The 72,089-nt window shown below is 41.4% G+C and overlaps 1 protein-coding gene across 6 annotated transcripts; it reads right to left on the bottom strand.

The window, feature by feature from the left end:
• Positions 1-13,509: 13,509 nt before the first annotated feature.
• LOC148010187 (uncharacterized) lies at positions 13,510-56,630 on the bottom strand. 6 transcript variants are annotated; one of them, XM_087673098.1, is made up of 4 exons: positions 55,940-56,630; positions 45,136-45,673; positions 43,682-45,028; positions 13,510-14,085 (listed from the first exon to the last, which is right to left on the bottom strand). In XM_087673098.1, exons 2-4 carry the CDS (start codon positions 45,148-45,150, stop codon positions 13,933-13,935), a joined length of 1,515 nt encoding a protein of 504 aa, XP_087529224.1. In that variant the 5' UTR covers positions 45,151-45,673; positions 55,940-56,630; the 3' UTR covers positions 13,510-13,932. The 6 variants fall into 6 exon arrangements, with proteins under 6 accessions (XP_087529224.1, XP_087529226.1, XP_087529225.1 ...); XM_087673100.1 differs by having other exon boundaries at positions 43,682-45,025; XM_087673099.1 differs by having other exon boundaries at positions 45,136-45,660.
• Between the last annotated feature and the right edge of the window lie 15,459 nt (positions 56,631-72,089).

Raw genomic sequence — 72,089 nt, 5'->3', positions numbered from 1 at the left:
TCTAATCCAATTTATAGTACTCATCACAATTCCAATTACCGCCACTATCTTTTCTATTTGAAGACCTCCACTACAAGTATGTTACTGATGTTTTTCATCCGTGAAGATATTTATGATAACCAAATAGAAAAGTTACCTATCAACATGTGAATAATTTGCAAATGTTCTCTCCAAATGAAATGAAATTTAAATGGAGCAATTTAAAAAAAACATTGTACTTGCAATTCTTTTCACAAAGAATGCCAAAGATGTTGAACAAGAAGTTGACTTATAACAAGACCATTGTTCCTTCACTGACAAATTCCTAGAGTACAAAAACAAAGGAAATATCGAGTCAAAGCATACATATAACTTACATAGGCTTTGTCCAAATGAGTTGAAACTTAACCATGGAGCAACAGAAAAAAGTGGCAATATACTTGTGGCTCTCTTTGCAAAGAAGCCCAAAGATGTTGAAGAAGTTGAGTTTTTAAAAAATCATTGTTCTCCACCCTCAAAGACTCTAGGCGTAAAAAAACAAAGGAAAACTCAGTATGCATATAGCTTGCAGTTTTTTTCCAAACGAGATAAAATTTAACCATGGAGCAGCAAAAAAACAAGACAACATACCTGTAACTTTGTTTACAAAGAAACCGTAAGATGTTGAAGAAGAAGTTGAGTGTTCAAAATATCATTGTTCTTAACTGTAAGAGACTCCTAGAGTACCAAAACAAAAGAAATTGCATGTCAGAGAATACACATAACTTGCACAGGTTTTGTCCAAACGAGATAAAACTTTACCATAGAACATCCATGGAAGAGAACAATATACCTATAAAGTTTTGTGAAGAAAATTTTAGGGCTTTGGTAGAACAAGCTCTGCTCTCATAAAACATGTGAAACTCACTCTATGTTTGTGTAGAGGAAATGAAATTTCATAGGGTTACAGATAGGGCAAGCAACAATGAGACTATAAGATTTCGTCAGGAAACAAGAAGCGGGGAAAGAGATATGATAAATTTGAGATCCACCTAAGAAAGAGGGGAAAACTGAAAAGGGGAGAAATGAAAAGTCAAACATAAAAAAATAAAAAAATAAAAATTCGAATCACAAACTTCCAGGAAGTGTCAGCATTGTATTCCCCATATTTCCCCTTATTTTATTATTAAGGGAAGATTTGGGCCAAGATATGGCTAGAATATTCATGTTACATGAATCTGGAATCCCAGCTCTCTCATTGGTTAGGCCTGTATTTCATTATTTACTCCTTAAGGGGCAAAAAAGAGAGTCCATATTTCTCCTAATGATCATCAAAGGAATTGTTTGCATCACATTATCTCTAACTGCTTTCTTGATGTCTACCAAGTCCCAATTTTTTTTTAAAATCTTCACAAGTAAAGAGATAACAAAGAATATTGTGCATCTACATTTCCATTAGCAACCTACCAAAGCTACCTCTCTGAGGATTGCATAGTTACAAGATAACAAGCACTTACTTGTAAGATTCAGGGAGATACACCTAAAAACAAGGCTTGGACTATGAAAGAAAGATGCATGTCATCATCACCTAACAAGTCCATCTACACTTAGCAATCACAAATGAAGCTAGTCTCACTCCTATAAAGAGTTACAATTGCTGCAATTATAGTGAAATAGATAAATAGAGGCAGAGAGAGTGAGAGCATAAAAATAGAATAGAAGTTGTAGAGACATAAAATAAAATAGGTTAAAGTTTAATCATCACAATTAGCATTTGGATAGCACATACCCTAGCTCTCAACACTTATTTTGTATTCTAGAATCATTTCATACTTCTGTTCAGGACTATCTTTAGTAGTGGTTTTCTCTATCCCCCCAGGGTACCAAAATTAGTAGTTTTTGGTACTTCCTTAGTACCTTACTATTGGTCTAATTGTACAATTATTGGTAATCTTACTACTTTTGAGTACCAAATTTGGTAGTCCCACGGTACATTACTGTGGCATCTAGGTACTTTTTGTACATGATAAATAGGTTTATAAATGCAATTTTCTTGTGCCTCATTTGAGTAATCTCTCATATCAATGTGTACTGGTCTAAAGTAAGCAAATCACATTAGAGATAATCGTCATTGAGAATGACACCAAATTTGATAAGCCTACACTTGGATGTTACGACCAAGCAATATGGGGACCGTTGTCCTAGGAAGATGCCTCTTTTGCTTGATGGTGACCCATATGGCATTCAATGCACACATGAGTGTCAATAACAAGCAAAGTGAAGGACCTTTGGCCTATGAAGGGGTCTTCTTCACTTGATGGTGATCCTTGTGGAGTTTACAACACATGATACCCACTTCAATCAACCCAACTATAATCAAAATGAACAAGCCTTTTCACAATTGTAGACACATGTATTTTCCACAAAAGAAAGGTAAATGTTTCACAAGGCTTTTGTACTCAAGAAAGACCATACCATCAAATAAATATAAATAACAAGTCTAGCAATATGTATGAGAACCTTTTCTTTTATCTTTTGCATTTCCATTTCCATTCATAAAGTGGCAAGTGAGCATTGAAAATTTACAATGTAGAGGCCTTGAAGGCCACATGTCCAAGGGTCTCCTTAAGGATACGGCCGAATCTTCGAGAGCCAACTTGGCCATGAGGGTAGTGAGGTTGCCACCATGAGGGGGTAGTGAGGTTGTCCTCCCAGTTATCGTGGGATGAGGGGTGAGATTGTGGCTAGGGCTGGGAGGTTTGATGTGCCTGCTCCATATCATGCCAAAGAGCTTTGAATCTCTATAGTCCTCTCTCCACCACTTGTGGCCCGCTCTCAAGATCTTCTCTCAATTCATCCCATTGATGAACGTCTTCCCCATGGCCACCTCATAACCTCATATGGCATCTTTTGTCTCTTGCAGAGCCCTTATTTGCTCTTATTCATGCTCATGCCTTCTCTACATTCTCTCTCTCGAACTCATCTCTCTGTAGTATCTCCTCCCTACGATGCTCGACAATTATGGATGCAAAAAATTGAGTGTGGTGCTGACTTTGAATTTCTTAACTTTAAATTTCTAGTAGCTTCCTATATGAATATCTTGCACCAAAGAAAAAATTACAAACTATGACCTTTGACTAGAAAAATAAGCTTGCATCATAAAAACCACTCACATTTGGAAGACTTCAAATAATATTTAGAAGGAAAAATGCATTGAGGGATGTCCTCCATCCACAACTGACGGCCCTGTTGTGGGACCCGCACAATCTTTGCAGTCAAGTTACATAAAGAGTTTGTTACAAAAAGAACGCCCTTCATGTAGGCCACAAGTTTGCATCCAGCCCTAGAGACATATATAAAGTTAGTTTAGGGTTGATACCTTTAAAGAGAAAGAGCTAAATCTCAAAGGAGAGACATAGATACTTACTATTGGGCTCTTTCATGTGGTAGTCCTTTCCAATAGTATTTGTAAAGTAAAAAATATTTTTATGCACGTCGTATGATATCAAAATCCAGTGAGACCTATTCAATCATCAAACAAGAAAAATCGCCAAAACAAAGATAAAAGAACTAGGTGTACACAAACAGGCAATGCAATTTAATCAAGCACTTACTGTTGATGGTATAAAATGAAAATAAATTGCACATAATTAGTCAACATGTAACTCCGTTCCTTCAAAGCATCCATCTGTGAGACATTGTCATCTTATAGAGGACCTAATAGTAGTGGGTAAAGACAATATATAGATCTCTAGATCTCCGATGAGACATTGCTTCAAAGCATCCATCCATGAGACATTGTCATCTTATAGAGGACCTAATAGTAGTGGGTCAAGACAATATATAGATCTCTGGATCTTCGATGGTGGTATTGATATTACATAGCTATCAAAATCAAGGGGCATGAAAAAATATTATTAAGACAACATACCAATGAGATCAAGGATTGAGATGCCTAGAAAATAAATAGTGAAAACTTATTGTTGGAGGGTAAGAAGAATGGAGTTGGTCAACTCCTCATCATTAGGGAAAGCAAGCACTCCAATGTCAATGCTATCTAGCTCCACTACCCACCTCTCCCCTCTCAATGGTACAATTACCCAGGCTGAGGCCACTACATCCCTGATCATCATTTCACACTTTTTGAGGATGAGGTTGAGCTCATTATTAAGGTGAGATCCTCCTCCATCAGAATGGGTGGATGTTAAGGAGCTGAGGTGGAGGTAGAAGCACAAGAATGTGAGGGAGAGGAGGGGACTCTTGCAAGTTGAGGCCCTATACTTGTCGTCGAGGTTGATTGTAGGTAGTGGGGTTTGGACCTAGAGGGACTCAACCTAAAGGGGCTTATCCTTGGGGGGGCTTTGTCTCGAGGGGATTGTCCTACAGGGGCTTGGCCTGGAGGGGCTTATCTTTGGGGGGCTTTTATCCTTGGGGGCCTTTGACTGAAGGGGCTTCGTCCTTGGGGGCCTCAGCATGGAGGGGCTCGTCCTTGAGGGGTTCCTCCTAAAGGGGCTCACCTTGGAGAGCATTGAGGGACTTAGGGTGGTGGGGCTAGGGCTTGTGGACCTGGAGGGGCTCATTATAGAGGAGATCATCATGATAGGGATTTGTTTGGAGGGGCTAGGCCTGGAGGGCCATGTCCTCAACTTAGAGAGGATCATCCTTAAGGGGGTCCTATGGAGAGCCTTGAGGATTGGGACTTGGAGGGGCTTGAAGTGGTGGGGCTCATCTTAGAGGGCCTTGAGGAAGGGGGGGGGAATTGGGGTGGTACGAATGGTCCTAGATGGTCTATAGTGGCTCAATGTGATGGGAATCAAGGTGGTGGGGTAAGGCATGAAGACACTTGGGCTGGTGGGGCTATGTTTGAATCTTCGCCACATGTGTTGGGCCACTACTTGTGCTCTCTATAAACGTGTGTCTCTCTCATTTAGAATGGGGGATCTCAGTCTAGTTCATTGATGGTGAAAAACATGACAACATGAATTTTTTGCATGGGTCGGTTTGAGATATCAACAAGATTTAGTAGGCTCTCCTACCATAGCCACAAGTGGCATAAGCTATGAAAATATCTAGGCATGATTGTCACCCCCTATGAGCATGGGCTGTAAGAAAATATGCATCCTCAAAAAACTCAACGAGAAAGTCCTCTACAATCTCTTGAGAGATAAAATTGTATACACACTCCATCTCATGTCAATGCCCCATTCTTGACAAATTTTGCAAACCAACCTTTAAAAGTGCAAGTGTGGTATTGTAAGCCACGTGCAATTTTCTATCTTGTGTAGCTCTCCAAGCACTACTCAGTGAGCCTAGGATCTTATGTACCTTGAGTGAGATAGAGACATCAAGCTTGGACCAAAGACCAAAGAGAGTCACTACCAAGTGACAGATGCTACTACTTACACTTACGAACTACACACCATTTGGTGTCGACTCTCAAAGACAATAACATGGCACAAGGGCTCCCACCAACAAGCAATATAGTATTTCCCTCTTGCAATGGATATCCATACACTGCTTGGTGGTGACCCTTGAAGACAATAGCATGGAACAAGGGTCACCACCAAAGTGATGGAGGATTTCCTTAGTAGTGGGGGTAGCCATGCACCGATTGGTGGTGACCTTGGAGACAATTATATGGGATGAGGGCCACCATTGAGCCACAAAGGCTTTCCCTTGTAGAGGGTGGCCGTGCACAACTTGGTGGCGACCCTGAAGGCATGGAATGTGGGCCACCATTGAGCGAGGGAGGATTTTCCTAGCAATGGGTTTTGTGAGGCTTCTGTTGGCCATGGTTAGCCACACATCACTTGGTGGGGACCATCAAAGTCAATCATAAGGGATGAGATCCACCACCGAGTGAGGGAACCAATTCCCCCATGGCAAATGGATTGCCACAAGTTGCTCGGTGGGGTGACCTTGAAAGACTATCCATCAAAGCAAATTTCTTGTGTGAGGACCATTGCCATAGGGGAAAAAATCTCAAATATACAATGCTTTAGAATTTTTTTTGGAAACAAAACATGGCCTTACCAGTGAATAGGTTGCAACAAAATTGATGTTGTGGTGCTAGAATCTCTTTGTTTGGGGATAGATTCTTGGTGTAGATGGGTCAGAGATACGCTCCTTTTGTGGTTTGGCTAGGTGAGAGGTAGAGCAAAGGACCAGATGAAGGCAAGAGTAAGAGATCTACAAAATGCATGCAGAGTTTGGTTTAGAGGAGCTATTGTAGTACTGGCTTATGGTATGAGGATTGAGTATTTTGTATTAACCTGTTAAGGGTGTGGGAGTGGAGTACTCATGAGTATTTTTCCATTAACAAGTGAAAATTTTAGCTAGGCCATTGATCCCCACTCTCCATCATCGATTTGGGAAATTGATCCTTGTGGGAGATAGTATTGTGGCCGATCGCTGCCACTAGGAAAAAGGGAGATGGAAATTAGCATTTTAAGAAGGGATGTCTCTGTCATTATGGGTCTATCATATAAAGAGAAGACATTGAGTGTATACGTGCAAATAGTTTATGATTTAGGGTGTGTCTCATACTCATGTTTTCTCAACCTCCTTCGATCATGCATGCTCTCTTGCATTTGGTGCATTTGCTCTCATCACGCTCTTGCTTCAGGCCTACTCGATCACCCTTTCTCCCTTGACATGGTAGATCAATGAACCAACCCATCCACTGATGGACACTAGCTCTTCGCACTACCATCCAACAATGCACCAGGTCTGGGCTACTTCTAACTCGGTGCTATTTCTAATCATGTAAGTGCCAAGTGAGAGATGCCTCCACAAAGTGAGTCATCTTGTTGTTCTCCATTGGCTATAAAGTCCTCATAGGCCTTGAACACATGTGATATAGAGGGTTTAGGATTAGTGGGATTTCTATACACTAACACCACAAGGGCTACTTGGTTTTGACCTAGGCATGCACTGAAATGCCATAGGGTCACCACCAAGCAAGTGATGGTAGATCATTGGGACATAGGGTCCTCATATTGCTTGGTGTTGACCCTCATGTGCACTTGAATAAAGTATGGGTCACCGACAAGTGAGAGAGGCTTCTCCCTAGGCTTAAGGGTCCCTTAGTGTTGATCCTCATATGCACTTGAGCATAGTGTGGGCCACCATCAAGCAAACAAGGCTTCTCCCTAGGCTAAAGAGCTCCCATATTGCTTGGTTTTCACATCTTGTCCACTTGAACACAGTATGGGATACCACCAAGAAAGGAAGGGCCCTCATTGAGGTGAAAGGCCCCAGCATCGCTTGGTATTGACCCTCATGTGCACTTGAACGTAGTATGGGTCACCACCAAGCCAAGGAGGTTTCTCCCTAGGCTTGAGAGCTCCCATATTGCTTGGTTTTGACCCTTGTGTGCATTGAATGTAGTATAGGGCACCACCAAGCAAGGGAGCCCCTCATTGGGTTGGTTGGTAAAGAGCATCGCTTGGTGTTGACCCTCCATGGCACTTGAACGCAGTTTGGGTCACCACCAAGTTAAGAGGCTTATCCCTAGGCTTAAGATCTTCCACATCTCTTAATTTTGACACTTGTATGTAGTGAATGCCATATGGGTCACCATAAAGTGAGGGAGGTTCCTCACTAGGGCAGTGGCAAAGATCGTCGCTTGGTCTTAACCCTCATGTGCACTTAAATGTATTATGGGTCACCATCAAAGCAAAGGAGGCTTCTCCTAGGCTTAAGATCTTTAACATTACTTGTTTTTGACCCTCGTGCACACTAAGAACCATATGGGTAATCATTGAGTGAGGGAGGCCCCTTACTAGGATGACGAGCAAAGAGCATCATTTGGTGTTGACCCTCATATATACTTGAATGTAGTATGGGTCACCACCAAGAAAGGGAGCCTTCTCCCTAGGCTTAAGAGCTTCCACATTGCTTGGTTTTGACCCTCATATGCATTGAACATAGTATGGAACTAGAGCAATCAAGGGAGGCCCCTTAGTTGGGTGGTGGGCAAAGAGCATCGCTTGGTGTTGACCTTCATGTATACTTGAATGCACTGTGGTTCACTACCAAGTGAAGGAGGCTTGCTTTAAAACAGTTTGTTTAGCTTGGAGAATCAATCGTTTTTTTCTTTCAAATTTTATGTTAGGCACAGGAAACAATAAGATGGAGTTGCCGTTTGAGGATGACTTGGAGGAGACCTTGGATGAAAAGCTATATATGTTTCTCTACAATGTTGGTACTCATTCCCATGCTTTTAAGTTGTCACACATGTTCAAGTCATTGCTTCCTATTGAAAAAGTATTAGGATCCTTTGGGAACATCCGAGCTAAGCACATGGAGAAACATTGAAGAACCACATCATCCAGCACGATGACCGTTGATGCAAAGGAATATGTTCACCTAGATGACTTCACAACCAACAAAGTCACCAAGAGAAAGTTAGATAGGGTGTTGGATAAATTACCTACTAATGCACACAGGGGCATAAAGGACTATCCAATACACTCGAAGAGGCATCGTCCACTGCCTTTTTTCCTTTGCGTTCCTTTGCTACTTGCATCTCCTACCACATGGGAACAACTTGCAAGAGACTTCACAAGCATTGTACATTGACAATAGGAGACTACCTGCTATGACTAATAGAGAGGTTGAAGAGGTAGAGGAGATTGTAGCCTTTGATGTGGAGGAGGGGAGAGTGGAGGCTGCTCAACAAAGGCAAAGTTTTGACAGAGCCCTAGTTATTGTCCCTACTAACCTAGAGGATGTGCTACAGCTCGATTTATATGTTGAGGAAGGAGGCATGCCTTGCTCACCTACATTTACAATGTTAGATGACTAGGACTATGTTGCTAGCTGATGTTATGAGTGCACTAGACATCCGTGAGGATTACATTCTCGCTACCTTAGCCCAGTTGCAAATATGAAAAATGGGTGTCGTGCTTGATGGATACAAGTCTATTAACATCAAATAGTCTTGTCAATTACAAGGTGAATAAGAAACACGAACCTTCATTCGTACCAAAAAGTAGATACAACCGAAATGCACCAATAGTTGGGTCTATGGAGAGGGAGATTAGAGATAATGTGCCCAAGGTGAAGCTCCTTATGCATAAAAACATACTGCACACACTTCTTTAATTGTCTTCTTAGAGTCACCAAGCCTAAAATCTGTTGCCTTGCCCTTCTAGCATGATAAATAAGAGTTTGGCTGTCGAATATCTCTTCCACTTTTTTGCTACATAATCATCTAACTTCCCTTCATTATGGTCAAGGAAGCCCACTTAACCTGCTCATCGAGCATATTGAAAGTGACTATTGACTCAATTGAAGCACTAGGTCTTTTGCATCAAGAAGATGCTTCCATGGAGTAGAAAGATGGAGGGCAAAAACGTGTGGTTGAGTGGAGAAAAACAAATAGAAACTCCAAAGGGTGCAAAGTGGAGGCAAGAGAGAAGGAATGAGCATTGAGTGCTCAAAGATTTCAAATGAGGATAGGCTTCCATCTTCTTTTTTTTCCTTTAGTAAGAGAAATGATTAAAATATGATAGCAAAACATTACTATTGAAAAATGACAATCACTCCGCTTTACTATTAGAAAGTAATAATTACTATACTCATTTCCATAAAACTAACAATATTAAAAATATCACATTTATTTTTCAAAAATAGAAAATGATTTTCAAAAAAATTTACATCATGGACACTTCCTCATTGGTGGAGCATACTCTCTCTCTCTATATGCTAAAAGGCTAAAAAGTGACCTCAAACTCCTACTAATGGCTCTCTTTCCCTGAGGCAACAGCACCAGATCCCAAGTCTAATTTACATACAATGTAGCCATTTCTTTATCCATGGCTCTCCCAATGTGCATGACCAATAGCTTCCTCAAATATATGGGCTTAACTAATTTTATAAGATTCACCACATATGTATAATTGCTAGCAACATAATTATTATATGCCAACCTATTTAAGAGATATCTTACTCTTATTGACCTATGCACTTACTGAGCATTTTGTGATCTCTTTACATTAGCCTTGGTTTTCCTTAAACTAGTTGTACGAATAATTAGAATGCCAAACTCCTTATCCATACAATGATCTGAGCCATTAGACTCATGATGTGCATGTGAATAGCCTGCAGAAATATGACACACCAAGTGGCTCAACCACTTTTTATTTTACCTTTTGTGGTACGTTTTCTATACTTATACGAGTGCTATTCACACACAACATACTACTCCATGGTCTTTTAATGAACCTACTAAAAGAAAACTCTTCTCACCCTCTCAATTTTTGTGACTCTAGATCCACATTTTCTACAACTACCTCTTCTTGCACATCATCTGTGATCTATTTTTAAGCAGTATATCAACTCCACATCTCATCAAATACAATATCTCTACTTACTCATATCATGCATAAAACTGGATTGTAACACATGTAACCCTTTTGCTCAAGGAAATAACTAACGAATACTCACTTGGCAACTTTTCAATCTAACTTTTTTCTTAGCTTGTCAAGAACATGTACATCAGCAATCCAATCAAACACTTAACATGTGACAAATCTGCTTTCTTACAGTAAATATCTCTTCTAGTATCACATTGACATCCTTCACATACTTTCTACTATCAATCACTTTGAACTTAGACAAGTCCATCGCAATTTCATGTAATTTTATATTATTTAACTCATACATATTTATAAACCCAATACATTTATATTAAATAACAATATCAACCACAACCCTTGCACCTTAAACAAACATAGCAACTTTCATCTCTAACATATTTACATACAAGGTAAATATCATTTCCACATGCTTGCCCTTTAAAACCAATTTACATCCATTCTTGAAATCTTCTACACAATAACCATTTTGATTAAGCTTTACTTGTAATTCTTGGTCAACCATTTTTCCAATAGAAACCAAGTTCATTGTAATGTTAAGCACATATAACACATCAACCAAAGACTCATTTCCATCTTACATAGATAATGGGACACTCCCAACATGAGTAATAAGATTTAATGTGTTGCCACATATTTCAACAAAACCATGTATTTGAAGATTTTTCATTTATCTAAACCATTCTCCATGATATGTCATATGGTTAGAGACACTTGAATCCACATACGATATATCATCAATCATTACTATTGATACACTTGTATTTACTAAATTTATCATGTGATACATAACAAACAACTTCAATATAAACCTAATTGTTGGAAGTTGCATAATAATTATGATATCTTCTTCTATTTCTATCATTTCCACCTCTCTTTTCTAGACATTCATATAAAATATGACCTTTCTAATTACGAATACATCATTCTTTATTATCATAACATGTGTGCGCTCTACCACATCCTCTACGGCTCCCCTTGCCTCAAGACTCGCCTATACCACCTGTATATGATTGTTCTTGTGAGTCGTGAGATTACCATTGATTATGCCCATTGTGGCCACCACCACGACCTCTACCTCTCCTTGTATAGAGACGAGTACATGTGCAAAACTATTTTTGCTTTGTGAAGAGGATATAGCAAGTCCCAAGTTTCTTTCTTCTAATATCAATGTAGATATTAGATCTACTAAATCACAAATGGTCTCTCTTATATTGATGGAGGTTCGAAACTTCTTGTACTCCTCACCCAAGCCATCCAAACATGTAGCCACTATATCATCATCATCAACCTTGCCTTTAATAAATCCAAGAGCTTTAACAACAATCTTAATCATCAATGCATTGTCATTGATAGATAAATTATCATGCTTGATATTGTCTAACTCAAACTTCAACTACAACATTCTAGCTTTGATATTTGTACCAAATAGTTTGACCACATTATTCCATGCTTTCGCTAATTATCTACATTCTATATGTACCAAATCATGTTGTCTAAAACACTAATGAAAGCCAAAACATAACTTTCCAAGCACCCTAATTTCATTCTTTAAATGCCTCAACCTACTTAGACGTGGCATTTTCCTCTGATAACTATGGAGCTTCAACATTATCTCCTTTAATGTAGTCTCAATAAACTTTGCCCATAAGAAAATTGATCAATTTGAACTTCCAATCATATGCTTGCTAGTCCAATCTTGTCATTGATAATCTGACTAAATCCCTAAGACAATGCAACAAAACCCAAATATCTACTTTTATCAATAACCTGCTAGTCTATGTTAACTCTCACATATAATAATCTCAATACATAAGCATATGCCAAGCAACACCTATAATGTGAGATAGTCTACAATTATTGTTTGTTGCACCTAACACCTACAACATGTTTGCGAAACGATAAGATTTGGAGAGATCTCAATCCTTAACGAATTCGAACACGAACAACCTCTTAACTCCCAATCGAAAATGAAAATGTACCCAAAACACAAATCCAATCGAGAATGTAGACCAAAAATTTGTAACTTTTCCTTGACCACTTTTAAGGTCGCGAAGACGACTTGTCAATCATAGATCATATAAGAGAGATCTCCATATGTGTTTTCCAAAGTAAGACTTCCCAATAGACTCTTGCACTTGCTCATCAATCCTCACCAAAATGTTGCTTTGATACCATGAAAAGATGAGGGAAGAAAAAGGAAGCATGATCTCTTGCAAGACACAACACACACAGAGAATGCACATGAGATAGAAAGCTAAAAACATTAATATTTCTTCTACATAATATAAAAGTGGTCCATAGTATAAACATGCTAACTAAAAAGATGATAACTTAAAACTCATGTAGGTGGACTAACTGATGTTCAATTGTAAAGTATCACTAAAATGATATATCAATGCAATTAATACTAATCACCACATTTATATGCATGTGAAAACGGTTATCAAAGTACATGAGTGTTAACTCGTGTTGAGTTTGACATCTCTACATAAGCTGTAAATGATATAACCAACATACATGGCTCAAGTGAGCCCTATGAAATATAAATCTTTAAACCATTTAATCCATGCATGTGGCTTAAGTGAGGCCCATGGTACGCATAAAGAAAAGAATATCACTAAGGGTTACACAATATATAGCTTACATATTTAACTAGCATACAGCAATGTATGCTCAAATAAACAAGTACAATTTTGATCAATTGAAGAATAACCAAATTGCCCCTCTTTTTTCCTTCCAAGAATGCACAATTTATTCAAAAGATCTCACTTATGTATACATTCCAAGCTGTATATTTCTAAGAAAACAAGAGATCATCTTCTAAGCAAACAGGCTATATACATTCCAAGACTCCCGACAACAAGGACAACTGCTAACTATGCAAGCCAAGACATCCCCATCAACATGGGCATCCCCCTGAAGTATTTGGTACCGTCATTTCATCCAAGGCATACAGCCTACAAGGAAAGGAACAGCAGACTTTGCAAGAGAGACATCCTACAAAACAAGCTTGAAAGGAGGAGTTCCTCAGTTGTACCAGCAAAAGGAATAACAACCACATCTTTGCATACTTCGACCATGCCTATATTTGTTGACAATAAGCCTTGCCTTAGTGTGAACACCACAAGAAAAACACTTTTGACAAGGTAGATAAACATGATCTCTAAAGTTAAAAACAAAATTGAATAACTATCATTGGGCATCTGTGCTTTTTGCAGACCAAAACGAAAACAAACAAACAAACAATAGATAGAATCTGGAGAATCACCTTAGGCATGCATTGCCATGTTCACTCTGCTGTCTCAATATCTCTGTAGGAAGCCATTGGCCATTTTTCAATTACTTTACTTGAGGATTGAACTACCTATAGCTTTAGTAAATTAACTTTCAAGGCAATAATATCACCATAGCCAAGCGACCATCTGCCAGTGCATGGACCTACAGGCTGTATTGCCAAGGCACTGATCCTTTGATTTTGAGAATTACAAAGCTGAATGTTGCTTGCATGACTAGTATCTGCCACACTTCATGGCAGGAACAAATTGAGCAGCATGCTCGTGTCAAAGAATCAAACAGACCTCAACAGGTACTATGGTATTCGAGTGATTGGCATGTCTCCATTGATGGACGTTACATCAATACCCAATTCTGCCAAACGCCGCCCTTGCATGTCAGTAAGTGTTTGTTCTTGCCATGTCAATTCATTTGACAAACGAAACACATTCTCTTGTTGCAACCTTGCCTGCAAGAAGGGGAAATATTTAGAGACCATGATGATACCATTGCCATATTCACCACCCTAATCAAAAACAAGTTGTAAGCAAACTTTTCAGAATCCTCAACCTTTATGACTGTCACTTGGAAACATTCCTCATCCTACTCATTCTCACCTCTTTTTTATTTCCGGTAAAAATGTGGCTCATTACATTATTCACAAGAATTTTACAAGCACATGTGCTCAAGATTGCCCACATTAAAGAAGCCTTCTTTCTAGATTTTAAGGACTTTTCTATTCCAAACCCGCTACCACTTGAGCTTTTCTAAAATGGATAGAATGTGCACAACACGCCTCTCTCATTGTGCCACCTCAAATCTTTTCTTATTAAGAGAGGTATTAACCCCCTAATCATCCCAGTTGGAGTCCCAAATCCAACATGGCATGGTAATAACAACAAAACCTCAAGCTCATCATGCGCACAACAACAATTTGAAACAACTTTTTATCTTATTGGTGATCGTAAACTTCATATTGACATAAACATGAGTGGACAGATAATAATATTGACCTATTTTGAAGATCAAAAGATAATGATTTAGTCTCTCTACCAAGCTATGTTGTAACCCTACTTGAAAATAATTATAAAACATATTTTGCATAATGTATAGTTAAAAAATAAACAAATAAATATTTGATAAATACTCATTATGTAAACAATATTAATACTTCTCATCAATTGGAATAAAGCCAATACTACTAATGACTAAATTTTACAGTAATATTCAAACATATATTAACTAGCATATATTTAGCATAATTACAACTCATACAATTTGATTTATATAAAAACAAGACCATATGCATTATATAATGAGCTTCTTTTTAAAGTAACTTCTACTTTTTACTACCTACTGACGACAATGTTATGAAGATTCAGTAGACCAATGCAAAGACCTTCTCAAATACATGTAATTCATAGAATATGGCTCACTTGTGTTCCGAGAAAACACCTACCATAACTCATCCCTTCCATTAGACCATGGTAGTGTTTGAAAACTCATTACACAAAATGCAAAGATCACGGTAGAATGCATAATTTATTGAAAATAACTCACTCGTCTATACATTCCAAGGTGTATATTTCTAAGCAAACAAGAGATCATCTTCTAAGCAAACAGGCTGTGTACATTCCAAGCCTCTCCACAACAAGAGCAACTGCTAACTATGTAAGCCAAGACATGCCCATCAACATGAGCATCCCCCTCAAGCATTCAGTACCATCATTTCATCCAAGGCATACAGCCTACAAGGAAAGGAACAGCAGACTTTGCAAGAGAAACATCCTACAAAACAAGCTTGAAAGGAGGAGTTCCTCAGTTGTATAAGCATGAGGAATAACATCCACATCCTTGCATACTTTGACCATGCTTTATTTATTAATCATAAGTCTTGTCTTAGTGTGAATGCCGCAAGAAAAACACTTTTGACAAGGTAGATAAACATGATCCCTGAAATCATTGGGCATCTACGCCTTTTGCAAACCAAAACGAAAACAAACAAACAAACAGTAAAGAGAATCTGGAGAATCACCTTAGGCATGCCTTGCCATGTTTACTCTGCTGTCTCAATGTATCTGTAGGAAGCCATTGGCCATTTTAGAATTACTTAGAGGATTGAACTGTCAGAAGTGGAGCAGCGGTGGAAGCATAAACATGTGCTGAAATAAACTGCTGAAACACAAGACAAAAAGAGGAAAAAGAAAAGAACACAATACAGATGAGAACTCTGATGTATGCACGGGAAATGGAATCCATATATCTGAACACGAGACAGTCGCATACAACAGTGAGTCACTGGCTGCGTGGGCACTGGCACTGGCTCCTCTCTCCACAGAGTCTGCAGATGGTGAAGATGAAGTGACTGACTGAGGAGGAGCCACTGAGTATAAATAGGCTGAAAAAGTGGGGAGCAATAAAGCTGGTCGGACAGCATTAAAGCTGGCCGACTGGTGCATAAAATGCTCCACTGGCATAAAATGCCACACCAGAAAAAACCTAAAATACCTAAAAAATGCCCAGCCCAAATCAAGCTCAGACTCACACATGAGTTGACAAATACTCTACTAACACCCTCTCTCAGATCATGAGGGATCTGATACAATACAATAGTACAATGAAAAGGGATCAGAAACTATACAACATAGAACCACCAAGTAGAACCATGGATACCCAAGCAGTGGGTGATCAAGCCACCACCAAGGTGCCTCGGAGAGAACCTGATGTTCGATGTCGATCGTACCAAACACCTGAAAATAGAGAAGATCATAGCATATCTCTGTGTCCATCACTAATGTCTCGCAGTAGCATACAAGAGCATCCTGTCAAAAATGCCTCTGAACATATGTGACCATGGAGTCCCCGCCTTTGGCCAGACCGCCAAAGTGTCCCCTCATGTGAGCTCCAGACAAAAGCCTCCCGCTCTCTGTCAGATAACCAGCTCAGCATGAACCTGGATGTCAATCCCAGCTCCAGGATTTGATTCCGCCAGACTGAAGTCGATGTGTCAGGGACGTCCCTCTCTGGAACCTGTGCACCTGTATAAAAGTATAGATGAGGCGCGGCTGCCCCATCTGAACACCCGCTCACACTCCCTCTCTGGTACAAGAGAGTCGTGAGGGATGACCTCATCACCACCACTAGAAAGCAACCGAGGAAGGGGCCACCAAGCCCTTCTCGCGATCCGAAGAAGAGGATCCCTTCCGCGCCTTGGACTTCACCTTGGTCGGAGGATCGGAGTCGGAGTCTAATGAAGGAGAGGACTCATCGGTAGAGTCAACATCCCGCTTCGTCTTCTGCTCCTTCCTGGAAGCCGCTAACTTCTTGCAGTCCTTCCGCAAATGTCCCTTCTTGCCACAGTGGTAACACTGGGCCTTCGACTTCTTCTTCCCGTCACCCCTCTCTGAAGCTACATAAGCCTCACCTCCATAATGTGCCGGAAGCCGCCCCTGTAATCTCAAGGATGTCTCATGCAACTTATCATCAGGGGAAGTGCACGGAGGAGCCATATGGAGAGGAGAAGAAGAGAAGTAGAGAAGAGATGGAATTTAGAGAGGAAACACAGCCAAAACACAAGCACAGACTACAGAAAAAGAGAGTTCACATGCAATATAACCCAAAAGCTGATCAATAGAAGACAAAATCTGCTGCAGAAAGTCAAAAAAACAGTCAAAAACTGCCAAAAACAGAGAAAACGGCCTGAAGTAATAGTCACCCAGCCACGAGAGATGCTGAATCAGCAAAACGCAGGCTGTAAACTAGAGAAAAACAGGTAGAAAACTGTCGCCAGTAGCTGCAGATGAAAAACGCAGGCAGCAGAGGGTGCGTAGGCAGCAGAGGGTGCGGAGGCAGCAGGCGATGGCAAAACTGCAAAAAACGCAGGCTGAAAACAGCCCCAAAATAGGTCGCCTGGCTGCGACAGCAGTCGTCTGATCAGCAAGGGTACAAAACAGTCCTGAAATCAGCAAGAAAACACAGCAGAAACACAAATCCTGAAAACTGATACCATGTCAGAAGTGGAGCAGCGGTGGAAGCATAAACATGTGCTGAAATAAACTGCTGAAACACAAGACAAAAAGAGGAAAAAGAAAAGAACACAATACAGATGAGAACTCTGATGTATGCACGGGAAATGGAATCCATATATCTGAACACGAGACAATCGCATACAACAGTGAGTCACTGGCTGCGTGGGCACTGGCACTGGCTCCTCTCTCCACAGAGTCTACAGATGGTGAAGATGAAGTGACTGACTGAGGAGGAGCCACTGAGTATAAATAGGCTGAAAAAGTGGGGAGCAATAATGCTGGTCGGACAGCATTAAAGCTGGCCGACTGGTGCATAAAATGCTCCACTGGCATAAAATGCCACACCAGAAAAAACCTAAAATACCTAAAAAATGCCCAGCCCAGATCAAGCTCAGACTCACACATGAGCTGACAAATACTCTGCTAACAGAACAACCTATAGCTTCAGTAAAGTAACTTTCAAGGCAATAATATCACCATAGCCAAGAGACCATCTGCCATTGCATGAACCTACAGGCTGTATTCCCAAGGCACTGGTCCTTTGATTCTAAGAATTCCAAAGTTGAGTGTCACCTACGTAGCCAGTATCTGTCACACTAGATGAAGGAACAAATTGAGCAGCACACTTGTGTAAAAGAATCAGATTGGCATGTCTCCAACATCAATACCCAATTCTGCCAAGCGCCGCCCTTGCAAGTCAGTAGGTGTTTGTTCTTGCTATGTCAATCCATTTGACAAACGCAACATGTTCTCTTGCTGCAACTTTGATTGCAGGAAGGGGAAATATGTAGCTCCTCCTATGCCCCTTAAGAGACTGTGATGATACAATTCTCATATTCACCCTAACCAAAAACAAGTTAAAAGCAGACTTTCCAGATTCTCAACCTTTACGCCCTTCACTTGGAAGCATTCCTCATCCTATGCATTCTCACCTCTTTCTTTTTCCAGTAAAAATGTGGCTTATTATATTATTCACAAGAATTTTACAAGTACATGTGCTCAACAGTCTAGCTGGACCTCACTCAAGGTCACTAAACAATCAAATATAGAAGCCTCTCAAGGCAGTCCCCAGGGGGGTGGTGTGGTGGTGGGAAGGGGTGGGGTGGGGTGGGTGGTGTTGGTATGGAGGAAACAAGCCATGGAGTATACCACTGCTGGGGGCTGCCAGCCTGCATCGTAAAAAATAGGCCTTGGCCATCCAAGGTGAGCAAGAAGTGATGTCAAAGCTCTAGATGGGCCCAATTGCACCTGGTCCTAGCAGCCATGGAGAGAATGGATGATGGATCCCTAGAGCTCTGCCCAACTTGTGTATACAAAAAGGCACTCACCACCAAAAATCAGCTAGTAGGGAGCCTTCCATATGTGCCACCCTATGAGGCTCCTGATGATCTCCCACACCACTGGAAACTCTGATGTGGGCTCTAGCACCTTACAAATAAGCAACACGTCCAAGATGACCACAACACAAGAAACTACCTCAATGATGAAGATTCGCTACTCCTATGAAATAGTTGCATCAATCTCCCTCCTAGTCTCTCAACTGCCCTCTGCCACTTGCTATAGAACCTCTCAATTTGCATCCTGTGAACATCCAGCCACACCCTAAGTGCAAGGGCACATGAGCCAGCCCATTGGATGCGAGAAATCTCTCCAAGCTATAGCTTGTCATGGTCCCGAACCAAAGGGTTCCAAACAATAGGCCAGAAATTAATCTTCTCTTGACAAGCTAGGGACCTCTATACAAGGGCCCTATGCAGGCCTTCCCAAACCCGTATCCGGCTGCAGAGGAAAGAAGACTAGGTGGCATGATCTGTGCTATAGTGAAGATCCATCTTAAGGATGGTCTCTACTCCCCACATATTCAAGATCTACAATCCTAAAAGCCCTCATGTATGTCCACTTGGGGTGAGTCCTTGGACCACAAGTTTGCCCAACAGGGCTAGACTCTAATGCTCCGGATCAATGATCCCTAGCCCTTCCTCAAAGCAATGACCAATGATAGTCTCCCATACCATCTTGGCATGGAAATCCGTGAACCCATCTGAGCCTGCATAAAGGAAGTTCCACACCAAGTGGCGTAGCTGAGCCATACATGCCGAGGAGAAACACCAACAAGAAGCAATGTACTTGAAGTATCTCATCAGCTATGCGTTGATACACTTTGATCCATGATCCCAGCTCCCAAGCATTTAAACTCTCATTAAATGCAGTTGTTGCCCCTAGTGTCCTAGACACTAACTAACACTAGGGTTAGGATTTCATCTAACAATTAAGCCATTTAGCATTAGGATTTACTAAAAAAATGCTCTTTATGTGTCATTGACATACAAGTGTGGCATTGTTCATTGTGGTTGCCTTGAGGGTTGTACTTTCTCTTTCTTTAATACATCACCTCTCATTTTGTGATTGGGAATTATTATGCATGGATTAATTCCCACATTCTATTTCATTCTCTATCAATTAATCACACAATTGTTTCACACTTGAGCCTTCACTTGATTCTAGGTATAAAAGGCTTGTTCAATTACCATGGTAGCATTATGGTTGAGATGGCTTTGTTCTTTTTGCAATAAGAGAGAGACTAGTCGAGACTATAGGAAACTTGGTTGCCCGTAGTTACCAATTACAAAGTGGTAGCAAAATCTTGATATGACTATGGTAGACTATTAAGAGTAATGAAAAAAAGAAAATTATCTCTAGGACCACTTCATCAATATTTAATTAATAATTGCTCAATAAGGTCTTTGTTGATGCTGGTGAGATAGGCATCCATATTACCTCATCCTTCCATGCTAACATCTTCCAATTGCTTACACAAGTAAGCAAGTCGTGCTTCATTGCATACTTGATACAAGGAAGCAAGTTGATCCCATGCATCCTTGGCTGTCTTGCATGATGGGATGAGTGGAATGATACCTCTCTTCATTGACTTAAGATGTGCAATTGGGCATCTCTCGTCCCATCGGATTTGCTTCTAAATGGGAGCCACTATAGAAGAGGAAGAGGATTTAGCATCATGAGCACTGCCTCTTGATATAGTGGCAAGAGATGGTACTAGCATTTGAGAAAACAGATTTCCCTCAATATCAATCATAATACTCCATAGATTCTTCATGAGAACATGTCACATCATGTAAACCCACATCAAGTAATCGGTATCATCGAGCTTGTCGTCGGGCCCAAGAATGCCCATAATATTGTTGGCAATGAGTGCATATCAACAATAAATGATCATTTCCAAATGAAGAGAGAGAATAAATTCCCAAATAATGGTAAACCACTAATAGAAGAGTCGTTGGCCACAACAATGGAGTCCGATAATATGAAAATAATATTTTTCTCTTGCTTTTATTCTGCTGAAAAATATGTTGGAAATAATAATTATGTGAAAAAAATATATTTTACTCAAACGATGCAACTGTGAGAGTGCGCAGCGGAAGAAGAACACGAACACAGAGGAGAGGAGAGAGAAAGCAGAGAATGAAGGAAGAAAGTCTGCACTGACTGAGATGAATGCTGAATACACTGGAATGGACAGAACAGTCCCTGCACGCAGCCCGGAGCGTCAGTGAGGGAACCAGGACAGACTGGAGGCAGAGGCAGCACCAATGCCGGAGACGGAGACGGAGGGAGCAGTGCTGTACCTGCAGAGAGCAATGCTGGACTGACTGGGGGGGCTGCTATAAATAGCCCCCAGGCCAGCAAACTGGCCGACCAGCCAAACTGGCCGACCTGGCCAGATTTGGCCGACCAGCCAGATATGGCCGACTATGGCCAGATCTGGCCGACTGCCCAGAAAAATGGGCAGTCAGCACAAAAACAGCCCAGTTTGGGCTGGAACAAAACCAGGACTGCATGCTGAACAGAAAATGTCCTGACAGAGCTCCTCTGTCTCCTGTCATACTCTGACAGGAGCTCACAACCAGGAGATGACAGACTGAGACTGAAAAAGAGCAGGCTAACACCCCCTCTCAACTCCTGGGAGAGTCTGAAGACCCAAGAACCGCATGTGATGAAGCAAAGAAGCCTGAGGCAACGGCTCCGTAAAGAGATCAACTGCATTGGCCGCCGTAGGACAATAGACCACCACCAGCTCCGAATCCACGATCCGCTCTCGAACATAGTGATACTGAACCTCAATGTGCTTTGTGCGAGCATGAAACACCAGGTTCTTGGCCAGAGAAAGAGCACTCTGGTTATCCACGCGCAGCTCCGTAGGGGCGGTCTGGGAAAAGCCAATCTCCGCGAGTAAACGACGGAGCCAAACTGCCTCCATAGCGGTCGAACATAGGGCCCGATACTCAGCCTCTGTAGAAGAAAGTGCCACAGTAGGCTGCTTCTTGCTGCTCCAAGAGACAACACCAGATCCAAGGGTGAAAGCATAACCTGTAGTGGATTGTCGCGAATCCACATCACCTACCCAATCAGAATCACTCCATCCAGAAAGGGTAATCCCATCTCCATACATGATCCCGAAGGATCGAGTCCCTTGTAAATAGCGAAGAACCCGCAAGGCCGCCTGCCAGTGATCCTGGGTAGGAGTCTGCATAAAAGAAGACAATAAAGCCACCACAAAAGAGATATCCGGCCGAGTATGAAGCAGCCAGATAAGAGAGCCGACAAGGCACCTGTAACGGGTGGGATCGGTAAGAGGAACTCCAGCTGTCAAAAGCTTGGACTCGGGGTCCATGGGGCAGGAGATAGGCCGACACTCAGCCATATCAAACTCCGAAAGAAGCTCGGAGATGTACCTGTGCTGCGAGATAAAAATGCCCTGTGCCATCTGATAGATCTCCAGACCTAGAAAGAAGTGAAGGATCCTGAGATCCGTCATGTCAAACTCTCTGTAGAATGGACTGTGTATGCTCCACCTGCTGAGTGTCGCTCCCTGTAAGGATAAGATCATCCACATACAAGATGAGGAACACCGAAAGAGAATCCTCAACCCGCAAGTAGAGGTTGGGATCATAAGCGGAGCGCGCAAAGCCACTCTGTAGAAAGAATCGGTCAATCCGCTGGTACCAAGCACGAGGAGCTTGCTTTAGGCCATAAAGAGCCTTCCGCAGCCGGTAGACATGATCCTCCTTCCCCTGCACAAGAAAACCAGGAGGCTGTGAAACATAAATCTCCTCCTCAAGAACACCATTCAGAAAAGCAGACTTGACGTCCATCTGATAGACAGGCCAACGGTGGTGAGCAGCAAGAGCCAAAAGAACTCGGATGGTAGACATCCTGGCTGTAGGAGCAAAAGTCTCAAAGTAATCCAACCCTGCACGCTGAGCAAAGCCCTTGGCAACAAGCCTAGCTTTATGCTTGTCCAAGGAGCCATCTGCAAGATATTTGGTCTTAAAGACCCATTTCACACCAATCACCTTCCGTTTCGCGGGACGCGGAACAAGCTCCCACGTATGGTTTCGCTCGATGGAATCGAGCTCGGCCTGCATAGCCTGTCTCCAAATATCCAGTGCAAGAGCCTCCTCCACAGTGGAAGGCTCGGAATCCTGAAGAATCTGAGACATAAGAGCATAGTTCACACATAGTGAACTGTCCCGCTGGGCTTGTAAACGTGCTGATCGACGGGGACCTGTAGAAGAAGCAGAAAAGTGAGTAACACCTGAATCCTGCATGAGCCGGCGATACCATAAAGGAATCTTGAGAGACTCCTGCTGCTGTGAGGGAGACCGGGGGGCCTCCGGAACCTGTAAAGCACCCATATCGGAGAGGGACTCCCCCTCACCGAGTGAAGGTAGATCCTCCGCATCTGAAGAAGGCTGTATATCCCGTGAAGATCCCGAAGTGGCGGTAGAAGAGCTCGTAGTAGACGAAGGCACATCCACCAAGGGAGAAAGGGAAGCCGAAGGAGGAGGAATAGGGGGGGTGCTAAGAGGCATCCTGGAAGGAAGTGAAGGGAGAGAGAAGGTGGGGGGGGTCCGTCGATGATGAAGAAACATCTGTAATGGAACCATCAATCGGATCCTCAGAGGCCGAAGCCTCATCAAAAATCACATCCCTGCTCACCTCAACCGTCCGCGTCGTCGGGTCATAGAGCCGATATCCCTTCGTGGTCGTGCTATAACCAACGAAGATAAGCTTTCGCGACTTAGAGTCGAACTTCGTCTTCCTCTTCTTCTTGTCCACATGGACAAAAGCATCGCACCCAAAGATGCGAAAATGGGACACGGAAGGCTTCTTTCCAAAGAAAGCCTCATACAGAGTCATGTCCTGTAATGCCGAAGTCGGAGAGCAGTTGCGAATATGCACCGCTGTAGCCACCGCCTCACCCCAAAGGAAATGAGGAAGACTCCTATGCTCCAGCATAGATCGGGCCATCTCAAGCATGGTCCGATTCGCACGCTCCACCACACCATTCTTTGATGGTGTGTTCGGATGGGAATACTCCACTCGAATACCATGATCCCTGCAAAACTGAGAGAAAAGATGAGAAGTGAACTCTCCACCGTGATCAGCTCGAACACCACGAACCTTGGAAGTGGTTTGGGTCTCCACAAACACCTGCCACTCACAGAAACGGGAGTACGCCTCGCTCTTGTACTCCAAAAAATAAGGCCACACATAACGACTAAAGTCGTCCACAATCAGCATCAAATACTTGGCCTTCCCAAGGGAGGCCGTGCCCATAGGTCCGCAAAGGTCGGTATGAACCAACTCAAGCGGAGAAGTAGCCCGCCTAGTAGCAACCTGCGGGTAAGGCTGCCAGTGCTGCTTGCCCCTCAAGCAGCTAGGGCATAAAGTGTAAAGAGGAGGGAAATCAGGAAGGCCCTCCACCATCTTCCTCCTAGAAGCCCGGCGAAGTGAATCGAGGTTCAAATGACCATACCGAGCATGCCAAAGCAGCCCAAGCTCATGGGAAGTCCGCGCAGCCAAGGCTGTGAGCGTATAAAGCCCACCCTCCTGAGTACCTGTCCAAAGAGCATCACCTGTAGAAGCATCCTCCACTGTGACTGCATCCTGTGTAAAAATGACTCGGGTACCTAGCTGAGTAAGACCATGCACAGATAATAGGTTAAAACCCAAATCAGGGACATAGAGAACTTTGGCGGAGGAAGACCGCCTGTCAGAAAACATAGGTAAAGTCCCCACGCCTCAAACAGGAACTGTGGAATTGTCACCAATGGTGACTGTACCCCCTCTGGAACGAAGATCCTGAAGCCAATCCTGACGGAAGGTCATATGTGAAGATGCTCCACTGTCGACGAGCCAAGGCTTCTCCTGAGTGGTAGAAGCTAGCGCAGTGTCTTCCTCAACAAAGAGATGCACAAACGCAGATTCTCTTGTGGCTGGGGCCGCCTTCGAGTCCTTCTCCTTAGGTTTCAAATGGGGATACTTCTGCCAACACTTCTCCTCGGGATGAGTGCCCTTCCCACAATGGGGACATTTGGGCTTCTTCTCCTTCGCATCCTTCTTGTCCTCCTCCTTCTTGTCCTTGGCCTTCTCCTTCTTTTGTTTCTTCTTCTTGCCGCCACCTGTGCCGGCCATAAATGCCTTGGTGGAGCCACTGGCTCCCACCTCTTTGAGTCGCTCGTCATGCTCCAAGACAAGCGGGGAAAGCTCCTCCCATAGGAGTGTCTCACGGGGCCTCGAAGTGATGAGGCTGGTGTAGAAGACATCATAACGGGGTGATGGCAGCTGAGTCAACAGAATCATCGCCATATCCTCAGACGATATCAGACGACCAAGAGAGGCTAGCTCGCCTCGCATATCCTCCATCTTCGTGATGTGCTCCTTCATGGAAGAAGAACCATCAAGACTGAGCATCCGCAACTTCTTCTCCAGGGAAATCTTGTGGGCAAATGTCTTGTGCTGATACAAAGACACAAGCTTTGTCCATACTTCCGCCGCGGTCTTTAACCTGTGAACATGTACAAGAACAGAATCATGTAGACTCATAAAAAGAAAGGAACGGGCTCGTGAGTTGAGCCTATCCCATAAGGCTGCACGGTCCATAGAGGTGCCATCGGACGAATCCACGGGGGGTCGGTCGATGGGCGAAGAAACAAGCTCCCAAAGGTCAAAGATATCAAGGATGCAAGCCACCTTGCAGGACCATAGAGAGTAGTTGGAACCATCCAACTTATCGTCCTTCGGAAAGGAAGGGAGAATCGGCACCTGTATAGAGGGAATCAAGGAAGGCATCCGCACATCTGATGCAGTCTTCAATGAAGAAACCTTCGCAGTAGATGGAACCCTCTGAGATGCATGGACTGAAGAAGGACGAGTGCGAGGAGGTTCTTCCCGATGTCGCACTTCACGATAATCCCGCCTCCGCTCAGAGGAATGATGAGAGAGAAGCTCATCCTCTGAGTCTTCAAAGCCTGAAAACTGGTAAGACATCTTCCAATCTGCAAAATACCAAAGAAAGTTGTGCCGCTGTCGAAATAGGACCCGCAATGTGGTCACCAACCACCAAGACGCAGGCAGAGAGTGCCTACAAACACCCTGATCTGCAAAACGCAAAGAGATCTGATGTCGAACAGCAGAAAAGAAACCACCAGCACCAGGAAACAGCTCGGACAGAGGTCGCCAACAGGAAAGGAGCAGCCTGGGGTGGAGGCGACCTGCAGAGCTGCAAAACGCAGCCTGTAGGGAGGTCGCCCAGCAGCAGGAGAGGCCGCCTGGCTGCAAACGCAGGGTTGCTGTGTCGCTGGATGACGTGGCAGCCCCTGCAGTCAGCGTGGACAGCAAACGCAGGCTGAACAGCCTCCTGATGCAGTCGCCTGGCTGGGATGGATCTGGTGGCAGCCGCCTGAAGCAGTCGCCTGGCTGTTGTGGATCTGTTGGCAGCAGCAGTAAGGTATTTCTCTCCTGAAGGTCGTCCTCCGTGCTCTCAATCAGGCGATGATACCATGTGAGAGTGCGCAGCGGAAGAAGAACACAAACACAGAGGAGAGGAGAGAGAAAGCAGAGAATGAAGGAAGAAAGTCTGCACTGACTGAGATGAATGCTGAATACACTGGAATGGACAGAACAGTCCCTGCACGCAGCCCGGAGCGTCAGTGAGGGAACCAGGACAGACTGGAGGCAGAGGCAGCACCAATGCCGGAGACGGAGACGGAGGGAGCAGTGCTGTACCTGCAGAGAGCAATGCTGGACTGACTGGGGGGGCTGCTATAAATAGCCCCCAGGCCAGCAAACTGGCCGACCAGCCAAACTGGCCGACCTGGCCAGATTATCTGGCCGACTATGGCCAGATCTGGCCGACTGCCCAGAAAAATGGGCAGTCAGCACAAAAACAGCCTAGTTTGGGCTGGAACAAAACCAGGACTGCATGCTGAACAGAAAATGTCCTGACAGAGCTCCTCTGTCTCCTGTCAGACTCTGACAGGAGCTCACAACCAGGAGATGACAGACTGAGACTGAAAAAGAGCAGGCTAACAGCAACAATCATAAATGTGTGCAAATTTTGCAAATGCCCCAATTTTTCTCAAGAAATTGAAGAGAAATTTGAGGAAGTATTACAAAATTTTTACATGGACCGTGTTTCATCAAAGTCACCAAAAGATAGCCATTGTTGCACCTATTGATGAATTAGGCCTCAATTCCGATGAAGTATGCCAAATTCTTAAAAAGCAGCAAATTTGTTGATGAAATTTGAGCAAAATTTGGCCAATTCAATGAAGAGCCTCAAATTTGTTAATGGCCGATGGCAAATTTCAGCAAGTCGGTGATGAATCTGAAGATATTGATTGAAAGTCCCAAATTCTCTACACAAATTGGAGCTGAATTGGGAGATTTTATGAAAAGGCTTGAATTCATTGCATGCTTGATAACAAGGGCAGAGTATGTGCATAGGGGCTTTGCTGGTTGAGAATTAAAAGATAATAAACCTTTTCATTAAAAAACTTAGGAGTTGTTCACACATGGATAGAAAACAATTTTCTAGAGAGTTTCCCATTTCCAAAAGCAAATTGAGGACAAGCAAGGGTTTTTTAAAACCCCCTACTCCAAAGGAAAATTTTAAATACATAACTTTTTCCCAAATTTGGGCAGGTGGAGGCATGCCTTGAAGAGAAACCATTGTGGGGATTTCTCAATGGAAAGGCGGGTTTTTCTAGAAAATTGAAAGCACACACCCCCCCCCCCTCCCCCGGGGAAAAAAATGCACACCTTTCAAAAAGCCACCCCATGAGAACAAATCCTTAATATTCTTTTATTTTTAAACAAAGTGTCAAGAGCTTGTGGGTGATGTGACAGCAAATGTAGACGACGACAAGGTGTATCAGAGCTAGTACCAATCAAGAATGGTGGCATTAGATGCTAGATGTAGCAACCAAGGCGGCAGATTTGATAGTCCTTGACCAACATGGCTCACGTGACAACTCTTTTAAAGGCACCCTTTTTAAGTTGCAAGTGATTGCAATTGAGACAGTGTACCGGGTCAAACCAAGGCAGCACGTCGGTGGCCCTTGCAAACTTCAACAAGCTGACATGCTCATGGCAAAGAGCATGTCAGCTTGTTGGTGCAAGACTCTTTGAACACAATAGAAGAGTGTAGGGCAAAGGCCAAAAATGGAAACCGGTGCTGTGCCACTATGTGGACACAGTGTGAAATCTCTGGAGTGCATCATCATCCGACTTTCTTATTGATCTAGAGAGTCAATGTTATCTGAGTCATTAGTACTAGTGTCCGTGGCATGGATGGTTTAAAATACTAGATTTTTGAACAACTTTAGCTTATTTTTATATTATTTATTGTAAATATCCAAAAAAGCTAGAAAAACTTCTAGAATAGGATGGTGTGCAAAAAGCAAGTTGCTTTTTCAGTCAGTTTTGAAGATTTTTCATGAAAAAGAAAGATGCACGAAATCACGCACGTTGCGATTGCAGTTGACAAGCAGCAAACAGCACTTTGAACTGGAAGAAGAAAAAGGACAGAACTGGGAGATTCTAGACCGAGCGTCCTGGAGTTTTACCCCCCTTTCGAAGCCAACGGAGCCATCAGATTTGGGTTCCGAGCAACAAAGAAGAAGCTATTGTTTGTTACACATTTTTTGTCTAGGAGGGAGCTCCAGGAGATCTAATGGTTGAATATTGCTTCTGAGTAGTGCCAGACAAGGGATTTTAAGTTTTGTCAATACATATTGATTCAATTCAATGTGCTTTGTCTTTATCGTGTTTACCTCTTGTCTATTCATTTTCTTCTCTTCTATCTCCTATCTCTACTTCCTTCTATCTTTGATCCCCAGTGGATACGACCTTTCGACAAAAACCCCTCCGACATTGGTGAACCGGACGTGAAAGGTCGTCAAAAGGATAGAAGATGGGGAAACCTTCAAACACAATTTCTAGTGATATTTTACAGCAGCCAGTGCAGAATATAAACATGCTTTTGCAAGTACAACAACAACAACAGGTGCTGCAAGCTTCTACTCAAACAAAAACTGTTGTGATGAATGCTTTGCAAGCAGTTGAGTATGAGATGAAGTCGTTCAATGGCAGAAATATACCTATGCTCAAAAGATGGAATTCTTCGGAGTGGCTCAACTTGCATGGAGCCTGTATTTTGTTCCGATTACTGTACATGAACTAAAAGCACGAATTACTAAATTATACATGCAGGATGCTGACTAGGTAGCTTTCAAGAAGACACTCAGGGAAAAAATTTACATTGAAGATACCAATTTGATTATGCGCAAGACTTTTCAAGAGTGGGTTTTACAACCCAATAAGGGTCTTGTGGCTACAAAATTGTTAAGAGAATTTAAAAGTGGATTTAAGCAATTAGATCTTGCAGAGCAGCAAGCTCTTGCAAGCCAGAAAATTGAATTGTTTCTACAAGCAGCAGACCCTGAGCTTCAAGAAAAACTTGATGATTTGCTAGAGGATCAAACTATAGAGATAGGTCTTAAAAAATATTGGAGGCATGTCAAGGAAGTTGTTATTGCACTTGCGAAAAAGCATAGAAGAAGAGAAAGATTGCATGTCTCTAGCTTGCCCACTATTACGGGCAAAACAATTGATGTATCTAATAAGCCACCCACTTCTATGTCTAAACTTATGATTGTACTTGCTATTGTTCGTAGTGTTAGGGAAGATATATTAGATGAATTGGTCAAAGACATACGGGATCTTCAATTGAAGGTCGCAAAATTAGATGAAAAATGACAAAAGGAAAGGGAACAGGCAGCAGCCCCTAAGTCAAGAAAAATATGTATATGGTGTAATAGTTTGCAGCATGAGAGAAAGGATCGTACTGCCTATCAGGAGGCCTTGGCACGACAACTCATCTTTTGGAAAGATGGCAAGTTCCATGCACAAGAAACGGGCTTGCCTCTTGCTTTGAATTTTGGAAAGGGAGGTATGCAGAAGTTGTTGGAAGACTTGGTTGTCTAAAATGCTTATGCGGCTGTACATGCTTCTACTTTTGGTATACAGTTGGATAGAATGCATGGCTAAGTGATGATTGGTCCAAAGGTTAAAATATGGACACATGCTTTACATTTAGCTAAAAAGAGAAAAGTTACTGATAGTGAAATATCTCATGCAAGGCAAGACATTCATGACATAATTGGTTGGGAATCACCAGTAGATGCATATTCAGTGTATGCATATTTAACAAAGGTACAAAACACGGATGTATTTGTGGAAGAGAAACGAAAGAGAGATGAAGATAATGTAAGGACATCTAAAAGAGTGACAAGAAGAAGCGTGGATCAGCCTAAAGCTACAAATCAACCACCTCCCGAGCATGTTATGAAAGAGGTCAATCAGGAGCAAAAACAGGAGAGCAAACAAGAGGGCAAAAAGAAGGGCAAGCAACCAGGATATAAGTTGCAGTCTGACATTGAGGCAGCCACAAATCTTAAAAAGGTTCTTGAAGAAGAGATCCTAAACAGTCGGGTGGAATTCACCTTGGGAGAGGTGCTTGGCATCACCAAGCAGGAATTTCATGATGAGATCATTGATATAATTAAGAGAAAGTATCAGTTTCTTGGTGATATCACTAGTGCATTGCTGCAATTTGAAGAGGAAACTAGTTTGTTAGGTATTCAGACTGAATATGAGCATGAAGTAAGTACTCGATTATCTATGTAGGATGCTACTAATCAATGGAGAGTATGTGAAAAGGAGAAAAAAGTGGCTAAAAATGCATTGTCTTGTAGCAATATACAAGGTGTTGGGAATAAAGGGCCATCGTGCCTTTTATATGTGCACGGGTGTGAACACACCCTTAGCACATTATACTTTCATATATATATATATATATATATAAACCTAAAGTGGTACACCCGTCACTATACCTAAAAACATGCTCACTCTCTATTCTAATCTCTCGTACTCTCTCTATCTCTTATAAAAACCTAAAGTGGTACACCCGTCACTATACCTAAAAACATGCTCACTCTCTATTCTAATCTCTCGTACTCTCTCTATCTCTCACTGCGCGTAACAATTGTCTGCCTTGATCTCCATGCCTAATCGGTCCCTACAAACTGGTATCAGACCGCAAGGTGCTGCAGACGATCGTCAGGCTGAGGCAAAAGACCAGAGCTGGCAAGAGACAGCTCAAAGGCGAGCAGGAGAGTCACAAGCAGGCTCCGGTGGTGCTGGAGAGACAGTCGACAAGTGCAGGCCTGAGGTAGTCGACTGGTGTAGCAGCTAACAACGATTCCAGCTGACGATTGACCAGCGTGGTGACGACCAGCAGTTGGGCAGCAACACTCGGTGTTGGATGGTCCAGCGCGCGACGGGCAACGGTTGTTTGTGCGCAACAGTGACGGGACCAGTGGGGCGAGGACAGGCCTGACGGGTCAACGGACCCATCATCTAAAATCTTTTTTTCCCAAAAAATAACAATAATAAATAAATAAACTCCTTCCTCTAACCGAGATTCGCACGCGCAAGCACAAAAGGTGAGATTTGTGCAATTTTGGCCCAAAAAGTTGGGGCTTCGCCAAACTAAGCACTGTTCGTGAAAAATTGAGGCATCTGCATCGGAATTGCAGACATTGTGCGCATTTAAATTGGGGATTTCGCCAAAATTGTTGAAATTTTGCTCATCTGAGTGAAATTTCTTAACATTTGACCCACAAAATTTAGGGCTATTCCCAGATTTGAGGAATTTGACGCAACACAAACAAATTTGTCTCAGAAATTCCAAGAATTGTGACATTTTGTCCTCGAGATTTGGGGCTTTTAATGTACATGCGCAAATTGGGCTGAAATTTATCCAATTTCTTGACATTGATGCACATTGGACCCTGTGCAATTTAGGGCTTTTGCAACTTGGGCAAAATTTGTGCAACATTTGGTCATTTTATGTACATGCAGGTTGAATTCCACGCAATTTGAACGTCAACACTTTGTAAAATTTGGGGGTTTTAATGAAATTGCTATATTTTGGCAAAACTAGCCTGTCCTATGTATGACAGAGAAAATGCAAATGTGTATTTCATGCTTTCAGCACAAAAATTTGGGGCTTTTGACTGTTCGTGTCAAATGTTATGCCCGTGGGTACATGTACAACAAAAATTTCAGCTGAAATTTTGGGATTTCTCATGTAAAGTGATGCACATGCCCTTGGAACAGCTGTAATCAGTTGGATAATGCTATAGCACATGGTTTGGTGCTCCTGAAAATTTAATTACAGATCTGTAATCTGTACTTCTGTGTGGTCATTTATTGCTGATTGGTACTTGTTTGTACCTTGGTCACTTGGGTGACAATTTGGGCCTGCATTTGCTGGTTTTTTTGTCACATTTGGGCTGAAAATCATGGCTGGCAGCAATGACGTCAGTAATCTGATGCAATTTAAGAAGCTTGAATGAGCACATAACTTTGCTATCTGGCAAAAACAGTGCTACAATATCTTGTTGCAGAAGAAGCAAGCAAAGCCAATTAAGACCAAAGGGGCAAAGCCCACAGACATGGAACATGAAGATTGGGATGAGTTAAATGAGCTTGCACGCTCAACCATCGAGCTATCGATTTCTGATGCCTTGTTGTTTAACATTGAAGGTTTGGATTCTGCATATGCTATTTGTACTCGACTGGAAGAACTGTATGCATAGAAGAGCACTGCAAGCAAAGTGTATTGGCTGAAAAAGCTTATGGATTTGAATATGAAAGAAGGTACAGCAATGTCTACTCACTTGAGTGAGTTTAACTCCATTTTCAGCCAACTGGTTGCCTTGAAGTTCATGATTGATGAGGAATTTAAGGCTACTTTCTTGCTTTGCACTCTACCAGAGAGTGCTAGGAACAGAGATGAAAGATCCAACCCCAAGCGTGCTTTGAGCGAAAGTGGAGTATAATCCAAGATTTTGGATAAAGATGTGAGTAGATCAAAATGTAGAAAAGATAGTGATGGGATGGGAGGGAGTTGAGAAGTATGATTTACTTGCTCGAACGAAACAGATGATAAAGATACACCAGAAGAAAGGTATCTGCCTCAAGAGCTTCCTCTATTAAAGTTAACATACTAAAAACCATCTGGATCCTACACACCAAAAGAAGAAACAAATGAGGGTTTTGGCTCATACGATTCAAAAGGGTTATACTTACACGAACCTAACATAAGGCCCGGCTCAAATGAAGGAGATGGATCGCCAAACGAGCCAAATGTCGTGGTCTCTCCTGTTGGGAATAAAGGCACTCATGCCTTTTAAATGTGCTCGGGTGTGAACACACCCTTAGCACTTGTACTTTCATATATATATCTATCTAAAAACCTAAAAAGGTACACACTCGATCATACCCACAAGTCGTGCTCACACACACATACACTCTGTGTGTGTGTGTGTGTGTGTGTGCTGCTAGCAAGCACTGCGTATCTCAATCTCCGCACCCTCTAAGCTCAACAAACCGGCATCAAAGCAAGTAAAAGAGTGCACACTTCCGGAGGTAGGCAATAGTCAATAGGTCAGCCTTGACCAGATAGTCAGGCGATGGGATCTGCATCGATTATAGGTCAGCGACGGGTTGGGCGAGCAGGCAACTACTTGACGAGCAGTTGACGAGCTAATGACTAGTTGATAGGTTAGGCAAATAGGCAACTGCCTTACCGAGACAAGCTGACGAGTGTGAGACGGGCTAGGGAGTAGGCAACAGCCTGGCGAGCAGGCGACGAGCTAGACAGGTCAATCACAAGACCAACAACAGGCGCCTTCATGGCACACGACGGGACCCGCAGGCAACTTCACGCCAGCATGACCAGACCCAACTTGATGGGGTCAATGTCAAACGTGAAGTTTTTTTCTTCTCATCATTTTTTTGGCAAATTCCTGGATTTTTTTCATTCTTCCCTTGCCAGGCGTTCGCGCACATAAGCACAAAAGGTCAGATTTGTGCAATCTTGGCCTAGAAAATTTGAGGCTTTTCCAGATTGAGTGCTGTTCATGCAAAATTGAGGCATCTGCGTCAGAAATTGCAGACATTGTGCGTGTTTGAATTGGAGATTTCGCCAAATTTATTGAAATTTTGCTCATTTGAGTGAAATTTCTCAACATTGGACCCATAAAATTTGGGGGTTTTACTGTATTGGTGAAATTCTGTTCAACTGACTCAGATTGGCTGAAATTGGTGCACATTTGGACCCGAGAAATTTGAGGCTTTTGCAAAACCTTGTGAAATCTTGCTAATTTTGCCCATTTTATGCTTTTCGGAACATGTATTGATGCAATTTGGATACCTAACACCTGGAAAAATTTGGGGGTTTTGCTGAAATTGCTCTATTTTGGCAAAATTGGCATATTCTATGCATGACAGAGACAGTGCAGATATATGGTTGATGCTTGAGCACAAAAATTTTGGGGTTTTTGACCGTGCGTGTCAAATTTTATGCCTGTGGGTACATGTACAACAGAACTTGCAGCTAAAATTTGGGACTTCTCATGTAATGTGATGTATTTGCCCTTGGAACAGCTGTAATCAGTTGTGGAATGCTGTAGCACATGGTTTGGTGCTTTTGAAACAGATCTGAAATTTCTGCTTCTACATGGTCATTTATTGCTGGTTGGTACTTGTTTGTACCTTGGTCACTTGTGTGATAGTTTGGGCCTGCATTTGCTTAAATTCTAGTCACATTTGGGTTGAAAATCATGGCTGGCAGCAATGACAGCAGTAATCTGATGCACATTAAGAAGCTTGAAGGAGCACATAGCTTTGCTATCTGGCAAAAATAGTGCTACAATATCTTGTTGCAGAAGAAGCAGGCAAAGCCGATTAAGACCGAAGGGGCAAAGCCCACAGACATGGAACATGAAGATTGGGATGAGTTAAATGAGCTTGCACGCTCAACCATCGAGCTATCAATTTCTGACGCCTTGCTGTTTAACATTGAAGGTTATGAAAGTGCAATTTTGTTTAGGTTACTTGCCTTGTCTTCACTATGCTGATTTTGAGCATTGTGATCATTGTGTTTATGGTAAACATGCACAGACGTCTCATAAGAAGTCTCTTTCGCTGAAATCTTCTCCTCTAGAGTTAGTACATTCTGATGTATGTCAGATGCCAGGGTTATCTTTAGGGAAAAATAAATATTTTGTCACCTTTGTCGATGATGCTACACGGAAGGTATGGGTTTACCCTATTCGTAGCAAGGATGAAGTGCTTGACAAGTTTAAGAAATCCTTGGCATTGGTTGAAAATCAGACTAATAAGACACTCAAGTGTCTTTGCTCTGACAATGGTGGGGAATATGTGTCCAAGGCCTTTCACGCATTTTGTAACAACAAAGGGATAAAGAGGGAGCTCATTGCCCCTCATAATCCACCCCAAAATGGCATTGCAGAGCATATGAATCGCCCCATACAAGATAAGGTCTGTACAATGTTGTCTCATGCTGCATTATCCCATGGTTTTTGGACAGAGGCTGCTATGACAGCCATACACTTAATTAATTGGTCACCAAACAGGTCTTTGGGAAGGGGAGTTCCCTAAGAAGCGTAGTCAAGCAAGCCACCTTCATATGCTCACCTGAAAGTGTTTGACTGTGAGGCTTTTATGCACTTTCGTAAAGAAAAACGTAGTAAACTTGAGCCAAAGTCCTGTAAATGCATTTTCCTAGGATATGGTGACAAGGGTAAAATGGGGTATAGATTATGGGATCCTAAGAAAAGGAAAGTAGTATGCAGCAATTATATTATCTTCCAAGAAGATGGCATGCATAAACAACCTGAAGGGATTGAGGAGGTCCGTAGGTTTTGGACAGCAAAATGTGCCCACTATACAACAACAAATACCTACTGTAAATGAACCTGTAAATGCAGAAAATAATGCTGGAAATGATTAGCCAACTATTTGCCCATGATAATGAGCCACTACATGTGCAGGAAAAGCCAGGACAGCAAGTTGTTAATGCTGATTTGCAGGCTGAAATGCAAGGACAGCAAACTGAAAATGCTCAACAGCCAGCAAACAATGATCATTGGGTTAGGAGAACATCTAGGGCTACTAGACAACCTAATAGATTCATTCTTGGTGCAAACAATATGGTTGATTATGTCATGTTGACAAACTCTGGTGAATCGTTTTTCTTCAAGAAAGCAATGAACAGACAAGATATCAAGAAATGGTATAAAGCCATGTTGTCAGAAATGGAATCTCTTGAGAAAAATGACACTTGGGACTTAGTGCAGTTGCCTAAAGGGCAGAAAACACTTCCATACAAATGGGTTTACAAGATGAAGGTCGCTTCTGGTTCCCCACCAAAGTACAAAGCAAGATTGGTTACGAAGGGGTACAAGCAAAAACACGGAATTGACTTCGATGAGATCTTCTCTCCTGTAGTCAAGATGACTACATTGAGAACCATTTTGGGCTTGGTTGCAGCTGAAGATATGGAGCTCATACAAATGGATGTAAAGACTGCATTCTTACATAGTGACCTGCATGAAGACATATATATGCAGCAGCCTAAAGGGTTTGTGGAAAAAGGGAAAGAGAATATGCTATGTAAACTCAAATGAGTTTGTATGGGCTGAAACAAGCACCAAGAGAATGGTATCATAAGTTTGATACATTTATGCAATCTCAAGGTTTCCATAGAAGTCAAGTGGATCACTGCTTGTACACCAAGAAGGTAACTGATGGCAGCCTGATTATCTTGGTTCTATATGTTGATGGCATGCTGATTGCTGGCAAGGATACTCATGCCTTGGACTCACTAAAAAAGTCTTCACGGCAGCTTTGACATGAAGGATCTTGGTGATGCAAATCACATTGTTGGCATGCAAATACTCAGAGATAGGTCAAAAGGATTACTCTATCTATCTCAGCAGGAGTATATCTCCAAGGTTTTGCAGTGTTTCAATATGGAGGGGGTGAAAATAATTGGGATTCCATTGCCTCCATATGTGAAACTCGGTGCAGAGGACAGCCCTACATCTAATGATGAGAAGGCTGAAATGGCCAAGATACCATATACTTCATCTGTTGGCAGTTTGATGTATGCTATGGTTACTACACGTCCTAACATTGCCTTTGTAGTGGGAGTGGTTAGCAAATACATGGCAAACCCTGGTAAAATGCATTGGGAAGCAATGAAAGGTATTATGAGATACCTCACAGGCATAAAGAAGTTATGCATCTGCTTTGGAAAGCAGAAGGCATCTGTTGTTGGCTTTATGGATGCAGACTATGCTAGTCATGCGGATTGCAGAAAGTCCACTTCTGGGTATGTGTTTATCTTCACAGGAGGAGCAGTCTCTTTGATCTCCAAGCTACAAAAGTACATTGCATTGTCTACTACGAAGGAAAAGTATGTGGCTGCCACTAAGGCATGTAAGGAGGCTTTATGGCTTTCACGTCTGGTGGGAGAGCTTGGCATTACAAAGTTACTTGTTCTCCATTGTGATAGTCAGAGTGCTATCATGCTAGCACAAAATCCCGTCTTTCATGCAAAGACCAAGCATATACACATATACAGGTGAAGTACCACTTCCTTAGAGATGTACTTGACAGCAAGAGCATTGAGCTTGTCAAAGTGCATACAGATGATAATGCTGCAGACCTACTCACGAGGGGTCTTCCAACAGAGCAGTTTGCTCATTGCCGACAAATGATGGGAGTTAGATAGATATATGTATTTCAGCTTTGTACATACCTAGACTTAGCTAATCTTTTCTCCTCTTAAGGCACATTGCCTTTAGATGGGAGGTTGTTGGGAATAAAGGCCCTCGTGCCTTTTAAATGTGCTCGGGTGTGAACACACCCTTAGCACTTGTACTTTAATATATATATCTACCTAAAAACTTGAAGAGGTACATACTCAATTATACCCACAAGTCGTGCTCTGTGTGTGTGTGTGTGTGTGTGTGCACTGCTAGCAAGCACTGCGTGTCTCCATCTCCGCACCCTGTGAGCTCAACACCTCCAAGATTAGAGAGATGGCCAATCTCACCAATTGGTCCAAACGGAGTAGTAGCACTCGTTGGAGAGATGTAAACCTGACTATACGTGATGTGTAAATGCTCCTCTAACTCCGCATCTATATGATGACCAAAACAAGAAAAAGACGGTGGCAAAGGTAAAGGTGTGTCTACCTCATTGAGACCATAATGCCTTCTTAGAGTCTCCAATGATGGAGAAGCCTGATAGGGCGTCCTAGGATCCCTTGAAGAAGGTGCCAGAAACATTATGAGTCAGAATCAGTCACGTGTGAATCTCGCACAAAGACTAGCCTCCACAATCACCACAGGATACTCTTTAGAAGAGCACCGGCTTTAATACCATGTGAAGATATGCAAGGGTTTGCACTGAGGAAACACAGCATATATAATCACCACTAAAACACAAAGACTCGAACAATAACAAGCAAAACTCAAACCCTAAACACAAGACACAAAACCGCATACCACTTTCACATTTTTCATTAATTAAGTGTGTTTTGGGGCTATTTAAAGATGCTAATCAGCTGTAAAGCGTGTTTTAGCTCAACTTGGACCACCTCCACTATCTTCTCTCCATATGTGAAATGGGGTACTAATCGCTAAATCCACTCGGAGAAAGTGCTAAACACCATAAACTTGATTTTCCCAAGGTTCAGTATGAGATCCATGTCCTAACAAAAAGCCTATAATCCATCTAGGTGGAACTGCAATCCCTCCGGTGTGCTAGAGATGAGGACTATGTCATCGGCATGTAGTAGTATGGGTATCAATGCCCCCCCTAGACCAATTCCCTCCCCTCCAAGTCCATCAATGTAGCATGATATCTCATCAATATAGAGACCAAATAGAGTAGGTGAGAGTGGGCATCCCTATTTCACCCCAATGGTGCTAGTGATCTCCTCCGATAGCCCTCTTAGTGCTCGTGCTCACCATGTAACAAACTTGTAAAGTGCTAATATCTCCCATCTCATCTCAATCAAGACCTCCAACTCTTGCAGTCTCTGCATGAGCCTAGCATGTGGTACAATGTCAAAGGCCTTATGGAAATCCACAAAGTAACAATATACCCACCTCCCCTATGCCCTACTCTCCTCCATGATGGCTCGGAGTGTGAGGATATGATTAAGAGTGGAGTAACCGCTCCTAAACCTTGCCTATCCACATGCCCGATGTTGGTGCTTCTCTACCAAAAAGAGGCCTAGGCATCTCTAGTTCTTGTATTCTATGAGGTCCAACATTATCATACAAGACACAATGGTACAATCCTAGTATATCAAAAAGAGAGAGAGAGAGAGAGAGACTTAGCAACTCAAAGCTAGAGCACAAGTTGACTAAGTGGGAGTTAGTCTCATCTCGAGCATAAAGGAAACTCTTGAAAGAAGAGTCCATCCAAGGGACCAACCATTGAAAGACACAATGGTACAATCCTAGTATATCAAAAAGAGAGAGAGAGAGAGAGAGAGAGAGAGAGAGACTTAGCGACTCAAAGCTAGACCACAAGTTGACTAAGTGGGAGTTAGTCTCATCTCGAGCATAAAGGAAACTCTTAAAAGAAGAGTCCATCCAAGGGACCAACCATTGAAGTCCCAATATTTTTGGTTCCATTGCTAGGACCAAGGATAAAATTCTCTTTTTTGAGAAAGCTCATACTCTCACCATGTGTAGAAATAAGAGGCCATGATTGCTCAAAAGGATTGAGCTATGCTCTCCAATTCAAGAAGGCATGGCTAATCTTAAGCATGTGTGGCTAGATTAGGAAACCTTGCACTAGCATGTCAAAAAGTGGAGCTAGCCAAAGGATTGATCCTCTTGCTCTTTGAATAGATGCTCCTAAAACACACATGGATAAGTAGAAAGGCCAAGTCGAGATGTAACCAACTTATTGAACATTGAGTAGAAAATTGTTTAGATAGCATTTTCTATCTTTCCATTCTCTTCAAGAAAAACATAAAAAACTTAAAAAATTTCCATTTTGTGATTCTAAGTGAGTTTGAATTCTCTAGTACATCCATTGCATTGCATGCTTACAAAAATTGTGGTGCTTTCACTCATATCTTGCTTGTCAAGCTGGAAATGGGAGCATACACGAGATTGATGTTGCAACATCATTCTTGATCTTGTTTTCATGCTTATGAAACTCACATGTGGTAGAAAACCAGCAAAGGATGCATGTAGTAGACTGCCTATTCCACTTGCTTGAGTGCATATAGAGGCATTAAGCATTCTCATACCTGAAAACATAAACTACATGAAGAATCATCTTGACTATTGGTTTTGTATGCCAAAATCTGGAGTTTGAAGGCCCTTTGCACTTGAAAAACACTCCAATTGTAGTTAGGCATCTAGCTCAAACATTCAGCATTGCATTCGACTAACCAAGGATTGAGGAGAATTACAAGAGCTTGTTTGGCACCATCACATCAATTACAACTCCCACCACCTTCACTTCTACTGTTTTGTGCTTGAAATCTTCATCAATCACAACATGTGCAAATCACCTTGACTATGCTTGAGTTAGAACAATCAATGTGAAGAGTGACAGTGTGACCAAGAGGTTTGCATGCACTTGGATTGGACTACAACCACCATCACTTCAATTGCTACACTAGACCACTTTGATTGTTGATTTTTAGACTCAAAAATATCAATTTTGTATCCAAAGTATTTCACAAAACTTAGGTCTATATGGCGACTTACTCGTTTTCGGTATTAAGATATCATTTTTCTAACCACAATATTGCATGACATCAATGCCTACACTTAGGAACTCGCCAAAAAGCATCCTGGTCAAAATAGTCACCAAACATTGCTTTTGTAATTTTCCAAGAAGGGCAAGTTTTGCATCACCTTGACTGGCTGCCCCATCACCTCAACTGACTACAATCTAGCTAAAATCCATTTTTTCATCATTGTATAGGCTTGCAAGCACACTAATACCATCTCTATAGTGCAAATTAGCTCTTGATCACCCAAAAAAGCACTTGCATTTGAGTTGTCCGCATCCAAGAGCATAGAATGGATCACCGCAATTGTAGTATCTCGTTCACTATGCTTGAAGAAAAGACTTTGCCAAAGAGTTATCCTCCCGGAGTTGTGGACATCAAGTTCATTGAATTGTGAGCTACAACACAAACATGCTCCTATACACCGTGCTTCAATAATTATGGTCATAAATGTTGTGATGTATCTTCTTTTGAGCTACAAGAGGTTGTGTATGTGTATATGTGTGATTCAATATATGAGCACCTAACCTTGGTATCATTGTTCTTTTGGTTTGAGAGGTGTACTATTTTCCACTAAGTTGAAGTTTTTGTTATGCACATGGATCTAGGGTAGTGCTTTACATTTCTTTCTTTTTCGGTGTCACATCATGTTCGTACTCTATGTTTTCTATGCAAACCCCTAGGTGTCCTCACATTAATTGCCTAATATTAGACTTGAATGAAATAGCCCTTTTCAAGTCCAAACCTTGCAATTAGTTTTAAATCCAATCATTGAGTTTGAGTATAGACCAACAATCATCATTGCCTAACACCACTTGAGCCCTACAAAAGCAATAGACTGCTTAAATCGCACATTGATTGCAAGATGGGATCCGCTTTTGCAACCCCTCCTAGATTACCACTTTTGCACAGATTATTGATGGACACATGCAGAGCATAGATCACATGGTTTCAAAATCCAAACTTCCTAACTATCAATCCCATTGTCACACTTTTGCACAGATTATTGATTGACACATGCAAAGCATAGATCACATGGTTTCAAAATCCAAACTTCCTAACTATCAATCCCATTGTCACGGAGACATCAAATTTTGATATACTTTGATCTTGCTGATAACATTTAATCTTGTTGTTTAGCACATGTGATGTACATGGCAATTATTTCATAATAATAGGTCAAGGACCCCGAGGATATAGTGGGTATCAAAGGCAAAAGTTGCTATATCTTATGTTGCATAGGTAATCGGTGGTATCCGGTACCAGTTGTTGGCCTAGGTTATTAATTTGGCCATAAGTGTCAGTCAGTGATACTAAAGAAGTGGCGTTTAATGATACCTAATGCCAACTGATGGTTAAAGATGACACAAAGACACTAAAAAATGGAAGTTGCCTAGCCAATTTAATTATTGGCTAGTCAAATTATTTTTCTCCGTAGCAAAATAACTATTAGATTAATTTTCAGTATTTAAAGACTGAAAATTAATATTTAATCATGAATAATGTTGAAAAAACCATTTGGGAAAGCTGCCACTTATCAAAAATGCCCATGCAAGACTGAAAAACGTCTTTAGAGGCTAGAGAGAGGCATTTTAGTACATTCAATCAACAATAGAGAGAGAGAGAAGATACTGCTGGTCTGATCTACAGCCATTGGAGGACCTTTTTGAGACAGCCAAGAGTAGAAAAAGACCAATCTGCAACAGGCAACAACATCTATAGGTTGTTGAGACAAGGAAACAGCAGTAAATGACTAATTTTCTTAAGTTTTTCAAGAAGAAAGTCTGAAATTTTCTCTCTTCTACGCATTCTCTCTCATCTCCCAGCCTTTCCACAATCTTGCTCCGAAGATTGCAGCATTAAGATCACTAAAAGCTAAGAAATTTCAGATTTCTCTGCTGTAAATCCTAACCTGCAGTAACAGAAATTAGGATTTTGCAGCAGCCTTCAAAAGTGTGCCAAATTTTGGAAGCTCCAAGACTTGGATTAAATAGGGATGAAGCTGTTTTCCATCAAATTTAAGTGGAGGACCAGTAAATCAATGAATTTGAGGCGTTTTCCATCTACATCAAAGCGGGTGAAGGCCAATTGACTACCCGAATCAAGAGGCAAATTAGATTGAAGGCTTCTAGTCATTTTGGACACCAAGGAGAGTTGGAATACCGAAAGGGATGCCAATTTTGGGGCCAATAGGGTGTCCATTGTCCAAGCTTGTCAGTTGATTTGCATTTCTCAGTTTTGTAATAAATATGGCCATTGTAACTAAGATGTGATCAGAGAATTACTATCCATCCACGGAAGGAAGGCTGGTTTCACCCATCACTCAACTAATTGAATCAGTGTACTTGATGTGCTCCCACCCAAACTGCCCGCTCAAAATGTACATGTTAGGTTGAAAGTCTAATAGACAAGTCTTCCTCCAACACTATGGTTCCAACTCAGGTCTCATCCTTGCCACATACATCTACCTGATGAGTATGAATGGGCCCTGGATAGCCTAAGAAGTGCACTGTGCATATGACTGAGTGCATTAGAGTCACCATCAAGAGAGCTAACAATTCCATCAGCCAAGACCTCCAACCCTAAGCAGGACATGCTTTGAATACATTAGACCTCCCTCCCTAGCTTGGTGAACTTCTCACATCTGCTATAAGATAGAGAGGCTCGAAATCGGATTACTAGATGGATCTTTTGGTCAGGCTACTACAAACCCTTTTTCATTCAGACATGATACTGTATGAGCATTATATATTTGCATTGCCTCAGAGGTATTACAACCATTTGAAGACACTAATATAAATTAACCTCCCAGGCTCCCTGTACTGTAGGTGTCCTGCATTCGGCTGTTTGACTGACTGACAGGAATGACCGATATCTTGGAAGAAAAACAATACACAACAAACAAATTCTGAAAAAAAAGCTTGAGTTGATTGCAAATTCTATCATGGAGTGAAATGCACACTTACACTCAGTTGCATCCACTGGATCAGTTGCTTCCATTTTCTTTCCCTGTCATGAATCTGGTTCATCCTTCTCTCAATGAGCATTAGCTTCTCCTTTGTTTGTTGCAAAGCATCAGAAAGAGCCCTGCACTTGAAGGTAAGCTCTCCACATGTGGGGCAACACTTTGTGATATCCGTCTCTTTTTGCCACAACTTGAGGGCATAACCATTCTCCAATGGCTGCTGAAACACCATGTGAGAAGTGTATGAGTTATGGTCTTCTTTTCCTCTTTGAAAGGTTCCAGACTCATCACTAACTGCAGGATCACTGACATAACATTGTCTTGTAAGATCAGCTAAGAACTTATCACCAAGCTTATCGGAAGATGTACAACCAGGGCTTTCCTCAATTGTTTGAACTTCTGACAGTTGCAAAGAAGAATGATTCTTGCTTTTAAAACAGGGGAGTGCTTCAACATGCCATGGTCTTGTACAACAGTCATCAACATTTCCTACAATGGGACCCTTGCTTTCAGCATCCATGTCTTCTGGCCCACATTCTTTCATAAGATGTGAAGATGTATGGCATATTTCAGAAGTCATATCATCAAACCCACTGACAGTGTTGAGTTCTTGTATAGATGTGGATGGCAGACTGGTATCTTCTGCATCATCTCTTTCCAAAAAACATACTCTCTCTGGTAAGGGGGATGAAGTTTCTGAGCAAGCTCTAGATTTAGATGCTACCAACTGGTCAATTGGACTGCAGGGATAAAGCTGGTATACAAGCTCAAGATTGGTAGGGGGCAACATTTGGAATGTGTACTGATCATGGGCTTGTGGAGAAAGACAGCATTTGATTTCTATTGATGAAGCAAGAAGCTCTCCGAAGGACACTTCTGGGGAAGATGGTGTTGTGAGGTGTGCAAGCTCTGGAGGTGGTGTGAAAGGAGCAGTTGAGAAAGGACTGGTGGGTGCAGTAGTAAGAGCGGAAAAAGTTGGAGTAACTAAAATATTATCAAGAGGAAATGATCCTGCAACAAAGTCCTTTGCCATTGAGTCCCTTTCAATACATGAATCATCAGAAGCTTTGCCTGATTTTGAGGGTGGGAATGAAAGCACAGTTGCAGGAGATTGCTGACACGAGGACTCCGAGTATTGACAACCAGAAATGGGAGAAGATGGAGGGGCGCACATAACGGGAGGTAAAATAGCTGCTTGATTAAGGAGGTCTGTTGTCACACCATCATCTGCAGTATTATCTTGTGATATGATAGGTGCAGCAGGTAGTTGTCTCACTGGTCTTTGATACTTTGATCTTTTTCGTGATGTAAAACAATAAAGCCTACCCCAACAACTGCTCCATCCCTTCTGCAGGAAAAAGCAGGCAAAATAATAACTGCCAGTTCATATCTGTTCAACCACATTAGAAAAAACCACTTTCAGACCCACACAATAGAAACCAGACATATATGAACCTTGCTTTCTAACATTGCTTCTTTAGCCTCTGTAGGCAAAGGTCAATTCAGACACATTGCACGAGTGGATATAATCAGCAACAACCAAATTGATATCAGATCACTAGCCTTTTATTTTCTCACTGAAGTACAAAAACTGATTGTGAAACAGCATGTTGAAATCACTTCACATATTAATGTCCACCAACTGCCAGTACACTTAAGCGTATTGCAGCAGTCATCTCATGTAACAAATAATAATCATGAAAATGTTTTGAAGGCATCTCCTTGGGAGCAACCAAATGTCCTTGATCATTGTCGAAAATATTCTGGAGGAGCCCACCCTCACAAAGTGAAAGACTCTCAATGGATCAGCCTCTAATGCTTCCCACAAGTCTCCCTTTCGCCCCCATGAGTAATTTTGGGAGGATGGATCCTAGCTCCAATTGATGCCTCTCTTACTCCCTTTTTGTCAAGATTGGGATCCCTTCTTTCCTTTTACCATTCTTGCTGCCCAATTCTCCTGCACGCCATCACCTAATGGATCTGACAGAATGGCCTATCCAATAAAGTAATGAGTACATATAAAAAGGGATCTACTTACATTTTAAAAAGCCAGAATGGACTGTCAAACAAGTAATGACTACATCTAATCATGTTATCTCAACTCGAGAACAACAATAAAAATGAAAATAACTAAATATGCTTGTGCTTACAATCACAAGGGCTGGAAGTGCAGACTACTATGATGTACAAAATTATCTCTCAGTGATCCTGTGGCTGACACATAGGATCTCAATTTAATAAGCAGAAATCAATGCCCTATTCTCGTCAAGGCAAATATATCTCTCATGGGGTCATCCAAGAGAAGGTAAGGAGGTGAAGAACAATGCCCAAGTGGACATGGATGCCATGCTCTGCAAAGTACGACAGCCTGATCTCCTATGACTCCCACTGCTCCTCAAAAATTTAACTCTATGCGTCTGGAGCTCCAAGGAAACCTAGGCATTGCATGCCACATCTCTAATCCTCGTACTCCATCACATTGCAAAGAGGACCAAACCCATCCCCGAAAAAGCTATTAGATCTCCCTTTGATCTTGTAATATACGGTAAATATGCAGATAAAGTGCTCCTCAAACTCAACCTCCCAATTGCATAGCTAGCAAATATATGCATCCTCAAAGGTGTGTATACTGTCCTATCTCAATTCTAGCTGGTGTGACAATGCGCAATTCCCCAATAGCATTGCATATCCCATGGGAGAGGCGTACATCCATGTATGTCAGCCTCACAATGAATCCATCAAGTGACATGCAAGAAGTCATGCTAATACTATGCCATCTTCATGTTAAGGGGATCTTGAGGGTGCACACATCTAAGATCTGTATCAATCTTGACAATATTTGAACTTTGATAACTCAATTCCACTCCATACAAGTGAGATCTAAGGATGGGCAATCCAAAATATACTTTAAGGGGCAGAAGAGTGTCCATCTTTGACCCACATATCCCAAACTATGACTACATCTCGATTCTCCACACACCAACAATGTGTCTCTCTACTATCTCCTAACTATTTAGAAGAGGACAAAGCATATCGTGGATATCTATGTCCAAGCAGCCCCCATATTCTCTATAAGCAGGTCACCAACTAAAATAAGGGCTTAACCATAGGTGCCCCTCCTAACTCTACTCTAACAATCTCATAGGGTACCAATCGGTTGCTCCGTATCATGCAAGCAATCTGTCAAAGTGCAGTGAATGCAGAAGCATATGACTGCACTGAAAGAAAAGATGTGAAAATAAAGATAAGAGAGAGAAAGAGAGCATACTGCGAACTTGCTCTCGAATTGTCCTATTCATGTGTTCAGCTATACCATTCTTGAGTGGGGTGTACAAGGCGGTCAACTAACGTTTAATACCCCTCTCATCATAGAAATGCTCAAAGGCTTTAGAAACATACTGGCTCTCATTATCTGCCCTTAGACATTTCAGCCTATACCCAAATTGGTTCTCAACCAAAGCAAGCCAATGCTAAAATGTAGCCAAGACTTTCAATTTTTGCTTAATAGGGTATGCCCAAACCTCATGTGTATACCCAGCAATGAAAGTAACGAAATACTTTGCGCCACCTAATAACTTGCAAGGCATAAGACCACATACGTCCGAATGAACAAGAGCCAATGGCTCACCCATACGTATTATACCATTCTTTTAATGCATATTACATATTTGTCTACTATATAAATAATAATCACAAGGTCAAAGCACTTATAGTCAAGGGACGGAAGATATTGCAAATGAGTAAGTATTTTCATTCCTTTCAAGGACATATGTCCAAGGTGACAATGCCAAAGAGATACATAGGAAACTACATCCATTGCCAAAATATGGTCAGTTGACACAGATACAAATAAGGGGTAGAGAGTATTGGACTTAGCACCACGTGCAATGAGAAGATTCCCACGAGTAATCTTCCATGAGGAATCACCAAAAGAAACTGCATAACATGCATCATCCAAAGTGCAACAGAGATAAGGCTCTTTGTGAGAGCTAGTACATGACGAGTAAACATGCAACCTGAACCAAACTGCAGCTGGAGATCACCAATACCAACTATCTCGAGTCCCAAGTCATTACCCAAACGAATAGATCCAATCAAATTGCGATAGGAGTGAAACCACTCTCTATGAGGCATCACATGAAAAAAAAGCCCCTGAATATATGAGCCAACACTGAGTATACCCTGACAAAGTATTAGTCAGCTATGAAGTATTAAGAGAAGAATCTGCAAGTATGAAATCATCCTCTAAATCAATCTGCACAGCATTAATCTCTTCAATCTTAACACTGGACTTGCTAGGAACAATGCTGCGATTATCATTTTTGTCATGTACTTTACCCTTGCCCTTTTCTTTGCGCTTGTCCTCGTGCATCTTATGGCACTATGGCCAAATATGCCTTGCTTTCCCACAATAATGATAAGTCAATGAAGACTTATAGCCATGAGACTTACTGCAAGACTGTCCATGTGAATGAGAGCGACATTGTTGAAAGTCTCTCCCTCGGTGGTCATTACCGCCCCTAATATTATTGCCTCTAACTATCAAAGGATGAGAGGTGCAAGAGCATTCATATTCTTTTTGTTAACCTGTTTAGTCAAGAGTGCACTCTCTACATCTTATAACTATAACCCATCAGTAGATACATAGCAGTACAAAAGGTATCCCATGATTCCAACAATGTAACTAAGAGGAACAAGGGAAGAAGTGTGCCCTTAAATTTAATCCCTTGTGAAGAGAGATGACTAATAATGGAATAAAATTCATTTAAGTGAGCTGATATAGAAGTGTCCTCCTTCATACGAAGGTCCATGAGTTGCTTTAGCCAATATATCTGAGAAATGAAGCTATGCTTGTCATAGACATTGCAAATCTTTTCCCATAATTCCCATGCGGACTGCCCATCAGAGACACAAGGAGCAAGAGAAAGAGAAAGAGAGACAAGATGTGGAGACTGTGAGAGTGCGCAATGGAAGAACACGAACACAGAGGAGGAGAGAGAGAAAGCAGGGAATGAAGGAAGAAAATCTGCACTGACTGAAATGAAATGCTGAATACACCAAAGTGAACTGATCAGTCCCTGCACGCAGCCCAGAGCGTCAGTGAGGGCACCAGAACAGATTGAAAGCAATGGCAGCACCAATGCCGGAGTGGGAGAGGAGGGAGAGTGTGCTGAACCTGCAGAAGAGTGTGAGAGAATGACTGGGGGGGCTGCTATAAATAGCCCCAAGCCAGAAAAACTGGTCGACCTGCCAAAACTGGCCGACCTGGCCAAACATGGCCGACCTGCCCAAATATGGGCCGACTGCACTCAAAAAGGCCCATTTTGGGCTAAGTGACACCCGAAAAGGGAATGCAGACACAAAACTGACAGAGCTCCTCTGTCTCCTGCCAAACTTTGACAAGAGCTCACAACCAGGAGATGACAGACTGAGAATGAAAATAGAGCAGGCTAACACCCCCTCTCAGATCCTGGGAGGGTCTAAAGACCTAATAACTGCATGTGATGAAGCAAAGAAGCTTGAGGCAAAGGCTTCGTGAAGAGATCAGCCGCATTGGCCGCCGTGGGACAATAGGCCACCACCAGCTCCGAATCCACGATCCGCTCTCGAACATAGTGATACTGAACCTCAATGTGCTTCGTGTGAGCATTAAACACCGGGGTCTTCGCCAGAGCAAGGGCACTCTGGTTGTCCACGCGCAGCTCCATAGATCCTATCTGGGAAAAGCCAATCTCCACCAGCAAGCGACGGAGCCAAACTGCCTCCATAGTGGTTGAACATAGGGCCCGATACTCAGCCTTTGTAGAAGAAAGTGCCACAGTAGGCTGCTTCTTGCTGCTCCAAGAGACAGCACCGGATCCAAGGGTGAAAGCATAACCTGTAGTGGATCGTCTCGAATCCACATCACCTGCCCAATCAGAATCACTCCATCCAGAAAGGGTGATCCCATCTCCATACATGATCCCGTAGGATCGAGTCCCCTGTAAATACCGAAGAACACGCAAGGCTGCCTTCCAATGATCCTGTGTAGGAGTCTTCATAAAAGAAGACAACAAAGCCACCACAAATGAGATATCCGGCCGAGTGTGAAGCAGCCAGATGAGAGAGCCTACAAGGCACCTGTAATGAGTGGCATCTGTAAGGGGGACTCCATCTGCCAAAAGCTTGGACTCTGGGTCCATGGGGCAAGAAATAGGCCGACACGTGACCATACCAAACTCCGAAAGAAGCTCGGAGATGTACCGGTGTTGCGAGATAAATATGCCCTGTGCCATCTGATAGATCTCCAGTCCTAGAAAGAAGTGAAGGATCCCTAGATCCATCATGTCAAACTCCTGCTGAAGAATGGGTCGAGTATGCTCCACCTACTGAGTGTCGCTCCCTGTAATGATAAGATCATCGACATACAAAATAAGGAAAACACCAAGAGAACCCACAACCCGTAAGTAGAGGTTGGGATCATAATCGGAGCGCTGAAAGCCACTTTGTAGAAAGAAGCGGTCAATCCTCTCGTACCAAGCACGAGGAGCCTGCTTCAGGCCATAAAGGGCCTTCCGCAGCCTGTAGACATGATCCTCCTTCCCTTGCACAAGAAAACCAGGAGGCTGTGAAACATAAATCTCCTCCTCAAGGACGCCATTCAGAAAGGCTGACTTGACGTCCATCTAATAAACAGGCCAACGGTGGTGAGCTGCAAGAGCCAAAATAACTCGAATGGTAGACATCCGAGCTGTAGGAGCAAAAGTCTCGAAGTAGTCCAATCCTGCTCGCTGTGCAAAACCCTTGGCAACAAGCCTAGCCTTATGCTTGTCCAAGGAGCCATCTGCAAGATACTTGGTCTTAAAGACCCATTTCACACCTATCACCTTCCGTTTCTTGGGACGCGGTACAAGCTCCCAAGTATGGTTTCGCTCGATGGAATCGAGCTCGGCCTGCATAGCCTGTCTCCAAATATCCTGTGCAAGAGCCTCCTCCACAGTGGAAGGCTCGGAATCCTGAAGAATTTGAGACATAAGAGCATAATTCACACATAGTGAACTATCCCGCTGGGCCTGAAAGCGGGCTGATCTGCGTGGACCTGTAGAAGAAGCAGGAAAGTGAGTAACACCTGAATCCTGCATGAGCCGGCGATACCATAAGGGAATCCTAAGAGACTCCTCCTGCTGCGAGGGAGACCGAGTAGTCTCCGAAACCTGCAAAGCACCCATGTCGGAGAGGGACTCCCCCTCACCAAGTGAAGGTAGATCCACCTCACCTAAAGAAGGCTGTGTATCCTGAGAAGACTCCTGAGGGGAGTCTGAAGGGGTGGAAGAACTCGTAGAAGAAGAAGTCACATCCGCCAAAGGGGGAAAGGAAGCCGAAGTAGGAGGAATGGGAGGGGTGCTAAGGGGTATCCTAGAAGGAAGAGAAGGTAGAGAAGGTTGGGGGGGGGGGGGGGGTCCGGCGATGTTGAAGAAGCACCTGTAATAGAACCATCAAGCGGATCCTCAGAGGCCGAAGCCTCATCAAAGATCACATCCCTGCTCACCTCAATCTTTCGTGTCGTCAGGTCGTAGAGCCGATATCCCTTCGTGGTCGTGCTATAGCCCACGAAGATAAGCTTTCTCGACTTAGAGTCGAGCTTCGTCTTCCTCTTCTTCTTGTCCACATGGACAAAAGCATCGCATCCAAAGATGCGAAAGTGGGACACGGAAGGCTTCTTCCCAAAGAAAGCCTCATAAGGAGTCATGTCCTGTAAAGCCGAAGTCGGAGAACGGTTGCGAATATGCACCGCTGTAGCCACCGCCTCACCCCAAAGGAAATGAGGAAGACTCCTATGCTCCAGCATAGATCGGGCCATCTCCACCATGGTCCGATTCGCACGCTCCACCACACCATTCTCGGATGGTCTGTTCGGATGGGAATACTCCACCCGAATGCCATGATCCCTGCAAAACTGAGAGAAAAGGTGAGAAGTGAACTCGCCACCGTGATCAGCTCGAATGCCACGAACTTTGGAAGTTGTTTATGTCTCCACAAACACCTACTACTCGCAGAAACGAGAGTACGCCTCGCTCTTGTACTCCAAGAAATAAGGCCACACATAACGACTAAAGTCGACCACAATCAGCATCAAATACTTGGCCTTCCCAAGGGAGGCCGTGTCCATAGTTCCGCAAAGGTCGGTGTGAACCAGCTCAAGCGGAGAAGTAGCCCTCCTAGAGGCAACCTGAGGGTGAGGCTGCCTATGCTGCTTGCCCCTCAAGCAGCTAGGACACAAAGTGTGAAGAGGAGGGAAATCTGGAAGTCCCTCCACCATCTTCCTCCGAGAAGCCCGCCGAATAGAATCGAGGTTCAAATGACCATACCGAGTATACCAAAGCAGCCCAAGCTCATGGGAAGTCCTCGCATCCAAGGCTATGAGCGTATAAAGCCCACCCTCCTGTGTACCCGTCCAAAGAGCATCACCTGTAGAAGCATCCTCCACTGTGACTGCATCCTGTGTAAAAATGACTCGGGTACCTAGTTGAGTAAGACTGTGCACAGACAATAGGTTAAAGCCCAAATCAGGTACATAGAGAACTTTGGCGGAAGAAGACCGCCTGTCTGAAAACATAGGTAGAGTCCCCACGCCTCGAAAAGGAACAGTAGAATTGTCACCAATGGTGACAGTGCCCCCTCGAGAACGAAGATCCTGAAGCCAATCCTGTCGAAAGGTCATATGTGAAGATACTCCACTATCCACGAGCCAAGGCTTCTCCAGAGTGGTAGAAGCTAGGGCTGTATTCTCCTCAACAAAGACATGCACAAACGCAGACTCTGTCGTACCTGGGGCCACCTTCGAGTCCTTCTCCTTGGGCTTCAAATGGGGGTACTTCTGCCAACACTTCTCCACGGGATGAGTACCCTTCCCACAGTGGGGACATTAAGGCTGTTTCTCTTTCACATCCTTCTTGTCCTCCTTGTCCTTGGCCTTCTCCTTCTATTGTTTCTTCTTCTTGCCGCCACCTGTACCTGCAATAAAAGCCTTGGTGGAGCCACTGGCACCCACCTCTTTGAGTCGCTCGTCATGCTCCAAGACAAGCGGGAAAAGTTCCTCCCATAGGAGTTTCTCACGGGTCCTCGTGGTGATGAGGCTCGTGTAGAAGACATCATAGCGGGGTGATGACAGCTGAGTCAACAGAATCATCGCCATATCCTCGGACGATATCACACGACCAAGAGAGGCTAGCTCGCCTCGCATGTCCTCCATCTTCGTGATGTAATCCTTCATGAAAGAAGAATCATCAAGACTGAGCATCCGCAACTTCTCCAAGGAAATCTTGTGGGCAAACATCTTGTGCAGATACAAAGACACAAGCTTCTTCCATACTTCCGCCGCGGTCTGTAACCAGTGAACATGTACAAGAACGGAATCATGTAAACTCATAAAAAGAAAGGAACGGGCTCGTGAGTTGAGCCTATCCCACAAGGCTGCACGGTCCATAGAGGTGCCATCTGACGAATCCACGGGGGGACGGTCGATGGGTGAAGAAACAAGCTCCCATAAGTCGAATGCATCGAGGATGCACTCCACCTTGCACAACCAGAGGGAGTAGTTGGAACCATCCAACTTATCTTCCTTCGGAAAAAAAGGGAGAATCGGCACCTGAATAGAGGGAATCAAGAAAGGCATCCGCACATCTAAAGCAGTCTTCACGGAAGGCACCTTCACGGTAGATGGAACCCTCTGAGATGCATGGACAGAAGAGGGACGAGTGCGAGGAGGCTCCTCCCGACGTCGAAACTCCTGATAATCCCGCCTCTGCTCAGAGGAATGATGAGAAAGGAGCTCATCCTCTGAGTCGTCGAAGCCTGAAAACTGGTAAGACATCTTCCAATCTGCAAAATACCAAACACCAAAGAAAACTATGCCGAAGCTGAAGTATGACCAGCAATCTGGTCACCAACCGCCAAAACGCAAGCTGTGATAGCCTACAAACACCTGGATCTGCAAAACACAAAGGTAGCTAATGAAGATCACCAGAAGAGAGACCGCCAGCACCAAAACACAGCCTGAAAGTGGGTCGCCAGCAGGAGATGAGCCGCCAGGAGTGGTAACGACCACCAGATCTGCAAAACGCAACCTGATGATGTGTCGCCCAGCTGAAAGAGAGGCCGCCTGATGGAAAACGCAAGCAGGAGGGGTCGATGGATGATGTGGCAGCCTCTGGAGGAGTCGTCTGCAGCAAACGCAATAAGAATGGCCACCTGGAGAGGCCGCCTGGGCAGTTGGAGATGAGGCGACAACAGTAGAAGAGGGGTGAGGTATCTCTCCACAAGGTTAGGTCCTCCGTGCTCTCAGTCAGGCGATGATACCATGTGAGAGTGCGCAAAGGAAGAACACGAACACAGAGGAGGAGAGAGAGAAAGCAGGGAATGAAGGAAGAAAATCTACACTGACTAAAATGAAATGCTGAATACACCAAAGTGGACTGATCAGTCCCTGCACGCAACTCGGAGCGCCAGTGAGGGCACCAGAACAAACTGAAAGCAATGGCAGCACCAATGCCGGAGTGGGAGAGGGAGAGTGTGCTGAACCTGCAGAAGAGTGTGAGAGAATGACTGGGGGGGCTGCTATAAATAGCCCCAAGCCAGAAAAACTGGCCGACCTGCCAAATATGGCCGACCTGCCCAAATATGGGCCGACTACACACAAAAAGGCCCATTTTGGGCTAAGTGACACCCGAAAAGGGAATGCAGACACAAAACTGACAGAGCTCCTTTGTCTCCTGCCAGACTCTGACAGGAGCTCACAACCAGGAGATGACAGACTGAGAATGAAAATAGAGCAGGCTAACAAAGACTAACAATCACAATGTGTGACTAGCCTTCCCTTTATTCAAATGTCACTGAAAGAATAAAGAATGAAGTGACAATGATGGGCACCCACCACCCACAGTGTACAGGTATGCGGATATGCGAGTACTGTTAGTATCGCTAATACACGAGGGGCAGCTAGGCATAAGCACCTTTACCCCCAACATTATCCACGCAAAGTTATGTCTCCAATAAGGATGACGTTTGTCCATCCAAGATAGTCCAATGATGTTTCACATTATAAAGTGCAAGATTTGTGAGGTGGCCGAAACCACCACTTAAAAACCTGCCTCCTGTTCTGCAAGCCCAGCAGGCTTTGAAGATAACCTTGACTGTTCGGATGAGAAGGCTGAAGAGACTACCCACAGTTCTAGCTTGGGGCTTTAATAGCGTGCATAGGCAAGACATTTGTCAAATTAGTTACAGAATTGTACGTCAATGTTTGTTTGTTGCTGCATAATACCTTCACAGCTGCTGGGTGTCACAATCATTGTGCATGTTACTTACAGCACTTGTTTAGATGTAGCTCATAACCTCAACATAAAATAAGAAACTGTTGAATATGAAATTTCCTTCAACCTACAGCTCCCATTTGTGCTGCCTAATTCATCACATATCCCCGGTAATTGCCTCGAGCTATTTGAGTGTAGTCTTCACTTTAAAAAACTACCATCACAATGACCCTGCTTAGTTGACCTCATGAAGGTATTAACCATACTCAGACTGCGCAATCCTTCACAGATTCTTAGTGTCATACACACTCCACATGTAGCTTACACTAGTTGTACAAATTTAGCTCATCATCTCTGCTTATAGCAACAACCTGTTTCGTGTCAACTTTCCTTCAGCCCAAACCTCCAGCTCTGCCGCCTAAATTCATCAAATTTAACCGGCAATTGGCTGCAGCTATGTGGGTGTGTAGTCTTCCCTAAAAGGAACTTCACACCTGCTTACCTCACTACATGTAGCCGTTAGCCATACTAGCTTATAGCATCTGTACAGATGAAATCGTAACAAACTTTTTGGTAAATAAAGTTCCCTTCAACCTCTGCTCACACAATACTTGGCAGTTAATAGTTCCCAGAGAGCATCAAAAGTGCACCTCATTCTTACAACTATTATGATGTTGTTGAACCCCTTAGACAAAGGAGTTCAACCATTCTGTAAGATCAACGCGTAGCCAAGTTGGCCTCATTAACTGTAAATGGAGTATGCAATGAAATGAAACAGCAAGAGTGGAGAACAGTCAACAATTGCAGGCACCCTTTTAGGGAAAAGTATAATGCCTGTGCAATTTCATGCAGAGCACTTAACTCTACGTTTTCTACTGAGTTGTCTCTACGTTATCTACTGAGTTCGTACAAGGGGTACTGTACGCTTATCCAAGTACATGCATGTAAAGAGTGAGCCTTCAGCTTACCAAGTCGTCAAGAATAGTGCTGGTATTTGCCCTCGAAGTACGACTGTTATACGCTGGACTGCTGCACGTGTGCTTGGTCATGGCTAGCCACAGCAAAAGAAGGTGACACAAACTTTATGAACCATAACAGCAGAATCAGCAACTGGTTGGCAGCCTCATTGAGGGCATAGGGCACAAGCGCGCCCCTTCTTTGTTATAATCACTGCACCACAAGGTCGTGAAAGCCGACGTGTGAACAGATTACCCAATAGGTCTGGCTGATGCAGCAGATCAAAGGCCATGCTGCATGGCCTGCAGCAGGTGACAGAATGGATGCAAGCAGTTTTGGACATTCCTGGCTGCTCTGAACACCAACTGCACCAGACTAAGCTTCCAATCCCACCATATATGATGCAATCCTCATCAATGCACTGCTCCAAGCCGCCCGGTAATGCTCCTGCGATGGATTAGTAGATAGACTTGCTGTGGCCATCGTGCGTCAGACGAACTGACATGTCGATAGATTCAATGGATCTCTCTCTCTCTCTCTGTGTCTGTGTCCACAGCAACAACAAGAAGAGAAACAAGTGTCAAGAATCCTGTCTCACGACAACGTGCTCCTACTATATACTCTACGAATGGATGAGTAACGCCAACCTTGCTTCTTTAACATCTACCAATGCCCCTTTGCCCTCTTTCTTTTGCATGGGGGTATTCATAATCTAGAACATGTTAGCCTGGTCCATTGTTTATGCTGGGTCTCTTTCTTTTCAATTTATAAGTGCCCCTTTCTTCTGTTTCTTTTGCATGGGGTGTATATAATCTAGAACTTGCTAGCCTAGTCTAGTGTTATATTGGCTTATGTCCATGTGACGCACCACTCACCTTCTCTAAAGATACATGGGCGGCTAAATCGTCGATGAGTGAGTGGCTCCTATGATAGCTCTGTCAATAGTTGCACTAATTTTGAGATACAAGACATCTACTAATTGGTAATAGAGCCCTCTTGTTTTTGTAATAATGTGGCCACTTACCTAGTGGGATCCTCTCTACACACACACACACACTCTCTCTCTCTCTCTCTCTCTCTCTCTCTCTCTCTCAATCAACATAAGGGAAATCTCTCTACTTGTTACCTCACAACATAAGAGATATCTTAGATCAAGACAAACAACATGGAAGATTCGCATGCATTGTCTCTATGTGTCATCAAGATGTCTTTTATGTTGTAAGCAACGTAGTAGGATTTGATATGTTATTTTGTCTCTATACAGTAACTATATTTATTGCAATAGGAAATGAAATAACAAACTTTGCTATTACTACTTGACTTTTCAAGTAAATCTTAGTATGTGCTTGTCTCCTACTAGTTGTCATGCATTGTTTGACTCAATATATATGCATGCAAGCGTTTAAGTCATTAACTTAAGTGTAACAGTAATATGCACTTTGCTTTCTTCATGTTAGAACTTATGTTATGTACTATCCACAATATCTTCAGTGTGAACATCATAGCAGACAAGAGAAGAGGGCATGTGAGAGAAGGGGATTGAGATAGCTTTGTCCAAGAAATAAATTAAGAGTTTATATCTACACAACTCATACTTCAATGTGCACATTGCATATATGTGTACTACAAAGACTTTGCCACATAAATGGAAGTGCCATGTGATGGGAGATTTGTTAAAGGGTTCACCATTTCCTAGCATGATGGTAGCATATTCTAGATTTCTATATAACAAAGACAAGTGAATACAACACAATGCACAACTATTGTTTGGACTTTGTGGCCACTACATGATTGCAAAGTCCAAGAAAGGAATATTTCTTTTTCATCTCGATATTTTAAACCTTGACCTCGCTAATTACATGTCCCTCTCACAAGCTTTCGACCTTGTACTTCTAAAAAGGTCGCAACTTTTTGTTGGTATTAAGATTTATGAAACAAAAGGTTTCAAGGAATATAATGTAACCTACGTGATGTTTATATTAGCAGGTATCTAAACAAAGTTTGAGATAGAAATGTGTATACATACATTTTGTTAAGTGTGAAGAATCACCACTTCAAATCAAAACTAATGCTAGTGAAAATGTCAAGCATCTCTTTAGTTGTTTTTAAAGATACCAAACATGATGTGGCTCAAGCGGTAAGCAAAGTGTTCTTTTTTCTGTAAAATTGTCTAATGAAACAAAGCTTAAGTATCACAATCATTACATTATTAAGCATCTAAATGAAGTTTAAGATAGAATGGTGTACACACATTTTGTAAATGTGAAGAATCTCCACTTCAAACCAAAAGAATGTCAATGAAAATACCATACAACTCTCTAGGTGTTTAATATATATGGAAACACAATGGGGGCTCAAGTGGTAAGCAAACTGTTTGTTTTCTACCAAATTGTCTATTTAAATTAAGTTTAAGCATCAATATGGTTATATTACCAAGCATTAAATGAAATTTAAGATACATGGTGTATACATACATTTTGTAAGTGTGAAAATTTGCTCATTTGAAAAAAAAAGTCAACAAAAATACCATACAAATCTCTAGTTGCTTTCATAGACACTAAGCACGATGTGGCTCAAGTGGTAAGAAAAGAGTTTGTTTTCTACCAAATTGTCTACTAAAATGATGTTTAATATCATGATCATTATATTACTTAGCATTTGGACAATGTTTAAGATAACAAGGTGTATACATACATCTTGTAAATGTGAAGAATTGTCAATTTAAAATGAAAATAATGTCAACGAAAGCAACGTACAACTGTTTAGTTGCTTTCATGGATACTAAACATGATGGTAAGAAAAGTATTTGCTTTCTATTAAATTGTCTATTGAAAACATGTGCAGTAGGGGCATTTCTATTCACTAGTGGAGAGAGGATGGACCTCCATGATGGACTTAGGCATGAGCTCTAAAGCTTTTGCATAATTGCAAAGCAAATCTCCTATGTGGAGTGCTCTAGAGATTCAGCTTTAAGCTTGCAAATGGCTCCAAACACATTTCTTGGAGGTTTAAAGATGTTTTAAGCTTCTTAAGGATAACTAACTTCTTAAGCAAAGTAAAATAGGAAAGTTCAATTGTTCTACACGTTCCATTTTGTAATTTTGGAAAAGAGAAAGTTGCAAATGAATAAACTGTGTGTAGGGTTGGTTCATCCTTGAGGTTGGTTCAATACAAGGATGAATGCTCTAATAAAACTAAAATAAGAAGCTAAGAGGCGCATAAACTAGTCTTGTTGATGGCAATTGCAACTTTGTCATTGTATGTCCAAATGAGGGATTTTTGGAGAGTAGCATTTTGTTGGGCTCACAATAGCTCAACATGCATGGGTGTGGCACATGCATATTCTTTCATGCATTCTATAATGTCTACAACTCACCTATCTCTCATGTAGCTAGCTTATACTCTAGCTCTAACACTCTCCTACTCACTATACTCATTTCCCAAGAATAAAAGAAGGCAAGAGAAAGACCGAAACTTAAGAAGAAGAACTCATTGTTGCCTTGATTTAACTTGTTGTAGTCTTTCTACAAGAGAAGTTTCAATGTTCCAATGATCCTTCCCTCGAAGATTCTTCTCTGCAAAAGTTATTAGGTGATTTGGATGTGCAGGGAGATGGTCCAGTTGTCATTCATCGTGACATCATGAGCAGCATACAACTAGCTAGGAATCCAATGTTCCATGCTAGGACAAAACACATTGAGGTGTACTACCACTTTGTGAGAGAGAAGGTACTTGCAGGAGAAATTGACTTGGTATATGTCAGCACACAGGATCAGATAGCTAACATTTTCACAAAGGCATTGGGTGCAGAGAAGCTTCGAAAGTTCTAAAGCTTACTTGGATTTGCAAAGATAGAGTTGAGCTTGAGGGGGAGTGTTGAGATGGCAAGCTCAACACGTGCAGACATTGACGATGGACCGCCTGGCTAGATGGGTCCGCACGTCTACACTTAGCACGTTAGTGGTCATTATGATACTCACATGGCCACTGACTTATCACTCTCTCAATCTCTCTCACACTCCCTCAAAGCTTTCTCTAATCTCGCAATGTATGGAGGTGGAAGAAGAAGAAGAAGTTAAGAAACCAAAGCTCTCAAAGTTGCACACAAGAATGAGAGATTTCATTTGTTTAGACATAGAATCTTGTAGGTGGTCACCTTCAACCCTTTCTTGTTTAGCCATGCCCATACAACAACCACACACCTTTGCAAATGTTCTTACAAAATTTTAGATTAGCATGCATTACTATCACAAGTTTTCTAATTTTTCTAACACAAACAATTATTTTTTATATAATATTTAATCTAGCTTTTAGTAATGATATGTGTGGATATACTTAGACCTTTGGGGCACTTTTTTCCATTAATAATATTATTTTTTCCATTGCTTTATGTATATAATTCATTCACTATAGAAACTTTTTCCCATAAATATTTTGTATTGATGCTTCTCAATACACTTATGATTGTGTGCTCTCAAGCATTTTTTTCTCCAAGATGTGCATTTCTATAACCCTAGATCCAACATTTGATATCAATGTGGGCTTCAACTTCTCAGATGGAGTTGTCAATACCCCTTGCTTCGTTTTCCTTGATTGAAACAAGATTTCATGAACATTGTTGGTTAAGTATTTCACCCTTTTATGTAGAACTTTGTATTATGCCCATTTTTGCAACAAACACCTATTATAGTGTTCTTTGTACTATGTTATATAGCACATGTTGTTTTTGTGTGGATTTTCCTCAATAGATGCAACTGTATAGGCAATGTGGCCATGATTGATAACAATGATGTATTTCCTATGCTAGATGTTGATGGCAAGTTGGGTGGAATTAACTATCCATTTTGAGCTACTATCACATGCCATGTACATTGGTTGGAAAAGGATTGTGGAATATTATACGATGAACTATTATAGGAAGCTACAAGTGCAGTAGAAACAATAGTTGTTGAGGATGTGTAGGTTATAGTTAATGATAGGGCACCATTACCTACCAATGAAGAGATTCAATGGGATGATGGAAATGCACATGCTCATGTCTTGATTGTGTTAGTTGTCAGAGAGAGAGACAAGAGGGGAGAGATGTGAAGCAACCAAGAGCACACATACACAAACAAACAAGTAACGTTGAAATCTTGATGTTGTTCTTCTTCTTCTTTCACACAAAATACTTATTCTACAACATGATAAATCACTAATATGAAAGTGTTAAGACATACGTGCTTATGGTCACTAAGTGTGAACCTAGTAAGGATAAACGAGGTGGCACAAAATATACCATAACCAAGATTGGAATATGTAGGCATAATCTAGCTATAGAATCACTAGCATATCCTCCATGTATGTCACCTAACTTGCTAGTGAGTAAAGTTCTTCCATATCACCGTGGTGTGTAGTGGATATCACCTCATGTGAAGCTGGACATCTCAACACTCCCTATCAAGCTTAGTATAAGCTCATGTACTCCAAGCATAGTCCTGAAGCAACAAAGCTTCTCAACTCCCAAGGCTTGGTGAAAATATCTATAACTTGATCCTTTGTATTGGCATAAACCAAGTCAATATCACATGCTAGAATCCACTCTTGAATGAAATGGGAATGGACATCTATGCCTTTGGTCTATGCACGATACACTCATTTCTTGGCCAATTGAATGTTACTAAGACTATCACATTAGATGATAACCTTTGTGTTCACCTACAACCCCAAGTCACCAAGTAGCTTGCATGGCCAAACTACCTCACATGCTACAATTGCAACACCCCTATACTCTATCTTAGTAGTAAACAATAAAATTGTAGGTTGTTTCTTGCTGCTCTAAGTAATAACACCAATCCTAAAGGAAAACGTGAAACCACTAGTAGACCTCCCATCTAAAATACTACCCCTGTAATCTATATCCATGTAACCACACAAGTCTAATGGTGCTCCTACATCATAGAATAAAGCATAATCAAGTATAGACTTGACATAGTGCAATGTGCATTGGATTGTATCCAAATGTGGTTTTCATGAAACTGCATTAATTGACTATCCAACCCAACTATGTAGTTTAGGTCTGACCTAATAGTCTTTAAGTAAATAAGGTTTCTCACAATGTTTCTATATGTAATGACATCCTCAATCACATGACCCCCATGTGTTTGAAGCTGAGCATTGATATCTGGAGATATTGAGATTGGTTTACAATTAGCCATACCATACTTTTTCAACATATCCAAAGCACATTGTCTCTACAACAACCATATACCCTCTAGAGTCATGCTTAGCTCTATGCCAAGAAAATAGCATAGCTTTCCCAAATTGTTCATTTTAAACTTGTCCTTGAGAAGACTCTTCACATGGTCAATCTCGATCTCACTATCACCACAATAATTAACTCATTTGCATATATCATAATGACCATAATACCTGCATCACTCTCATAATACAAAAAAGTGAGTGATCAACTTGTGTTTTGCAAAATCCAATGCTAACAAGTCATACAAAAAATTTCTCATGATATGCCCCAAGTGCTCACTTCAGTCCTCCATACAAGGCCTTATGAAGCCAGTATATACAATTAGGATGACTATCATCCACATAACTAGGTGACTACTCCACATAAACTTCTTCTTGCAATCCTCCATGCATAAAGGAAAATTTAGCATCCATTTGATACATGATCCACCAACCTTGTGATGTAGCCATTTCTATGGTAGTCCTCATAGTAGCCATTTTAGCTAATGGGACAAAAGTCTCTTCATAATCAATACCTTGAGTTTGCACATATCCTTTGGCGATTGGCCTTGCCTTATAGTGCTTAATAAATTCATTGAACTTATGCTTCACCTTGTAAACCTATTTGTAGCCAATAGCTTTCTTGCCTTTTGGTAAAGGTACCAAATCCCATGTGTCATTTGCCTTAAGTGCAGCCATTTCTTCATCCATAGCATTATCCCAATGCCCACTGCATTTCTCAAAGCTAGTGGACTCTACATCATGCACAACTTTAGCCACGTATACATAATGATGAGCTACAGAGCTAGCATATGTTAATTGTTACATTTTCTTTCTTACTCTAGTTGACCTACATGGACGTGGATAGTCACTACTAGGTGCCTTGGCATTCTCTTATGCCTTCCTCACCGTAGGTGTCTTAATAGATGGAATCCCAAACTCTTCATCCAAGCTCTACTTAGAACCATATGGATCCACATTAACATGAAAGAAACTTGATGATACATCAATCATAACATGTGAGTCCCCAACCTTCTCCTTGCCTTTCTTAACATCTATGATATACTTGGTGGTGTGTCTTGTGACCGTAATCTACCACTTCAAAGATCCATCAATAGACCCATGAGTAGAAGACTCATGTGGCCCACTCAATGTCTATGACATTTGACCTAGTTTTTACATGGCCACACTCTTATGCACATAAGCCCCAACTATATTCTCCACATTACATATATGAGTTACTCACTTCATCAAAGAACATCCCTACTAGCTCTCAACTCATGTGTAATAGGGATATACCATATGTATCTCTTTTGCTCAAGAGAATATCACACAAATACACTTTTTTTTGCTTTGGGATTTAATTTGCTATGCAACTCATTAGGAATACACACATAAGCAATGCATTCAAATACTTTTAGATGGGATAATTTGGCTTTTTACCTGTAAAATTCTCCTTAAGTATTATACCATGTACAATGGCCATGGGTGTCCTATCCATGATAATAACTATTTCAACCCAATAGTAATGGGGCAAGTCTCTTTTAGACAGGAATACTTGAGCCACCTCTATAATATGCTCATTTTTTCATTAAACAACTCCATTTTGTTACAGAGTGTATCTATATGTGAATTACCTTCAAAGGCCATTTTTCTTAAAAAATTTGTAGAGCTCATTGGAGAACTATTCTCTCCCTCCATCCGACCTTAGCTATTTAGAGAACTCATCGAAGAAGTATTTTTTGCCCTCCATCCGACCTCATTGGAGTATATCTACATGTATATTGCCTTTGAGTACCACTTTTTTACAAAAAATTAGACAATTCATTTGATAAGTACTCTTCCCCTCCATCCGACCTTATATATTTTATTTACATTGTCTCCTTCTCAACTAAAGCTTTAAAGCAGTTTAAGCGAGTGAACACCTCACTTTTCTCATGCATAAGATAAGCCTATACTTTTCGAGTATCATCCATAAATGACACATAATACTTGCAACCACTCATAGGTGTAGTCTTCATAGGTCTCCACAGATCAAAATATATCAATTTAAGTGGTTGTTTGCATACATTCTTTTCATGTGGAAATGCATATATTGTCTACTTTCCAAATTGACATGTTACATATACTTTGTACATCCCATTAACTTTGAACTATGATAAGCCATCCACAATCTATTTTGACTGCATTTTTTCAAATGCTGCACATTTATATGACCAAATTACTCAATCAAAGTTTAATGTTAGCCATAACACTTGAACCTTATGCAAACATAGTTGCATCTATTTCAAGTAGACCTACTTCAAGAGTAAATAAGTTTCCAATATACTTATCTTTTGCAATCAACCTACAATCATTTCTAGGGTCCTCTATATAACAACATCATATGTGGATCAAACTTACAATCCTTGTTTCACCATTTGATTACAATCATTTGATTACAATCCTTCCATCATTTCTAGGTCCTCTACATAACAAAATCATATGTGAACCAAACATACAATCCTTGTTCCACTAGTAGAAACCATGTTTTTTATTATATTCAATATGCAACACATTAGCCAAGTATTTTATTTTCTCATCATGCATAGAAAAAAGAACATTTCCAATTTGAGTAATGGGGTGGGCTATATCATCCCCTATCTCCACATAGCCTAGGGATTGTGGATTTTTTTCTCTAAACTGCTCTCCATGAGAAGTCATGTGGTTAGAGGAAAGCACCCACTTTTATCATTTTGTTTCTGGTAGTAGAAGCAAAATTACCTTACTGCTTTTTCCCATTTCTAATTTCAGCCTTCTTTTTCAAATAGGTCTTAGAAATGTGGCCTTTGTCACCACAATGCCACCATTCCCTACTATCATTAGGATTTTGTTATTCGTTAAAACCTACAACTTGCTCTCTTTGGCTCCCCCTTTCTCGGGACTATCCTCTCCTATTTTGTTGTGCATGGTAACTTTGATCACAACAATCACCTTAGACCTTTTCACAAACTCCAACTTTGCTAGTAGAGTAAAATACTTACTCGTACTTGCTCTTGCTTTAAGAAGAGAAGGAATTGAATTCAAGGTGCTTCTTCTCAAGTATTAGCATATCAAATCTACAAAGTTAGAGATATCATCCTTAGTACTCATAGATGACCTGAAGCTTTTGTATTCATCTGCTTTTGTATTCATCTCCAAGTCCATCTACATTTGCACGCACAACATTGCTATCATTAATTGCTACATTGATAGATCCAAGGGCTTCCATAATACTGTTGGTCTTTAATGCATGATGGACATATTTCCTCTTTTAACTCAATTTATATTTGACTTGAGTTGCAACTTTTTAGACTTTGGATTTACCTCAAATAATCTTGTCAAAATTTTCATGTAGTTGTGAGAACTTTGATTTCCTACAAATAGCCCATCATGCTATCCATCATGCTATCTATTAAACTCATAAAAAAACAAATATATTACTTTACTATGCATTTTCTCTTAATCCTTCTTATAAAGCCTTTTATCTATTTTGCAATGCCATTTCATAGAGGAACTTTGAGTGCCACTACCATGTCTCCTCTAATGTAATTTCGAATGCCTTTATCCTTTAAAAATTTATCATCCTAGACTTCCATGTAGAATAATTGTTCGTATCAAGCTTCTTATTGACAATATGGTTGAAATTGATAAATATTATGATAAGACAAGCAACCTTTTGAAACATGAGATCTACAACCAAACCAATACTAGATACACGTCAACCAAAGCATGCAACCTTTTTCACAAATTGCATAATAATAACAACAATTCGCCATTTACATGCAGATACTCTTTGTATCTGCAAACCATCAAGCATCTGAAAACTTGCAAATTTAGAAATTTTAATCTCTATATCTATAAATAGCTAACAAAGTCAAAACTACAATATATCTGAAAAATATTGTTAACCAATATGCAAGCTAGAACAGACACCAAAATAACCTCATATGGCAAAAATCATGGTGGACAAGTCCTAATGGGCTTACATGTAGTATACACTCTACTCTTTGTGCTCATCAAGTTTCATTACAATCAAAGATTGCAACCCTGTGAGTATCACAAGTCTCCTGCATTTATACTCCAAGGCAAATCGGACAAGGTGGAAGAGTTTCTTACCCATTGCTTACTTGCATACTTATGCACTTGGTTACCTTCATCTCAACCTTTGATCGAGCTTCAAGCAATTGTGGGACTGTTGTGATACCATGCAAACAGACAAGAAGGGAGAGAAATGAAGAGACCAAGAGCACATACACGTACATTGGAGACTTGAGCACACAAAGAAGTAGGGCTAAAATCTTCCTCTTCTTCTTCTTTCTTATTATTTTCACACAAAAGACATAGCCTAGAACATGATAAATGACATATTTCAAAGTATTTAAACATATGTACATATGATCACTAAGTGCAACTTGCTAATGATAGATGAGATATCACAATGAATGTGCCATAACCAAGGACTATATGGGTGTAGTCTAACTATAGAATCACTGACATATACTCTATGCCAGGTCACCTAAAACACTCATTAGTAAAGTCCTACCACATCATTGAGGCATGTAGGTGATATTAGCTCATGTGGAGCTCGATATCTCAACATAAACATACCATGATTCCACACATTGACTTATGTAAGATAATTAAAGGTGCTTTAGATACACTTGCACATTTGTATGAAGGAAGAAATGGATTTTGTGTTGCTACTTACGTAAGCATTAGAGAGCACATCAATGAAGATGACTCAATGGATAAGTTTTTTACAAAAATGAAATATCTTAAGGGGCAATTAGTTGCTATAAATGAGATTTTGATAGACAATTCACTTGTGTAGACTATTCTCAATGATCTTCTTGATACTTATTATCAAAGTTTGTATTTATCCTTTGTATGATGATAATAAAAATTTCAAATGCCTTTTCATTTGAGGAATTAGTTTTTGTTTTGCTGCAACAAGCACAATCTTGACAAAATAAGTCCATTATGCATGTTACAAATCAATTCTTTGAGGCTAATCAAAATGGTAAAGAAAAAGCTACATTTTCTAATAGTAAGCACTTTTGCAAATTCTATTTAGACAAAGAAGGTTGAAAGACATGATAATGAATCTCAAAGTGAAAGTTTTGTAAGTATTGTGAGACAAGAGATCATGTCATTGAGGATGATCTTAAATTGGCTATAAATGAGGCTAAGAGAAAACAGACTAGTATAGTTGTTGTAGATATCTCTCATTCTAATTCAGAATCTACAAATGTTGTGCAAAATATAGAATGGGCATTTAGTAGGCAATGCAGTTATTATAACCCTTTGCTACACAAGTATTACATGTCTATTGTGAATTCAAATGTGAGGTACTTTGATAGTAATACCACTAACCCTCACACTACAAATTGTTCACTTCCCTTGAGTTTGCTTCTAAGGTTAGAACTTAGTACTATTACATGTACCAATAAATCTTCTTACCAACTTAAAGGAGTTGGTCATATTGTGTTGACTAGTGCTAATAGTAGTACTTTTACATTTGAATATACCCATGCATATGCTAGAGGAAAAATAAAACTTATTATCAAATTTTGACTTACCAAGATTTGCTTGATTGTCCAATTTGTGGAGGACATATGTACTTTAGATCAAGGTAGTTTGCTAGAGTTCTCAATGAAGCTAGCAAATGTTTCCTTTAGATCCATGGGTTGGAATATATAGATATTTCCAAAAATTTTGGCATGCACATTGGAAATCTTGCAAAAGTTATATATCCCATGCTCCTTGGGGTTGAAGTTGTGGTTGCGCCTCCTTGGGTAGAGACACTGGAGTATGTTAGGCTTCTCTTGTGGGAGCTCAGAGGGAAGCAATGGCAGATGCGAGGTAAAAGTTATGGAGTGCAAGGAGGGTTGATAGAGAGTGAAGCAATATTGGGATGTAAGATAGAAGCTATGGAGGGTAAGGGGGTTGAGAGAGAGAGAGAGAGAGAGAATACAAGAGAGTTGTGTGGGCATAAATTGAATACTACATTTATTCTTTGTTATCTACACATATATATAATTATATATTGTATAATTAATAAGGGGTGCCTACTTGGTTATAGACAATTGGCCTTTATCCCAACAACCTCCCACTTAAAGGCCTTACAAGAGTATAAGAAGAAAGTGAAGATATTATCTAATGCCCATCAGCATTTTGTAGTATGCAAAGTACTCAAAAGGTAAACTCTTTGTGAGAAAATTGTAAGGTTACCATCCATATGGAACTTAACAAGCTCAATATACTTGTCCTCAAGCATCTCCTTGATAAAGTGATACTTTACCTCAATGTGCTTTGTCTTTGCATGAAAGGCATGGTCTTGTGCCAATTAAATAGTACTTTGACCATCATAATGCAACATATGCACCTCTCTTGCAATGCACACATTTCCTACTATGAGATGCTTAGCCTTAGTAGTAGATAAAGCCATGCATATCTGCAATCAAGAGACCCAAGATATTATACCACCTCTGAAAGTAAAGATAAAACTTAAGTAGACCTCCTAGAGTCTAAGCTCCTTGCAAAATCAATAGCTACATAACAAAGAACAAATGCATTTTTCCTCTTAGAGCACATATAGCTAGTGCCAATCAAGCACCTTGCGATACTCTATATTGCCTCCCAATGCTTTTTACTAGGGTTTTCCATATACTTGCTAACAATTTCCACTACATAGACAATGTCTAAACATGTAGCAACCATGGCATACATCAAGCTACCAATGCATAAGGAACCTTGGCCAATTTAGCCTTCTACTCATTTAACTTGGGGCTATCCTCCTGGCTAAGTTTCAAATATGGAGGCAATGGAACACTAATGGCCTTTCCCCTCTTGATATTGAAATGCTTCAATGCCTTCTCAATGTATTTCTTTTGAGATAAATAGAGTATCTTTTTGTCTCGATCTCACACATAATGCCCATATCAGAATGTGACCAACATTCCCCAAGTTCTTCATATCAAAGATTTCATTCAATCTTTCTTTAGAGCATCCACATCCATGATTGACTTCCTAGCAATCAGTTTATTATTTACATCCATGATTAAATTCTGAGCAATCAATATGTTATCTATATAAAGAATCAAAAGTATAAGGCTACCATTTGATGAAGCAATTGCAATATTACTCTCAATAGTGTGGATAAATGTAACAAAGGTTATGAATTGGTGGTAGCAACACTAAGGAATGTACTTGATAGAAAACGCAATGCAGTTGAAGCCACCTTATATGTGCAAGAAGGTAAACTTGAGGAGAAAGCCCAAGACTCTACACCGAGCTCCGTAGTGACTACACTTTACATCAAAGATTCTTCTTCAAAAATTGTTTGCAAGATATACATGAGAAATGGACACAAAGAGCAAGACTATTGGAACAAGGGAAAACCAAGGTACAAAAATTGCAACAAGTTGGACATACTGATAAAAAATCTTGGAGCCAAAAAGAAAAATTTGCAAAAGAAATAGATACTCAAGACAAAATAAAGGCATACATGTCATATTATGATGGAGTCTATACAAAATTTGAGTGGGCTACCAAAACATCTCATGAGCTAGGTTACTTGATGAGCATCACGAGACTCCCTAGTAGACATCACATGAGATTGTTCTTGCATATTGTGATCATGTGATATGAAATGTACAACTTCCATTTGTTGAAATTTTTCTGGAGTAAGTTCTCTTATCTTAACTTGTGGATTGATATCCTACAAAACTTCACTAATATCAAATCTTATAGCATCAACTTTAGATAATTGATTTTCAGCTTTGTTTTGAGGCTTTAAACCCTGAGAGATTCTCCCTATAATGACAATTCATTGATCATACATAACTTTGACCAAAGCATTCTTCATCATGGTAGCACTAATTTGCTCGAGATAGCTACTTTTCTGCATCATATCACCACTTTCATGTATCAGATTAATTGTCACTTGCAGTGGTAAACCTGTTGCCTGCAATGGTAAACGTACTACTTGCAAATGGTGAAGCTATTGCTTGTAGCGGTAACCTTATTTTCTACTACAATAACCTTATTTCTTATTGCAGTGACCCTGCTTCCTGCTATTGTGTTACAGTCTCCCACAATAAGGTTGCAATTTCCTATAATATGAATTATATCTATTTTTCCGTTCAAGACAAATAAATACTACTTCCAACACTAAAATATCACCAACAGAAGTGCAATGAGATATTGTCTAAGTTTGAAAACTATTTATCTCATAAAACTAACAAATGACCATAATGTCCATAGAATTCTACACTATTGCTGCTTGAGGCACTACAGTAGTGACTTGCATAAAATTAATTTCAACTCCTTATTAAACCTATGAATCCTTTTGTGGCTTATCATAATCAACTTGAATTAGTATTCGGAGCCTAAATCCATTAATTGCAAGTTTAATAATGTCTCCTTGCATTATAGCTAGAATGAAAGAATCTGCCAACTACTCATAGGTAATGAGCCAAGCATCTTGCTGTAAGTTCGAGTTGCCTGCTAGGGCCTTGTAGAGCCCTTCACTTCGTATTCCATTAAGGAATACTATGGATACTGTTCTTTCATTTGGTCGCTCGCCAGTCGGTGAAGAGACTTCTCACGTGGGTCATGTAATCCCGGATATCTTCCTTATCCCTCTGCTTGACATTCATCAGTCGCACTAGTAGGTCATTGGAGTACCCTAGCTCGGAGAATCTCTTAATGAAGAGATTTTTAAGGCAATTGAAATTAGCTCACTCAGCAACATCTAGACTTGTGTATTGCCTAAGCATAGACCGAATGCTTGCAAGCATTGAGTAAGGTCAGTGAGGCTATTAACCTTGCTCAAACTACCCCACGAAGCTATATGGGTCGTCATTTTGCTGATATTTATCTAGCAACTTTGCGATTACAAGGATTTTAGATTGGCTCTTGGAGCCCTAAGTAAACCGGCTATTGTTCATGTCTTTGAGTACCTTCATACAAAAAGAGGGTAACAATGTAGCCCTCATTAAATTTAGTTGGGCCATGGCACAACTATCGATTCCTAGGTTGATCTAAAAAAAAGAGTGGAGCTGGCTTAGGAGGATCAAAAGAAGAGAAAACCTCGAAGGACCACCAGATTCCAAAAATTGACTTATTAGAAATAACCCTTCACAACCATTCCTCAAAAGTGACATTCATTTTTCCCTCTTGGATCTCCACTATCATCATTAGGGCCAAAAATGCTTCAAAAAAGGCACTTGTAAGAAAATGATTAAGTTGCTAATTAGTTGAGATTTTGGAAGAATGAAACTGCCTAATTTGGTTGCTCATATGTGATTAACGAGAGAATATTTAATTCATTGAAGAGGTCAGCCATTAATTGCCCCTCATCTTTAATTTATGTCAGGGTCACCTTTTTGGCTGTTTTTGTCTTGAAACTTGGGAGAATTTGTATTTTTGAGATATGTCCACCTAAATCATGTTTCTCTACTCCTAGTCTTCTTTTCACACACTCTTTCGCCATTCTCTTCTTTGTATTCACTTTCTTATCACAATGAGATTCATTTGTCGTTGATATGCTAAAATGTTTAGCAATACCTCTACAAGTAATACTTATGCGAGCACATGCAAGTACAAACTTACCATCCAACTAGATCCAATTTATTAATCTTGGAGAAGTATACATCATTGAGTACTAACAAATGAGATGGAGGGTAACATATTGTGAACTCAAGGAAAGAAACATATAGATTTGTGGGTGGATGGAAATATTTATCTCAAGGATCCTTCAACAGGTAAACCTCCTAATTTTTAAAATATTCATGACTACATGAGATATGTTGGGAAAGGTTATAATGGAATGCTTGGCTATTGTACAAGGTTATACTATGCATCTTACACATATATGTCTCAAATGAATGAAATGAAAAAAAAAATATTAATTACATA

Source organism: Lygodium microphyllum, chromosome 30, assembly GCF_053477565.2.
Source record: "Lygodium microphyllum isolate KBCC chromosome 30, Lygodium_microphyllum_v1.1.10, whole genome shotgun sequence".
NCBI classification, from domain to species: domain Eukaryota; kingdom Viridiplantae; phylum Streptophyta; class Polypodiopsida; order Schizaeales; family Lygodiaceae; genus Lygodium; species Lygodium microphyllum.
The sequence above is the reverse complement of the archived record's forward strand: the minus strand, read 5'-3'. Positions and strand labels throughout refer to the sequence as shown.

What these genes read in the sequence shown, in the direction of transcription:
- LOC148010187 (XM_087673096.1), bottom strand. Translation starts at nt 56,020, where the DNA reads ATGACCAAGCACACGTGCAGCAGTCCAGCGTATAACAGTCGTACTTCG. An exon ending in GCACTATTCTTGACGACTTG is followed by an intron (nt 45,029 to 55,939) that starts GTAAGCTGAAGG and finishes TTTTTCCTGCAG; the next exon opens with AAGGGATGGAGCAGTTGTTG. An exon ending in TCCAGTGGATGCAACTGAGT is followed by an intron (nt 14,086 to 43,681) that starts GTAAGTGTGCAT and finishes CCCTTCTTGCAG; the next exon opens with GCAAGGTTGCAACAAGAGAA.